The sequence below is a fragment of the Platichthys flesus genome, chromosome 18 (genome assembly GCF_949316205.1).
Source record: "Platichthys flesus chromosome 18, fPlaFle2.1, whole genome shotgun sequence".
NCBI classification, from domain to species: domain Eukaryota; kingdom Metazoa; phylum Chordata; class Actinopteri; order Pleuronectiformes; family Pleuronectidae; genus Platichthys; species Platichthys flesus.
In genome coordinates, this window is record NC_084962.1 from 1,897,943 (window position 1) to 1,970,031 (window position 72,089).

Sequence of the window (72,089 nt, forward strand, 5' to 3'; positions counted from 1 at the left end):
ATAGGCACAAAAGAGGTTTTGCCTGAGGACATACACTCTGAAAGAAAGGCCTGGGACTTGCTGGTTGGACTGAAAACATCTTTGGTGATGAGACAGCAGTGTGCATAGTGGTCACGACCCACAGTGTCTTATTCACCATCTTTATTATGCAGCCTCAGCAAATGCACGTGTCAAGTTTATATCAGCTGAGGACACAAGATACTGGTCACCTTTTATTTGATTGAATTTGCATTTATTAAATCTTTTGTTTAAAGTGAGATTATCACACACCCAGAGACAGATCCTGGAACCTGACAGATAACCTTTAAATATTTTGTGTAACATCTAAAAACATGTTTATCTTAATACTCCAGTGTGGGAAAATAAATGAAACACAAACGAGAATTTAAAATAAATCAATTTAACCCTAATGGTCATTCTGATTTATTTTATTGTGAATTATTTTTTATGCATTAATGAATCGATCACGATATATTTGTAAAGCCAATATTTACACATCACATTTTGCTTCGTAGGGCTTAACAAGGTGCGACATCCCCTGAAGTTAACCCCAAGCAAGAGTCATAGAATCTACACAAAAAAATACTTAAACAGGGAAAACCCTGACACCTCCTTGAGATCTGCATGTGAGGAACCCTTGGACAGAAGTGCAAGAGATGTCCCCTCAGCACTCAACTTATCATCAGACCAGACCTGAGGTAGCAGCTGACTGAAGGCAGCAGGAAAGACGCTTTGGATATCTGGGTGTATCCGAACCGTCAGAGATCATTTTATCTTTTAAAATTAAATTGTATCAGTGTGGACACAACAGCTGAAAGCCTCACATGTCGTGCAAGTGAGTACAATCTAGATGCAGTTTTAAGTTGAGTGACTGTGTGTTTAAGTAACGTGTCAGGTCAAAAGATTTATGGAAACAGGTCAGGTGAAGATTTGATTTCCAGATAATTGGAGAGGGTGCAGGTTGGCAAAATAGGACCCACAGAGGACTCTGCCCTGATGCAGCGTTCACATCAAACAAGCCAAGTTTAGCCAACACCGTGTTCGCAGAGTTTGGTCAGCTTACCAATTTGTGTGACATTCAGACGGGTGGTTTTATTTAGGGAAGCAGCACCAATGAGTGTCAAGCCGGGCGAAGGACAGGACTCAGAGCGGATGTGTTCAGAGAATGTTTTATTTATCCTCCAAACAGAGTAAGCTATGGTACAAAAAACAAAGCGCTCCAAAGGGAGGAAAAACCAGGCTTCATTCAAATAAACCTAACTATGAGTAAACACCGAAACTAAAAAAAAGCTACAAAGAATAATCACTCTACTGAGGTAAAACTATAAGCACGAGGCTAAGCAAAACGTAAACTATGATTCTGGTAACTAGGCTTGGGCTTGAATGACGACAAAAGACGACACACTGGCAAAAGACAAAGGGAGACACAGACTATATGAACACATGGGGGGAAAAGGGAACAGGTGGACACAATCAGTAATCAGGGGAGACGATCAGACCGGTGACACATGAGGAAGGGCAAGTGACCTGAAACGAGAGGAGAGTTACCTTTTCAAAATAAAACCGGAAATGACGAGACAAAAAACAAGACATGATCTCACCGCGGTGTGACAGAGCCCCCCCCTCTAGGACCGACATCCTGACGGTCCAGGTTGCTCCGGGTGATCGCGGTAGAAGTCCTCAATGAGGGTTTGGTCCACTATGTGTGGGGATGGAACCCACAGTCTCTCTTCAGGACCATAACCCTCCCAGTCTACCAAAAACTGCTTTCCCCGGCCCCGGCTCCGTACAGCCAGCAGCTGCTTGACTTTATAGACCGGACCACCCTCCACCATTTCAGGAGGCGGAGGGGGTTTGACTGCTGGAACGAGGGGGCTGTCTTTCACGGGCTTGACCTGGAAGGTGGGGTGGACGCGCAGGGATCGGGGCAGGCGAAGGCGTACAGCAGCAGGACTGATGATTTGTGAGATGGGGAAGGGGCCCACAAACCGAGGTGCTAGCTTCTTCGATGGCACTTTGAGGTTAAGGTTTTTGGCAGAGAGCCACACTCTCTGGCCGGGCTGGTAGTCCGGCGCCGGTCTCCTTCTGCGATCGGCCGCTCTTTTCACCCGATCTCCTTGTCTGATGAGCACCTGCCTTGCGGCTGCCCAGATGCGGCGACAGCGGCGGAATAAGGCATGGGCAGAGGGAACTGAAACCTCCGGCTCATTGTCTGTGAAGAGAGGGGGCTCGTAGCCAAACACACATTTAAAAGGGGTGAATCCTGTGGCAGATGTGGGGAGTGTGTTGTGTGCATACTCCACCCAGACCAGGTGTTTGCTCCATGTAGCGGGGTTCTGTGACACTAGACACCGGAGGCCGGTCTCCAGCTGCTGGTTGAGCCGCTCGGTCTGGCCGTTAGCCTCTGGATGGTATCCCGACGTCAGGCTTACTTTGGCTCCGATGAGCTTACAGAACTCCTTCCAGAATTTGGAGGCAAACTGGGGACCTCGGTCGGAAACAATGTCTCTTGGAAAACCATGGATCTTGAATACGTGGTTGAGCATGATTTCTGCTGTTTCACTGGCTGATGGGAGTTTAGGTAAGGCAATAAATCTAGCCATCTTGGAAAAACGGTCCACCACTGTCAGGACCGTGGTGTTACCTTGAGAGGTTGGGAGCCCCGTGACGAAATCCAGGGAGATGTCCGACCAAGGCCGAGAGGGGATGGGAAGTGGATGGAGCAGTCCCATACGAGATCCGGTGGAGGATTTATTGCGGGCGCAGACCGAGCAGGCCTCGATGTACTCCCGGACCTCCGGCTCCATAGACGGCCACCAGAACCTCCGGGAGATGGCGAACATAGTCCGCCTGACTCCCGGATGACAGAAAAGCGGCGAGGTGTGAGCCCAGTGGATCACCTGTGAGCGCAGATCGGCCGGAACATACAGCTTATTTTCAGGGCACCAACTAGGTGGCAGGGCTACACCGTTGGCCAGCTTCACCACCTTTTCTATTTGCCAAGTTACCGCTCCAACCACACAGGACAGTGGGAGGAGGGGTTCAGGCACCTTGGCAACAGGCTCGGGGTCAAAGAGTCGAGACAGAATATCCAGCTTGATGTTTCGGGACCCCGGCCTGTAAGAGAGGGAAAAAGAAAAGCGGTTAAAAAACAGCGCCCACCTGGCCTGGCGAGAATTAAGTCGCTTAGCTTGACGTATGTACTCCAAGTTCTTGTGATCCGTCCACACTAGAAAAGGCTGGCTGGCCCCCTCTAACCAATGACGCCACTCTTCTAACGCCACCTTGACTGCGAGCAGTTCCCTGTTTCCGACATCATAGTTTCGTTCAGCCTTAGACAGCCGCCGGGACAAATAAGCACATGGGTGCATCTTACCGTCCTGCTGCGATCTTTGAGAGAGGATGGCCCCGATCCCCTCGTTGGAGGCGTCCACCTCCACCACAAACTGCCGCTGTGGGTCCGGCATGGTGAGGATCGGAGCGGTGGTGAAGCGGCGTTTAAGCTCCTGAAAAGCCGCTTCCGCCTCTGGAGACCAAAGAAAACGCACCTTGGAAGAGGTTAATGCATGTAGCGGAGGGGCTATAGCGCTGAAGCCCCTGATGAACCGCCTATAGAAGTTAGCAAATCCGAGGAATTGCTGAAGCTTCTTGCGGCCATCGGGTGTGCACTTATCTTAGCCGGGTCCATCTGTACTCTCCCAGGGGCCACAATAAAGCCCAGGAACGAGATGGTGCCGGCGTGAAATTCGCTCTTTTCAGCCTTGACAAAGAGCTTATGCTCAAGAAGCCTTTGGAGAACCTGGGTCACGTGAGCCTGGTGAGATTCCAAATCAGAGGAGTAAATCAATATATCATCTATGTAGACGTAAACGAACTGGTCTAAAAAGTCCCGAAGGACGTCATTGATCATGGCCTGAAAAACCGCGGGTGCGTTAGTGAGTCCGAAGGGCATGACCGAATACTCGTAGTGTCCGCTGGGTGTATTAAACCCTGTTTTCCATTCATCTCCCTCCTTTATTCTGACCAAATAATAAGCATTGCGTAAATCGAGCTTTGTGAATATTTTGGCCTGCTGTATTTGATCAAAAACAGATGACATGAGGGGTAGAGGGTAACGGTTTTTAATTGTAATGTCATTTAATGGGCGGTAGTCTATGCATGGCCGTAATGAACCATCTTTCTTTCCCACAAAAAAGAAACCGGCACCTGCTGGAGACGAGGAGGGACGTATTAGCCCTGCCTTCAGTAACGAGTCTATGTAGTCCCTCATGGCCTCCTTTTCTGGTCCTGAGAGTGAATATATGAGTCCCCTGGGGATGGTGGAGCCGGGAATGAGATCAATGACGCAGTCATAGGGGCGGTGCGGAGGGAGTGACTGCGCCTTGGACTTGTTGAATACTTCTTTAAGGTGAAGATAGCATGAAGGAACGGAGCTTAAATCGGGATATTCAGGGTCTGCAGGAGAATCAGCAGAGACAATGTTAATCTTGGTTACCTCCCTGGAATCAATACATCGGCTCTCACAGTCTTTTCCCCAGCCCATAATTTCCCCAGATCTCCAATCAATGTGTGGATTGTGGCGAAGCAGCCATGGAAATCCCAAAATTAAAGCATGACTAGATGAATTAATCAAAAAAAATGTCATGGACTCCTGATGGTTGTGAAGGTGAAGTTCTACTGGCTCTGTGGCATGAGTGATGGTAAACAAGTCATTTTCATTAAGATCCTTGGCTTTGATGGGTCTCTCCAAAAGTTCAGTTTTCAGCCCGAGTCTCTTGGCTTACCCCCAGTCCAAAAAGCTCTCGTCAGCCCCAGAGTCTATGAGCACTCTAATTTCTGTAGTAACAGCGTGGTGTATTATTTTAACGTTCGTGAGGCTCCGGGGAGCGGGACGTGAGATCTTGGAGTTACTCACCCTGGAGGGCCGTCTGGCTGGGCAGACAACAACAAGATGTCCCGTCTCCCCACAGTAAAAACAGCGACCCTCCTGCTGTCGCCGCTGTCGTTCCTCCCCTGAGAGTCGTGCGCGCCCCAGTTGCATGGGCTCCTCTCCTCTGGGCGTGGGGGAGTGTGAACGTATTCCCGGTGGTAACGGGATCTCCGAGGCGGAGGCTGTGGGAAACCTCCCCGTGCCCCCCGGTCTGCTCCGTGCCGAAGGGTGAAGCTCACGTAGCCGGTTGTCGGTTCTAATGGCGAGCGCGATCAGCGAATCCAGGTCGGAGGGAAGATCCAGGGGAACCAACAGCTCTCGGATGGGAACAGCTAATCCTTTCAAAAAAATGTCAAAAAGTGCGGTGGAGTTCCATCCGCTCTCCGCCGCCAGGGTGCGAAAAAGGATGGCGTAGTCACATACCGTGTTGTTGCCTTGCTTAACTCCACTCAGCTCCCGGGCTTATTCACGGGCGGATGAGACCGGGTCAAAAGTTCTCTGGAGAGCTGCTTTAAATTCTGCCAGTGAGCTGCAGAGGGGAGAATCACGCGCCCACTCGGCTGTGGCCCATGCCCGAGCTCTCCCCGTCAGGTGGGAGATCATGAAGGCAATCTTAGATCTGTCTGTTGGAAAGGCATGTGGCGTGTGTTCATAATGGATTGAACAGTCAATCAAAAACGGTTTACACTGACCCGGTTCTCCTGAAAAACGTTCTGGGGATGCCAGTCTCATTACTGGTCCGAAGCCGGGCGGCGCCGGAGCTGGAGTGGGGGCTGCTGGGACCACAGGCACGGTGGGTAGATCTGGCGGTGGAACGGAAAGATTGACGAGACGCTGCACTTGGTCTGATAGGAAGCTGAGGCTTGCTGCCATGGTCGCCTGGAACTCTTCCTGACGAGATATTCGTGATTCCTGGGCATGCAGGATCGCCGCCATCGGGTGTTCCTCTGCTGAGTCCATACTGGCCAGTGTGTACTGTCAGGCCGGGCGAAGGACAGGACTCAGACGCAGAGCGGATGTGTTCGGAGAATGTTTTATTTATCCTCCAAACAGAGTAAGCTATGGTACAAAAAACAAAGCGCTCCAAAGGGAGGAAAAACCAGGCTTCATTCAAATAAACCTAACTATGAGTAAACACCGAAACTAAAAAAAAGCTACAAAGAATAATCACTCTACTGAGGTAAAACTATAAGCACGAGGCTAAGCAAAACGTAAACTATGATTCTGGTAACCAGGCTTGGGCTTGAATGACGACAAAAGACGACACACTGGCACAAGACAAAGGGAGACACAGACTATATGAACACCTGGGGGGAAAAGGGAACAGGTGGACACAATCAGTAATCAGGGGAGACGATCAGACCGGTGACACATGAGGAAGGGCAAGTGACCTGAAACGAGAGGAGAGTTACCTTTTCAAAATAAAACCGGAAATGACGAGACAAAAAACAAGACATGATCTCACCGCGGTGTGACAATGACTTGTTTATGTGTTAGTTAAATCTTTTAATGCTGATGAAAATGGCTCACAGTGGTAACCAAGAAGCGGAGGCCTTACTTGCTTACATTGCCAAAATCTAATGAAATGTGGTTGAAATCAGAACATATCAAGACAATGACGTCATTAAGAGAATACAACTTAAACAAACTAAAAGAGGTAATCTATTGTAAACCAGATGACACAAGTAAAACACAGGTTATTGTAGTAAAATTAATGTTAAGATCATACTATAAAGATCATTTAGAGCAGTTTCTTGAATGTAGTAGTGAGCTGCGATACACCAGGTTCTATTCCTTTGGTTTGTCTATTCAAAATAAAAATATAAAATAACATATGTATATCTTTTTCACTGCAGAATCTTTGATTTGTCAAAGTGCAAAAATACATTATTTTTTCCTAATAACACTTCTAGGCAACCCAGTATGAGGAGCCTGAATTTGAAGGAGCTGAATGGAATTACATTACATTACCTGTCATTTGGCATACGCTTTTTTCCAAAGCGACTCACAATTAGTGCATTCAACATCTATGAGGGGCCATTTAGGGGTTCAGTATCTTGCCCAAGGACACCTGGGCATGCAGATGCAGATAACCACCAACCTTCTTGTTAAAGGACGACCACTCTACCCCCAGGATTCATTTGGATCAGCATCAAACAGTTCAAGTGTCAAAAGTTCCTTTATGATGCCACAGCATGTTCCTGATATATTATTGCAGTGGCAGAAAATATGATATCATGTTGAAAGTTTAGTTTAACTACTATATAAATTACAGGGTAGTTCAATCTGTAACATTACATAATATCTTCTGTTCTGATTACACAAATTTCATTTAAACCAGATACATCAAATAGTACACTCACTAATGTATATGAATTCACACTATGATTTTTTCTGCTGGCTTGGTGTTTCTGTTTGTACTGAGTAATCTCAGCCAATGAGAGTTCGCGCTGAGGGCAGTAAAGCTAGACAAACCAGATCTCACCAGAATACTTCTTCTTACAAGTTTACGTCAACTCTTAATTTGTAGCTCCTGTCATTAATCAGAATTTATGTTGGGTGTGTTGGACGATTATTAAATCAGGATTTTATCAGCAGGGCCGCAGATTGGGAATTACTGCTGGTTAACTTGTAGTGTTTATGGGCAGAAATTAAATAACTGCATCAGACTTCAGTTGTCGGACAACAGAGCAGGCCACTGAGCGGAGATGGAAGAGGCTGTCACCCAGCAGACAGACAGCTGGGTCACAGGCCATCCTGAGCTCTGTGTCCAGTCAAACAAAGACATGTTTACTAAAACTTCACGTCAGTTGGCAAACACTGAATTGTTGTGAACACATCATGACTATTGTGATACTGGAAGCTGTGATGCTGATGAGTGATAACACTGTTTAGGAGTAACCCCCCAAAATCAAAAGAGGACGGGAATTTTGTTCTTCTGGCATTTCTGTTGTAGCTTTTATTTTTAAAATAAAATGTAACACATTAAGTTTTGCAAAACATGGGACCTGAATTATTTCCAAAAAGATAAAAATTCTGATAGTTCGCCTTTTTTATACGTGCCACAGAAATGCAGGGGCTCATGTATGAAGTGGCATTAAGAGATAAAGAAAGAAGTAGTCAAGAAGCCTATAGTACATGGAACTCATGAGAGTCTCAGTGATGTCATCATCTGCTGCCAGTCAGCGGTGTACAATGACAGCCAGGTGTCCAAGCATCGCTGAGCTGATGGGAAAAGCTGGTTTCCATCTGAAACTTAATATACCGTAATTAGGACAACAATAAATCCTTATTCACAACCTCCTTTTGAGAAATGCATCGCTTCCACTTAGACAAGTTTAGGCAGCACACACAAATCATTTGAACCACTGTGGGAGTTGTATATAGTTCAGCTGTTTTTATGACATGTAGGCATGCTGAGAGTGTTGCCACGCTCACTCTTGTGGCCTCAAAATACGTTTAAAAACATATTTACTGACCCAGGCGCCCCAGACACTAACAGGAGCACCAACCACAAGTTACTGCATGCTCGCGCTATTGTCCTTACGGTTGTTACAGTCCACGCAGACCGTCTTTAAAGGGATATTTCACTCAAAAATGAAAGTTCACTTATTATCTACTCACCACTATGCCAATGGAGGGGTGGGTGAAGTGTTTGACTCCAAAAAAAACGTCTAGAGTTTCAGGGGTAAGCAGCATTGCAGCCTGGACCCCTTCTTCAGACATAATAAAAGAACAGAAAAAAATTAAATAACATACTCCTCTGCCATATACCTCCATACTGTTTGCGTGGTGTCATCCAAGTGTCCGGAAGCCCTGACATTCACATTCAACTCAAAACAGCGTCATTTACACAGTTTTTTAAACATAAATATCCTCTGATATCCTCCACCGAGGCGTGTTCACGTACTCTGGACACACTGGAAATCCCTATACACTCTTGCCCAAGGGCACAAGTGGGGTGCATGTTTGCATTGCCACATTGGCTAGTGGACTTTTATTTTTGTTGTTGATTTAAGCTCAAGTCTTTTCACTTCCCTTTAATGCAAAAGTTAATTTTTCCATTGGCTGAGTGGTGGTTTATGTTTTTTTCCAGAAAACGTCTACTTGTATGTCTGATAAACCATTGAGTGAATAAGCTGACTGGAAATAACCACTAACCAAAGTGGACTTACAGTGGGAAGAAGAAGAATGTCAACCATTTGAAATAACTGGTCATAAATCGTATTGTGATCTTCATCTAAGTCACAAGTACAGACAAACACGCTATGCTTAAGCTAATAACACACAGTTATAATATTTTGTTTCTAACCCTAAACCATTAAATATCCCCAGTGCTGGTGGAAAAGGAGCTGAACCCCATGGTTTAATAACTGGCCTAACCTCCTATGGTAGCAATAAAATTGATCTCATCCAGTATCAGTGAATCAGACCTGTAAAATGTTCAGCAACAATTCTTAAATCAGACATATTCTCAGGAAGGGAATGATGTGAACTGGTTTGAACGTATCACACTCACCCGGACATTTTCTTGGAAGATACACTGATGAACTGATGGAAATAACTCTCCCTCTAGGTGACCTGATGTTGAGTTGTCTACACCCAGAGTCAGAAACCGCACAACTCATGATGCTCCATCCTCCCTACTTGATAGCTAACAGTCTGCATTTATAGTGTGTCCAACTGTTGACTAATGAATATTTAAACTCTTTAAAGACACTTTCAGAAATCAGTTAAGCTCAGCCTACATCCACACGACTACGTTTTCATTTGAAATCAGCCCTTTCAAAATGAAACCACATCTGTCCACATGTCACTACTAACACACCGCTCTCATACACTGGGCATGCGTTTGCCAGTGTAAATAGGAAACATTTGGTTGTTAGTTGCAGAAAGTTTACTAACACATGTAAGCAGGTGTATCATTGTAAAATGCAGAAATTAACTTCACGACAGCTGTTGGCAAAGACAACAGGGTCAGCACCTCTTGCAGTCGAGGCTAAAGCCAGTTGTTTTCTTCCAGTAAAAGGTCATGTGATAAGAGACGAATCAGCGAAGGCTACACCAGGAATGAAAAGACCCAATCAGCAAGCGGCTGTGAGTGTCTATTGTCATTGTTTCCAAACATCTCAGATTGTAGCATGGGTGTAGCCTCAGGGTTCACATACTTTTTTCAACCTACACTGTGAATACTTTAATATTGTATTCAGTATCGATAACAACAATACTTGGGTGGTTTATACCTCCGACTACACCTTGAATAAAAGTTTAAACTTACAATTGAGTAGCACCTAAATGGCAATTACTTATAGCACTTTGTAGTTTGGCTTTCTTGAAGAAATAGTACTTTCTTGATTCTTGTTGTTCTGGGTTTGTACCTTCATGGTTGACGCACTAGTTGTAAGTCGCTTAGGATAAAAGCTTCAGCTAAATGAAATGTAATTTTTAAGATTGGTGTTGAGTCTATTGAGCTGTTGACAGTGTACAATGGTTTGTCGACAAAAACAAAAACTCTCAGGTTTCAAATGTAAACTTAGTCTGAATACAGAGTTTGAGAAGTATAGAGGATGAGGTCTGTCAAATCCAATGAAGACCGCAATATGTGGTTGAAAGCTCCAGAGGAAAAGGTAAGAGGACAATTTGAAGCTGCAGCTATGTATTATCACTTATTTATGTCCATTGACACACCGGCAGGACCACACCTACATGACTGTGGTTGAACCACAGGTCATGAAAATAAAGTGAAAATGCTGTTAGGATGTCGGGGTGTTTTGAGATTCAGTCGATAACATTTAAAAGCAGCCAACTGAAACCCCCTGTGCCATTGCTGGGCTGGTTGTTCCAGCTCGACTCATCTCGGTGCAGCAGAGGACAATTGACTGTCTCTTTGGATTTGCATAGCAAATGTGGGCTAAGGGACCTGTTTGAGCACTAACAACCTTTCCCATGGGGCACATCACATGGTCTTCTACAAGACGGCACCGTGCACACTCCCAACCCACTGCTCCCCACCTTTCCACCACCTCTACACACACACATGCAAACACAGCGGGGGCTTGTTCAACTGTTGTTTGGCTGAGAAAGTTCCTGAAACCAGCAAACTTGATCATTATCTTTTGACAGAAACTGTAACTGTTCCCAGTGCTCCATCTTTGTCCTTTTAAAATACTTTATTTCTACACTGGCAGAAACCTTTTACACAGTGTTCAATCTTTGTTCAATCAATTGGGTCCAGACTTCTCCACATTGGCCTTTCACACATGCACAGTGCTCAGACACGTTCACAACAACTATGGCACCGCTTTTTCATCCTGAGCAATTTGTTTTCTTTATGTCTAATACCTAACCCCATTTTTGAATCTGTTGCGTATGCGATTCTTACTCTTGGTGAATCCTGCAGAGGATTTACGGCTGTGTTCTCACATTGTGTTCTCTGGACTTTCTGTGGACTTAGGGGGTAGGCGGAGAAAGTCTGCACAAACTCTGTAAACAAATGCATCATAATAAACATCCTGAAAGTGTTTCATAAGTGCTGTTGTTAAATTGAAATGTGTGGTTAATAAACCAAAACAGTGGTGGCCACAATAAGAGGATTCTATGGTCTTAGTGTTACATTCAAGGCAAACAAAAATTGTACAAACAGAGATCCAACTTACAGTAAGGATCATGACTTTAAAATTCACAAAATTAAGGCGTACTTTATCTGTGCTATCCCACACCATGAAATTCAGATTCTGCATTTTGATTTTCAGGTGGAACACAGCATTTCACCTGTGAAACACAAAGAATCATTTGAATTCTACAAATGTTTACTGGTCCACATGGTTCCCAATGACCAACGGTCAAGTTAATTTATGTTTAGTCCAATCAGTCTGTAGGTTAATGTGTCCTAATAACCAAGTGGATCTGTGTGGATTCGCTTTCTACATAGATCTCATCACAAGTTGCATCATAATCAGTTAGAACAAAATCCCTGCAGAGGTGATATGTTTGTGTTCTAAGCATTTTGCATCTGGTCTGATCTGCCTCAGGTTCAGTCTGACTTTTGCTCTTGTCTTCGTCCTGTTTATTCGGATACATTGTTTATAGATGTACACCTGAGTCTAATATCTTGCGACACCTACATATCAGATCTTGTGTGCAAACTGAAATGGTTTTAAATTATAGCTCCAGGAAGTTAGATAGAGCAGTGGTTCCCAAACTTGTTACAGTCTCGTACCCCTTCAGACATTCAATCTCCAGCTACGTACCCCCCCAACCCCCCCCCCCCCCCCCCCCCCCCCGACGCATGTATACAGCATATAACACTTGAAACTTTGAAATTGTCAGGGATTTCAGGACTTGGATGGAAGTTTAAATCAAACAGAGTTTATCTATCGATTGTCAGTTATCAATCAGTTGTTAACCATGATTGTCAGTTCCTAATCGATTGTCGGGAGAATGAACGATCGATTTTTGATTAATCGTTAATATTTTATATTAAAATGCACTATTTATAGGCTCTGTTAAAATGCAGTGAAAATATAGATCTTTATTACAATGTGAACAACTCTTGTGGCAGTTAAACGGGATCCGCTACTGTTCTCTTAAGCCCCGATGAGAGTGCAGCTAGCCGCTGTGAGCTAGCTGGATTTGACGGTTCTCGACCTCTCAGTCCGGTGGTTGTCACCCCTCACTCAGAGCCAGCTCTGTCTGGGTCCGAAGAGGCTAGCTTTGGAGCTAGACCTCCTACTTGAAGAGAGCAGTGGACTCCTCAGGCGCTCATGGAGACGTATAGCTTCGCAGTGTTGGCAGTGAACGCAACAGAATTAAGTCTATGACAAAATGTCATCTAGGAAATTCTTAAGGATCAATTAATCGATTGTCGATTAATTATGCCCATCCCTCGTTTTTACTAACGGTCACTAACCTACCTGTAACTTTTATTGGCATTGTAATTATTTTGCTGAATATGGGTATACATGAGTATTTTTGGCAATGCGACTTGGCTATTTAGACTATTTAATATTGCATGATTATTTATAACTCAGTTTGAAAATGTAAATGGCCTTTTTCACTTTGAAAACGCAAATAAAATTTTCTCCCCATGTACCCCCTGAACCACTTCACGTACCCCTGGGGGTACATGTACCCCAGTTTGGGAACCGAGGAGATAGAGGATCAGTTAAGTTATACGATAACTTTCAGATGAGATAAAAGTGAGTGTAAAGAAGACGAACCACAAATATATTTCTGGAATGTATTCTTGTATTGAAAACTTTTCATTTGGTTCATTTTTTAAATGAATGCTGAAAGCCATTATTTTTGTGACATGATAATTAAACCAATGTAGCCGGTTGAACTGTGATTATTCCTACGTACATTGAATGCAGCGCCACAATCTGTTGTTCACTCCCTTTCCCCAAAGCCCCGCCCTCTCCCGGAGCGGGGGCTGTGATTGGCTGAGTGTGAGTGCGGTGCCGTCATCGCCCGGAGCCTCCATTCATCTCTGCACTTGGGCGTTGGACTCGGCATCTTATTAGCAACAAGGGAAATTTCTCCATTTTGCAGCCTGCCTACAGCGACACGGCCACCGGTCTGGGATTTTATTACCGCTCCTCACCTGCCAGCGCGTCCCTGCTATTAAAAAAACACTCTGCTCATTCCAGGCGGACTTTGCTTTACATTTTCCCTGTGAATCTTCCCTTTGTGCACAGGGGAGAGCGAGAGGGGGAGACAGCAGTGAAGAAGAGCGTTCAACAAAGAGGCTTGTGGGTCTTTGTTCGGATTTTTTTTTAGGGGGGGGATCAGAGTTTCTTTGTTGGAGCGAAGCATGGGAACGCAATTTGCCAAGGCAGCTGGAAAGGCTGAAACTGTCGCGGAGAAGCCCGGGGAAGCTGTTGCTTCACCCACCAAGAGCAACGGACAGGTAAATGATATTTTAACGTCCAGCTCCTTTCATCCATCGCTGGGGGGGGGGGGCGCAATCCCTGCGTAATTGTGGTTGGATTGAATGGCGATCTGCGGCGAGAGTTAAGACAAAATGGAAACTACTTGGTTTTTATTTTGTAATGAATACTTTATAGGCCACTGAATGAGCAACAGTTGATCATTTGAAATGTCCTCGCCGCGGAAACCTGTGCGTACAATTGCGCCGATGAATGAAAGAAAGGTGACCAAATACGATTTATGGTCGAGATGAAGAAGAAACCGCTTTTGTTGTCGATCCCTTCCGAGCCACACGCTTTGAATGAAGACATGCGCTGAACGGCTGATTGGTGACCCCCCCTCCCCAAAATGAATTGTTTGGGGTGATTGTGAAAAAGCGGATCGTGCAGTCGCCTCGCGATCGTCGTTTGGAAGCTGCTGAATGAGACGAGATGCCGCAAACAAAAGGCCGAGCGCACCACGCCTTTTGTTACAGATGCGCGACTAGAAAGTGGAGAAGGCGGTGAGCGTGTGTGTGCGCCGTGCAGGAGGAGAGCGCCTATCTGAGCCAGTGATGCACCCCGGAGAGAGAGAGGAGGTTGTTCTGCTGGGAGCGGCCTCCGATTCTAAAAGTTAAGATATTAAACTATCAAACTGGTTGAGATGTGATTCATTTCTCAGGAAGTGAGTGTGCTCCCTGTGATGAACTAATGAGCATCTGCTGTTTTAATGAGCAGCTGCTGCGCTCCGCCGCTCCACTGTTGGAGCTGCCTCGTACCGACCCCTTGCGACCCATCGGAGGCACTGCGCTCAGCATGTGAACGAGATCCAGGGAGAACGGGGAAACACGTTGCATTATCCTAGTCTCACACGTGACCGCCCTTTTGTGCGCGTTTAATTCCCGTGTCAAGCGTCTATTTGCTCTGAAAAGTTGAAACTAGAAGTTGACTCTAGGCAGGAGGGGAGCGCTGCTTTTGTCACTGCTGATTCGATGATGTCTGCTGCCCCTGGTGTCCATCAGTGGCACTGTCCAGGTTGATTTCTGAACCCATGCCAGCTCTGAACATGGCAGTAACAAATGTTGTTTCTCTTTTTTAGGAAAATGGCCACGTTAAGGTGAATGGGGATGCCTCCCCTGCGGCGGCTGAGAACGGCAAAGAGGAGGTGCAGGCCAACGGCAGCGCCACAGCCGAGGAGAGCCCCAAGGAGGAGGTTGAGAAGGCCGAGGCTGCCCCCGTTGAGGCCGATGGAGAAAAGGTAGAGGCGGCGTCCCCTGCTCCTGCCGAGGGAGAGGCAGCGAAAGCGGAGGATGGCGCCACGCCTTCCACCAGCAACGAGACCCCCAAGAAGAAGAAGAAGAAGTTCTCCTTCAAGAAGTCGTTCAAGTTGAGCGGGTTTTCTTTCAAGAAAACCAAGAAGGAGACGGGAGATGGAGCCGAGGCCGAGGAGGCGGCAGCGGATCCAGCAGCATCCACAGAAGAGGCCAAGGCCGAGGGCACAGAGGAAGCAGCAGCAGCAGTCGCCAGCGAGGAGACCAAACCCGCTGAGGGGCAGGCCGCGCCTGCTGTCGAGCAGGCCAAGGAGGAGGTAGAGGCCAAGCCAGAGGCAGCAGCAGCAGAGAAGCCAGTGGAGGAGGCCAACGAGGGTGCTCCTGCTGAGGAGCCACAGGCAGAGGAGAAGCCGTCTGAGCCCACAGTCGAGGAGGCGCCCAAAACAGAGGAGGCCGCCCCCGCCTCACAGGAAGCGGCATCAGCGGAGGCTCCTGCTGCTGTGGCAGCTGAATAAGTTCACCAAGAGGAAGAAATTAAAACAAAAAAAGGATGAAAAAAAGATAATCAAAGAACATTTCCCTGTTTGTATGTGGGAGTGATGCCAGGTCCTGGCTTTGAAGAACTTGTCTACAAGCAGGGATATTTTAAAGCTTTTCTTTACTTTTTATTTTTGGTTTCCATCCCCCTCTCCACACAAAACCCATCTCAGTCCATTGTTACTTCCATTCATTCGGGCTGGGACGATGGGTGGCTTCAAAACGTACAGCAGATTTATTACATCCACACTCTGCCATATATTTTTTCATCAGTATTAAAATTTTCTGTTTGAATTTTTATACAAAATGTAAACAAAATGGTATGGACATGCCCTGGGTATGAAGGAGACAGGGGGTTGAACTGTAAATGAAGGGGGGAGGTGAGTTCAGGGAGGGAGGAGGGGTCCTGGGAAATGTGCAGCAGACTATTATGGAAAGAGTAGTCTTAAAAACGATTAGACCAACACCTACATACACCATGCGGTTTACAACACTAAGTCACTCCTGCGATAAGACGACAGAAGCATCCCAGGGTTAGGGTTTTTTAGGACATATAAACTCATAGGAGCTTTTGACTTCTCATTAGCTGTTCCAGTCAGTGATTCAGTAGAAATACAAGTTGTATAGGCTTTATTGTTTATTGTTGGTTTCATGACCTTAATAAAAAATGTAAGTATGTATAGGAGGGGTGTTTTTAACTGTGATTATTGTACAAAATGAAATTTGGAGCTCAAGAAGCACATGAAGACAGCAGCTCTCTTTTCCAACCGCTCTTTTTTTTGTAAGATAACAACCAACACAAGAAATAAAAATAAAAAGTCACCCCCGGAAAAGAACTTCACCAATTTTGAATTCAAAAACCAAGCTGTGATAAGTGGAATGGTTAACTGTTTATATACTGTGGTATGTTTTTTGATTACAGCAGGAAATGCTTTGTTCAGTGGTCTTTTACAAAATGTACTGAAACCTATCAGATGCATATGTTTGTGCAGCATATTGTCTCTCTCTTTCCTTTCCTTTTTGTAAATACTGGAGAAGCTTTGGCCAATTTGACTTAGAGATGGAATGTAATTTTGCTTACAAACAATGCTATTAAACTTTTCTGCTTAAGGTGTTCTAATTTTCTGTGAGCACACTAAAAGCAAAAATAAATGTGAAAAAAATTTGAGCTGCATCTGTCTTTATTTAAGCATGTGCCCAAAATATATGGATGAAAGCATTACACCTGCATGTGGATGTTGACTACAGCTGTGGCCATTAATGTGCTGCTACAACAACCTCCACCCCTTTAGATTCAGGCCTCCGATTATATTTTGGAACCAGTTCTTACCAAAGGTGTTGGATCACGCTGAGGTCCAGGTTCTGAGGAAACCATTTATTTATGCTGGAGCGTAAAACATCCCATACTTATGTTACAAACATCTTTTTAAAATGAAAACTTCTCCCTCTGAAAAATCCAGAGCATAATAAGCAATAATTATTTCAAAAAGTCTGGCTAGTTGACAATGTCTCTGACCTCACTACAAAGTCCACCAGTGACATTTAACCCATACGATCCGATCTCCATGTCACAAACTGCATTTGAAGGGAGCCTGGCTTCAAACCCACAGTGATGTTTGTATAATAATCGATTATACAAACGCTACTTAGGCTGAGATGTAAGTGGCACAACATTTGTCTGGTCAGGAGGTGGGTGTGAAAATTCTGCTGCTACACACTCACAATCACTCCCTCCTCTGCACAGTAAAGATTACAATTGAACAAGTAAAAGACATATTTTGTGGGAGGGAGGATTAATCTATATTCATAAAGCATTTTTCTAGTTTTGATGACACATTGTGCTTTACAGTAGTTTTCTGCCAGTCACCTATTCAGACACACACACATTCACCTATGGCCGGCTCTTTTACTATGGGAACAGGACAGCTGTCAGGGGCACGTCCGGTTCAGTATCTTGCCCAAGGGCATTTCTGCACGCGGTAGGGGGAGGACTGGGATCGGACCACCAACCTGGTTAGGAGGACAACTACCCCCTGAGCCACTGCTGCCCTGGAGTCTTCTAGTTTCCTTTCATTGGAGCTTTTGGGCCCAAACCATGACAACAATCAGCGATAAGGACACTTTTGTTTGCACATACACTAATCTTTACAAAAAAATCCCCGGAGATCTGATCTGGTTCCACATTTACATTAGGTCAAGGTGGATATGGAGAAGTAACTCAAATATCCAAGTCAGAGGTCTTAGGGCCTAACATGCAAGATTTCCCCGTTTTTTATTATATCACAAAAAAATGGCAAAAGCGTGTAATAGAGCAGTTTTCAGTGAAGTGAAAAAATGTGAGCTAGATTATCAAAAACAGATCATGTAGAAAAACTTAAAAACTTTTTCTTTCCTGATAAATGCCAAGGACAGACCTTTTTATGTATTCAAAGAAAGAATTTCAAACAGCAACTTTAGTTAGCTTTGTTCAATTGTCTACAAATCAGGAATAAGTTTAAGCTTCAGATCCACAAATTGAGTGAAACTAGGCATGTAAACTAAGGTGTGGAGAGCAGGGGACATTTTATTCAAGCTTTTCTCTGAGGTGAGTCAATTATTCTCAGACTCTCACAACCCCTGGTAACGGACTCCTCAGTTCCTTAATTTCACTGTTCTGTCAACAAGAGAAAACCAGAGTGAAACTCAAGGGACTGCAGGACACTGTGAAATGAAAGGGGGTATTTGAGACTTGAGCGAACCGGCAAGCAGGTGAAAGGCTTAGAAACAGCAGTCGGTCTACTCAAGCTGGCATTAGTCAATGATCAAAACTGCAAAATGGAGATCCCAAACACAAAGAGAAAGTTGCTCCAAGGAGCCAACTCCTCGAAGTGATTGTGCACTTTTTTAATACGATCTCCTTTGTTCCACTGCATCACAGACATCATAGTAGTCAGTCAAGGCCGAATGGTTCAGCAATTATCTCTACATGTGGAAACAATAAGTAACTTAAACGTAAACGTTAAAATCGAATGTCAGTCCCCGGGCGCCGTACATGGCTGCCCACTGCTCTGTGTGTCCTGCTATGTTCACCAGATGGGTCAAAAGCAGAGGACGAATTTTCCCTCATCTGCATGTAGTGTGACTGTGCATGTATTTGGGATCAATAAATGTATCTTGTATTTTGTAATACACATCATTGGTCTGAGGTTTTAAGCCACAGATTGAAATTCATCCCAAACTCAGGTTTTCAATTTTTCTGACAGCTAGGAAGGTATCAATGCTGATGGGAGCTCATGTTCCAACATTTGCAAATGATTTGGAGAAACTTTCAATTTGTGACAACTTAAAGACACAGGTGACATTACCTGTAACACAACTTCAACTAGAGTGTTCCCTAAATATGTAACAGTGAAAAGCAAGTGAGGCTTATTTTACAATTGTACGCATCTTATACTTTAGCGTTTTTCTAGTTATATATAAAACCGCACAATAGTGGCTCCTACAACCAGCAAAGCACCTGCTGCTTCAGATATCTTAGGTCAAAGCTCCCCCTTGTGGATGAACAAGCTCAGATCATTGAGTCAGCAGTTACTACAAAACACATTAACGGATTAGTATAAAAAGTTTTATTGACAAATGCAATATATCAAAATTTAAGGGTCACTGCAGGTTCCACTTTAGATGACCTGCCGTTTCTTTAAAAACAAGCCAGTTTCCTTCAGAAGATCAAGCACATTGGAATCAAACGGTTATCAAAGGACGTCAAATTCAAGTAGTGGATCCAGGAGATCCGCTGGTAGACTACACAAAGAGAGGCTGATGCTTCATCAGAGATTTACGAGTAGAAAATGGAGTCACAATAAATATAATGCTTCTGACGGTGATTTGTGGCAGAGTTGGATCCTTGATGGTGGACAGCACCGCAGGGTTCAACTCAGAACCATTCAGTCACTGCTGGGCTGCTCGGTCTTCACACTGGATAAGACAAGACAGTTGAACTCAGCTGGGGGTGGGGGCAGTTGCACTGATTCAAGTGGGATTTCTAGAAAGAGCTAAAATATCAATTGGCCAGATAAAAACATTTGACCTGTTCCTATTTACACACTCCAGAGAGACAATTAGAGGAAACCATTCTACTACAGATTTCTGCTATAAATATATATTAACAACTGATTAGAGTATGAACATGTAGAACATGATTAAAGTATGGCTGAGGCTGTGGTCACACCTTCTGCTCCAGGCCAAAGGAGACATTTGTCAAATTTGTTATCAATACAATCTTATCAATAGCTGAACCGAAACATTTGCTTTCTTAAGTGTAGCCTGATGAGCAAGACAGATTTTCTGAGCAGAATGTGAAGGGAGTCGAGACCAGTCAGGTGTGAACACACCCTCAAACTCATGGTGACTGAATGCTGTTATAAATTAAGAAAGGAGAAGATTGTGTACACGTGTGTAAAAACAAGTCTTTGAACAAACGCCACCTTTTTGTCTCCGTCTTCTCAGGACTGCTCTCCTTGGTTTTCTCTTCCTCTTTAATCTCTACAACTAGAAGGAGAACAAATAAGTCACATGTAGAAACAAAAATTTCCACTGATTTCGAAAAAACAAGTTGAGATTACCAACCAGTTTTCTTCTCCTCTGCTTCCTTGTCGTCATCATCAGCTCTGGGCCTTTTTGCTCCCTTCTTCTGACTGGACACATTCCTCCTTCCACCCTCGCCCTCATCCTCAGAGTCAGAGAACTCTTCATCGCATGCTATCCTCTTATCTGTGGCACGAACTGCAACCACACAACAACAGGATACCGATTAACAACATGACGGTATGTTAATGCACGAGTAATAATATTCTTATGATAAAATATATGATAGCAGTCACAGATATGTTTCTTTTTATGCTTTAAGATCATTTGAATACATTAATAGTTTTACTTAACAGTTTAAATACAGACATTTATATATAACAGAGTAATGCTTACAGTGTGGTATTTTTATTTTGGACTTAGTGTTTGACCGCTGCTGCTGTGTATTTAAACTAAAATGTTCAACTATGAATGGACAGTGTGCGTTTCAAAATGAAAATTTGCATGATTGTGTAAAAAAAAGTTCACATTCCCCCTTTTTTTTATCCCTTTCGTTATTTCTACTAAGGGTTAATGACTTCTGGGATTTGCAGTACACTTCTTTGGAGACTCAAACCAAAATTAAATGTTGGAGCTCCTACAGATAAACATGGGCACATTAGTTACTGAATATAAATCAACAGAGTGTGGGGTAAAGAGAGATTGTCTTACTGGACAAGCGTTTATCAGGGTCCTCCGTGTCCTCGTCCATGGCGTCATCTGGGACAGCATCTTCTGCGACGGCCTGCATCTGAACTCCAGGAGCGTGAGGAAGCATCCGCAGGTTCTCGTAGAGCCGCTGCCTGAACAGTCACATTCACACAAACCAACGTGTTCAGGTCACTCAGGATGAGTTTAAATAACCCAGGGATACTTGTTACAAGTGCTCTGGCAGCAGTCTGTGATATTGATGTAGAAAAGTTGAATTTATGTATGTGTTTATTACGTGTTTGGTTCATACAGACTACCTGAGAGGACACTCTTTGCTCTACCATAAATAAACTGAAAAGAACTGACTTAAGTTCAAAGATAAATGTGATATTTCACTTTAATGGTAGGTATTTATACAACTTCAGAGTAGAGCAGCTGGGACGGTAATGTCAAAGAGGCTGAGGTATGGTTACTAGAGCACATTCAAAGGAATATGCTGATAAAAGCCCATTGAGGGGGCTGAGGGCATCTAATAATACTTTCAACAAACAACCAATGACCAGAGGTTTCTCAGCCTCAAACTGACCAATCAGTGATAATACATTTAAAATCTACTGCAGCTTAGTTCTTACTAATCAAATGACTCCACACTTACTTGATCTTCTCCATGTACTCCCGTGTGTTCTGATTGGTCATGTTGGAGGGGCTGATGTGCAGCTTGAAGTCAGGTCCAAAGTACTCAAAGTAGTCATTGTAGGGCAGTTCTGTAACAGAGACATCATTGAGAAGAGTCACCCATCTGTGAGAATTAGGATAAACACAGCTGTAGAGAAGATGTACTCTGCAGAGAGAGCGTCAAGGGATCAGAAAAAGCAGCCAAAACACACCTAATATGATTTACTGAGGGTTTAAAACCGACACTCAACCTGACTGAGGGGAGAATGAATTGAAATGAGCGGAGAATTCCGTTAATGTCCTAAAATACCATTAAGAAGACTCCTGGTCCATTCAACAGCCTGTGATTACAAACCGCGTCCTCATGTTGCACACACTCAGCTGACTCAGTTCCCTGTGAGGAAAGGTAGGTTGACGGACCCTTTCCAGAGGTGAGCTCATTAAACATTCTCTCACCACCGAACCCTTCAATTTCATCCAATACCCCAACACTCAGAGGGAGCTGTAGATGAAGTTGAGTCAGGCCCAAAAGCTGGGTATCATACAGACATTTTGGCCATGTTAAGCCTTGGTACCAACATCACTTGTGATGCCGTCACAAACTCTTAGTACAAGTGTGAATGCACCAAAGATGCATTGTGGACTAAATTTAAGATCAAACCACTGTGGGCATTTTTGGAGGTAGTCTTGAACACATGTGGCCACATTCTTTTAGCTGTGTGAACGTGACCTAACTTAAACACATCCGGGTACGGATGCCACAGTACTCATGATGCAAAAAACGTGCACTGGCCTATTGAATTGACATTTTTAGCATTCTTCGTAGTCATTGACATGAAATCCTTTACAAACCATCAGGGATCTCTGTATCCAGAGCCACAGCTGTCTCATAGGTCCAGCAGCGGGCCACGTTACGGATGGTGTATCCTCCTCCACCCAGCATGAGCATTGGGAGGTTGAAGGTCTTCATGTACTCCACACACTTGGCATGCCCTAGATGGACCAAAAGTCACAATGTAACCATGACAAATAAAAACCTAAGCAATACATTCACCTGTTTTTAGACTAATCTCTGATCAAAACTGAATAACCACAAAATATAAGTAATTTTTTGACAGTTTTGTGTTGATCTTTGCGTATGTACCGCGGATAGTGAGGTTAAAGCAGCCGAGACGGTCTCCTGACAGAGAGTCTGCACCACACTGAAGAACCACAGCACTGGGCTGGTACATCTCCATCACCTTGGCCATAACCTGCAGGTTCACAGAAGAATCACACTCAGGAAGTGTTGAAAGATAGAGTGCATCATCCTTTAAACAGTTATATTTGAATATAGTTTGGCAAAAATACTTTAAGCAAAGAAACTGATTTCCTGAACTGTAAATCCCTGAGGAGCTTTAATGGCACACATGAAAATATGACTTGTCAACTGCATGTCAAAAACAAGAGTGCCCCCTGTTATACATCTGCTTTAAATGCCTATACCCTATCACTGCAACTCGCTTAACCTCCATGAGCAACTGATCTCAAACGATGCAGAGTGTCAACAAGTGTTTTTTCATAGTTGAATAGTTTGTGAAACACATAGTTGCATGTGTCTGATGTTATCACCAGTCATATGACTCACAGCACTTTTACTGCTTTTGAAAAATGTTGAGATTTTTCCATCTCTGTGCAATGTGGACGCTGCTGCAAAAACAACCAATAACCGATCAACGTGTTCCACAATGGCATCGCTTTCAGGTTTAATTGTGAATCTGAAAATGTCCACGGTATTTGCAATGCGAAAAAAGTTTTACTCACAGGCTTGAAGATTTGCTCGTATGACTCATCGTCAATACCATCACGCAGAGGGAAGTTGACAGCATAGTATTTGCCTTTTCCAGCTCCAATATCCTAAATAAAGAGGTCAGTACAGAACGGACAGACATGTTACAAAATTATTAGAGTTTTTAATCTGAGGACTTCTTCGCAATTTCATTAATTTATAACAATTTAAATTTATAATTAGTTTGTTGTCTTACACTAATAAAATCCTCTTCCACTTTAATGGCTATGCACGGCATGAAGTAACAATCTCATGCTTGTTGTTTTCATGTAAACGTCTTGACCCATATCTAAGACTGATGCTCACCCTGAGGTCTCCAGTTCCAGGGAAGTACTCCCCGTATTTATGGAAAGACACAGTCATGACCCTGTCTGTGGTGAAGAAGGCCTCCTCCACTCCGTCCCCATGGTGGATGTCGATATCGATGTAGAGCACCCTCTGGTGGTACCTGTAAGAGAGGGATCATTTATACAAAGTAGAGGAAAGTTAAAATAACACTTAGTTTGGTTAACACTGTATTTTCCCAAGAAACAACCCGAAAAATAAGGTCCCTAAGACAATGCTTTGGAGAAAAGTGTTTTTCGTGCGTTTGGATGTAAATGCCCACTCACGAAGTTGAGTTTTATCGAGCCGTTTGTGACACTCACTTGAGCAGCTCCAAGATGGCCAGCACAATGTCATTTACGTAGCAGAATCCAGAGGCTTCAGACTTCTTTGCGTGGTGAAGTCCTCCTGCCCAGTTAACTGCAATGTCAGTCTGCTGTCGGTTCAGTTTCACTGCACCAGCTGAATACAACACAGAACACACTTTTAACAGTCTCATGAAAATGTATACAACTTTGTACTTATCACTTTCCCAACAAGATTTCCACATCAGTCGTATATATGTGACTGTACAGAAATTGTTTATATTAGATTGACACAGTTGTACACTGTGTTATCAAACCATGGATTCAAAGTTATTAACAAAGCGAGACATCTGACCACTACAACTTATGGTGAGCACAGCTTCAGCAATAGACAACATGTCATTCAGAGAGAACAACCTCTATGGGGGAAATTATGACAGTATGCTAACTATCCAATAATGACAGTATGCTAACTATCCCAACAATGCTTCATTCATTACACTCCAGTTTTATTAATTAGCCTCTTTACCGAAGGGTTGGGGTCTAACAAGGACATGGATTATTATGCCAAAATACCATTCTGACTGTGCTCCTTACTAACTGGATGTTAACAGGACTTGAGAGAAAAAATAAATCATGTACTTCAAAGTAGCGATCAGGATTTAAAACATCTGATGACAGCTGTGAAGGTGTTTGCTGATACTGCCCAGTGTCTCTGGTTAGTGGCAGTGACAGTGACCACATAGAGTCCCAGCGAGAGACAGACAGTGCAGCCTGCACATATATGGACAACATCTACTGCAAAGACAACTCTAGTTTTTTCTGACTTACCAGCAGAGCCACCAGCAGAGAGTTGGCAGAACTCAAACAATCCATCGAACACAGGACAGTCCTCTCCAACATTGACTGCAAGAAAAAAATGTGTGAGATCATCCACTGAATACAACCAAATCAACACCTTGGAGTATAAGTTGCCTCTTAAAAAAGTATCCTTTGCAATATGGATATAATCACTTTTTCACTAAAATGGCTGAATGGTTGGATACTCCATCATTATATTTCAGTCGGTCCATTTCTCCAATATCACACAACATCTGTTTGCTAGCTCTAAGTCTTCATTGTAGACCTGTGTGCAGCGAATCATTTTGGTTCCTCCTGCCATAGTTGACAGGGGGAAAGATGTAAAGCTGAGTCAGAGCTGAACATGTGCTGCTGGGATGCTCTGGTGTCAGGACTGTCCTGCAGCATCGGTAATTAAATAAGATTGCGTGAGAGACACTGGGACCCGTTTGTGAACCACAGCCAGAAGAGTCTGGAGAACGGGACTCAGCTGAGAGTTAAGCTCTGTTACAAAAAAGAACATTTCATAAATAGGTTTTCCACTGTGAGTTTTTGTTATTTTAATCAAATTTATATTCTGCCATTGTTAACTAAATTCATTTGGATTTTAAGTATTTTTTAGATAATACTGATAATTGATGAAGTCTCCTTGAACTGTGAAGTTGTGGTCTCTTTCTGCCAATGTAAAAACTCAACAATGAATAAGCTATGAAATAATCAACAAATTAATCAAAACGGAAGAAGGCTGTTAGATGGGGGCCTGCTGAGAAGCCTTCACAAGGAGCCCACAGACTACTCACAGCGCTGCATCTGCTTGCTGAACTCCGGCATGTTGTCTGGCCGTATGTACCGGAGGAACTTGATGTAGTCATCGCTGTGATATTTGGTCATCTCCTCTGCTGTGGCCTTGTGGGGTCTCTGTAACAAAAAATTACACATTTGGTCCACCTTCATGCACTGCTTCAACAGTACAGCACATAATGAAAGTTGGAGTAAAGAAACTTACGTAGATTTCCATTTTCCTGTACAGTCCATAGTTCAGAAGCAGGTTGTGAGTCATACGGATCCTATGTGGTTTCATGGGGTGGCCCTGTCCATAGTAGTAATTTCCTACGTCACCTGCAAAAACAGTGTGAAGCCCAAATTTAGAGATAATAGTGATGATGTCTCTAAATACCAGTCCCATCGCTAATGAGCACTTCTATAACTTCAAACTGGACCATTATTCATATATACATGCTGCAGCTGCGTTTCACATAGAAAATTATAATTCTACATTATTTCCACATGCTCGCCCAAGGTGAGATTTCTGTGGAAAAAAATCGAATGAAGAGTCTGTGACGGTCTCTAAATAATTTCTGACTTGACCGAAGTCTATTGGTTCCTACTGAAGAAATAAATACAAATATTTGTGTGAGTGCAGTAATTACACAGCACTTTATCTCAACAGAAAGTGCTCAATGAATTGTTACGGAAATATATTCAGCGGTGGATTACTACAAATTTAGTTTTCATTTGAGCATTTCTCTCTGTTGATTTATTGATTTGCCGTTATTTAATTCAGCAAAACAGTATTTATCTAGGCTTATGTTTTGAAGTGTCACACTGAGATTTTTAGTCTAAAAAGAGAAAGTCATAGTGAAATAAAGTGAGATGAAAATAAGACTAACAGAGGCTGAATGTGCATACTGCAGAACTGTAAAACAAGCACTCCATGTTTCACTGTAAAACATGGAGTGCATTTGAACACGTTGCCCCTGAACATAGTTTGTTATCTCTTGTATTTTATCTCTTATTTATAAGCTTATTCTTTGCTCTACTATATTTTGGTACTTTACTGTGTATTCTAGTACTTTATTGTTGTCATCTATTTAAGGCGTATGTATAGTTTTAATTACATTTAATGTTGATTACATTCTATTTTGGTCTATTTTATTTCTTCGTTGCGGTTGTATTGCCACTCTCTCTATGTGCACTGTCAATGACCTGCTGCTGTATCCCAATCATTTCCCAATTTGGGATCAATACAGAATTATATAAGAATAAACTGTATTAGATAGTTAAGTAATATATCTATAGTATCTATATCTATCAATCAAACAAACACAAAGTTGAACTCACTTGACCCTTCATGGCACTGCTGCACAGTAGATACATAGAAACGCAGCTGATAGCTCATAGAGAACACTAGTGGAGATCATGTGTAGTCTCTTTCAGTCAGGGGGGTTTTGTGCTTGTAGATTCTCGTGTATCTGGGTCGTTATATTTCAAAGTGCAACATAATTAACTGGACCCGGTGGTTCGCTTCCTTCCTCGCTTGGTTTCCTCTCCAGTAAGATGTCGCTGGGCTCAAACGGGCACAGACACAGTCATTGATGTCCCGCTGTAATTAGGCCTGAACCCGATGTGGATGTAAAACTTAACTTCCTGCACTTTCGCCTTCGTATCGTGAACTCACTGGTGTTCGTGGAAAAAACACACACACGACGCACAAAGCCTGGCGCACGGCCGCAAAACACAAAGCTCAAACAATGATGCTAATGTATGGTGCGGTTTCACTTACACGCACGTTAACGTCAAGCTAAACACACACAATTAACCGCGTCTAACCTTCATTTACACATTCCGGTTGGATGGAAGTAAAAAGAAAACAACATGTATATTTGGGTCGCTACACGTTTTAAACCGCACTATACACGTAGAGTTACCACCTACGCCACTTTACCGATGGTCATTAACGCTAGCCTGCTTGTTAGCTAACTAGTGTGCGACGCCATTCATTTGAGCGGCAGCTAAGCGGCTAGCGCTAGCCTTCCTTCGCTCCATTCAGACACACTCCGGATGTCCCGTACCGTCGTAGTAGTAGCAGACCTTCTTCTTCGTCCCACCCGCAGTCGTGTACGCCATGTTGCAGGTCTTGGTCTCCTTCTAAAAGTTGGCTTGAGTTGGATTCAGCGGACGTAAAGATGCATGAACGCGAGCAGGAGCGACAGACGGTGCGGAGCGCTGCTCAGTGGGAGGTGCAGCTGCAGCGGGGGGCGGGGCGGACCTCAAGAATATAAAGGTTCTTCTCTTATAAACAGTGCGGGGTTGGAAAGTGGTCCGGAAGTGAATACACCGTCATGCTGAGACTCCACCGGGGCTGGAGCTGAGGGGGTCAGCCTCAAATGATCCGAACCAGAGGCCTACCGCGACGTGTTAGGGGAGAGCAAGGCGACAGTGGCAGCAAGTAAAGGAAGACATTTCAATGCAATCCAGAATCAGGTCAATAGGACGAGGAGTAGGGGCTGGGTGTTAAAGGGATTGTTCACCCAAAAATGAAAATTCACTCATTCACTCAACAGTACACTTAATATGATAGGAAAACATGCAACGGGTATTTTCGAACCAATATATAGAACCAGAAACAATAGAACACATCCTGACAGCATGCAGGAAATCTACAGGATAAAATAAAGAAATCATGGAACATAAACGCAATATAGGACCAATATTGAACACTGTTGAAAGCAAATTAGAAAGTGGAGAGTGTCAGCAAGGGAGAAAACAGTTTTTAGATTTTTTTTAGGGAGACGGGACTGGACAGACGATTTAAGAAATAAATGGAAACTGAGGAAGATTGAAAACTGAAGGGGGCGCTACTGCAACACGTTGCATGCCAGCGTCTGTATGGTAAAACCTCATCGGTTTTTGCTGTAAAGTGTGCATCTCCATGCAGTTATCTGTGAGAGTTTGGCTGACAGGTAATCTGTACTTACTTATTTTATGAATCAAATCATCAAAAAATCTGTAGGAGTTTTCAAATTCAGGGGTGCTTAAAGGGTCACCGTTCGCACAGAGGCCAATTATATGTCCAACAACCAAACAAAGTCCCTAATTCATTAAGGTGCACATTTAAGTCATCCTTTGTTTCATAAGCTTACATTACATTTCATTTATCTGACGCATACAAAGTGCTATAGGTAAGTGCCATTTAAGTGCTACTAAATTGTTAGCTTTTATTATTATTCAAGGTGTAGTTTCCTGGTAGCTCTATAGTTCTGAGCAAAGCCAAACATCATTGAATATATTTAGAAATTGTTCCATATTCAAAGACTAGTTTATTAAAAAAAAAAATCTAAAAACACCTGACAGATGTGATGGAAATCTGGAGATACAAGAGGCTGGAAACAACAAAGTTATCTACGTGTATTTAATAAGGGGCTTTCTGCAGAAAAGATCAACACTGGGAAACCACAAGGATCTCAGAGTGAAGATGCAGAACAGTCAAAAACACAGGTCTTATATAGGAGGACTGAGGGCTGTCCCTCTGAACCAATCCAGACAGGTTCCATGGTGGGAGAAGGAGAGGAATCTAAACATTATCAGCTGATTCACATGTGTTCCTTAGGTGATAAGAAGACATACCACTACTTTCTTTGATGGGTAATTAAGTCACAAATGGTCTCACCGTATTTCAACACTAACAGTGCCGACCATAAAACAGCTCAAGTCTTAAACATTTGGTGTATGTAAATACAAGTCATAAAAAGTCTCTTGACAGACTTCAAACGCTTACCATCTAAACACGACACTAGATGTCAGCATTATCTTTTTTTATATTCTGGTTTACACTTGTCTACAAGAAGTGGACCAGATTAACAACATGTGGCAAATTATTTCTTTGAATCTCATATTAGTGTGTTCGCTTGGCTCATTGAATGGTTTTATGTCTTATCTCATGTGCAAGACATTTTCACTTCCCACTCACTTGATCCATGTAGAGGAATTATTGGGGGTCACACAGCAATACTTCAAACTTAGAGCCTTCTTCCTGTGAGGTGACTCTTTTCTGACTCATTTAATTCAAAACATGATTTAAAGGTTCAGTTTGTAGGTTATAGTCAGTTCTTGTGATGAAGTTGCAAACAACTGAATAGACAATGCCTTCAAAAGATAAGTGCTATAGTTAAAAGATGGATGTATGGATTAATGCACTTCACCTTGGCCATTCTGGGCTACTTTAGAAACATAGAAGTCCAACATGGTGGACGACAGACTACAGATGTACATATAAGGGCTCTGTCTAAGGTAACAAAACAAATCAATTAGTTTCAAAAGTTCATACTCTGTGGAAAAAATAATAAAAAATAGCCGCTGTCCAAACAATTGGACCTTCTCAGGAGTTTGCGTTTCACATATAAACAACATACCTGGAGATTTTCTCCTCTAACGTCAAAATACAAAGGAATCTGAAAAAAACTCGCAGGTCACAGGTGCGGGTGTGGCTCAGCAGACAGAGGTCCTAATGTATACATTTTTGTAATTTCTTGTTTTTTCAAAATGTTCTGTTGGTTTCGTTTTAGAAACATCATCGACAAACCCACGCACTCACAGTGAATCCTGGTTACTGTCTTCTTATTGATTTCCCAAAATGTTAAACGATTTCTTTCAGTACCAAAATGTAAACAACAAAACACAATAAATCAGTTGACAAATATCTACATGTTCTTTTAATTTAACCTTTTTTAACAACACACATGATACAGAATAAATATCCGCACGGAAATAGATAGATTTTATTCATCCTCTAAGAATAAGCTGTTGGTTGGACGGAAAAGAGGACAGGACATTTTTTTCAATATGGCTTTTTGCCAGGTATTTCACTAACCAATGAGAACGCTGTTGGGGAATAAACAACATACTTACGATAAAAAACAAGCTCAGGTTTAAATGCTTGGAAGGTGTTGAGCCAAACTTGAATCACTTTATTCTATTTTGATGGTCCTTGTTTGAATGACGTTAGGTAAAGAAGAAGATGTCACTCTCTAATGGACTGATCACAGCATGATGGGAATTATATGAAACATTTTGTTGATCTTGAGATGTAATTTTTCATAGAGTTTTATGATGAAAAGAAAGCATCACACTAAAAGCTTATCTTAACGGCATAAATGTCAGTGTTTGATAGTTTTTTTTAAGCAACAAAAATAATCACAGATTGGAATAGTTTTTTTCTCCGCAGGAAACATTGACAGACAAGTGAATTATTTTGCGAGATCAAGTGCTTTGAACTGAATCTTTTAGTCAAACCAATCAAACCATTTTGTTTTATTTTCACACATGTAAAAACAAACCCACATCAAGTTCCTTTTATATTTGGTCACAATGTTGTTTTTGTATTAAATTCAGTCAAAGTGCTATTAATATCTTTTGAGATCTTAAAGTGAGGTGTCTTGTTTTATTTCAAAAAAGAAAAACACTAATCCAGGAATCTCATTTGAGAGATTCAAAGCTCATCATGGCCAGTTGAATGCTCTACCAGTGATCTGGTAAAACTTCTGATTGAAGGGGTGAAAGAACTTCTGCAGTTTTGTCACCACTGACGGGTCCACCTCTGGATGGATGCGGCCCTTGCTGCCTGCCAGGCACTTGTTGAAGACAATGTTAAATCGCAGACAGTAAAATCCCCTGGTAGCATTGAAATACAGATTATATTGGCTGATCCTTGAGGGTAGGTTGAGGAAGCGCTCAACAAGCTGCAGCTCTTGCAGTGGGTCCATGATAAGACGGTCCCCGTCCACAATGTGGAACTGCTCCACAGGAAAGTACTTGAGCCAGCGCTCGAGGTGTTTCGTGTAGATGCTGGTCCGAACAGCTTTGTACTTGGTGTTCACCTCACAGGTGTTGGTGTCAATGGCCAGCTTCTCAAACTTGTGGTAGGTCTTGTTTTTACGCTCCTTGCCCTCCAGAACTTGAGTGTAGTCAGACACAGCTCTGGTGGTGGGTTCACGGACAATGATCAGCAGCTTGATGGAGGAGTTCATCTTGAAGATGCGTTCAGGGACCTCCTCTGTGATGAAGTATGCTGGGCTCTTCTCAATGGTGATCTGGTGAGGGAAGGAGAAGGGCATTTTGCCTCTGTACCAGTCGATTCCACGAGCATAGTTTTGGTCATTGTCAAAAAAGTGAATCTCCTGTGAAGCCTTGACCACCGCTGGATGCAGGTTGAGCATCTCCAGCAGGGCTCGGGTGCCTCCCTTGCGAACCCCGATGATGATAGCCCGAGGCAGCTGCTGTACCAGGTTGTGCAAGTGAATTTGCTCTTTGGTGGCATTGCCCTTACGTAATTCATGGAGCAGGCCATGCTTAAACTGCAGGGTGCGGAGAGGGATTTGCTCTGGCTCAGGTGGGTTCAGTCTGCCTTCAATGGGGCAAATGGGCTGTAGCCTGAAAGGAAAAAGCAAAAGAGGATTAAAAAAGACATTATAAAAACTTTCTTTACAACAAAGATTCCTAGCTTCATTTGTAATGGAATGTATTGGTTAGATCAGGAGTGAAACTTGTTTTTGGTACAACACACCCTGAAACAACCATTTACTAATTTGCATTAGAAATTACTTTAATTCAAGACAGATTCTAGGTGGGCCCTCTGTCTGCTTTGCCATGATAACGACAGTATATGGTTCATACCAATGTTGCAGCATATCTACAGAAGCTATTCATAACTATATCCCAATTTTCTATTATATTATTAATTTGAATTTGCCATCCATGTTTAAAAAATCTTCCAAAGCAATATTTATCTGGTTTTGCAATTTTCAGATTATTATATCCTATTCTTCTTATTATTATATAACATTTTTAGGATCCAATAGACAATAGCCATAACAACCGGAAAAGGAGGGGACCCTGAGGATGTTTCTTTTAATGTACATTACATTAAAAGAAACATACATAGGCCCGCCTTTCTCATTAGCATAAGGACACTGCAAATGCAAAGGAAATGTATCAGGGAAAAAATAAATGTTAAAATATATTTAAGACATTTCTTTTGACATTTCTTTTGGTATTAACATATTTATTTATTTATTTCTGTATTTATTTATTTATTTCCATTTTTATTTATTCATTTATTTATTTATTTATGTATTTATTTATACATTTATTTATGTATTTATTTTTACTTATGTCATGTATGGTCCTCCATAGTTTTAAAGAGTTTGTATTGTTAAAAACATACTGGAAAAAATGTTGATGAGCGCAGCAGACTGGAGGCAGCTGTAAAGGTGCTGGCAATAAAACCCCAAAAATCTTTAGAGATGGTAAAAAGGTTAATAAAACTGAGGAAAGCGTCGGAGTCAGAGTCAGTCACTACAAGGAAGCGACTTCTTTCACATTTGCACATTTAACCTGTTGGTGTCGTAAAAATGATGTACTAGTTCAGTTCTAACTTGTTCATGAACCCAAGATCACACCTTTGCACAGACACATGGGATAATTATCAGCTTTCTCAACAGCCACAATCCAAACATAACCCAAATATGTGGGGTACATTTTTTTGTCTAAATAGCAGAAAGCACCATTCCATAGAATTCATTGGAAAATCAAGCCCTCACTTTTCCTAATGTTATTTAAATTTTGCCACTTTCCATACAAACTGCTGTCTCTGCTGCAATTCTTGGAGAAATTCTTGCCCTGACTCTGGTCACTCAGGAGGCATTTCTTTTCTATTCTTTATAATCAAATTATAATAATACATTTATTTATACAGCACCTTTCATACATACAATGCAACTCAAAGTGCTTTCCAATAAACAGTCAGAGATGTAGATCTAGGAGACCGAGCAAAACCGCTCAGGTATGTCTGGGGCATGGCACTGGCCTGTAAAAATATCCCTTTTTTTCTAAGAACAGTTAAGTTTTCGTATGAAGCAGTAGATTTAGATGAACCTACTTAACTTGCGCTATATTATCCGTACAAGATCCAGTGAGAATCTTAAAAAATAACGTTGCAAGATTCAATGAAAGTGCTTCAAATGAATATGCAGTATTCTTAAGAGTGCCAGTGATGACTTACCTATCCAAGGTCCCAACCCTAGCCACGAGATAGAGGACACTTCCGATAGCGAGGCTGCCCAGTACGAAGAGCTTTTGTCTCAGCAATGCCTGCTGTTTGAATAGCATGGCCCTCCATCAATATTCAGGACTGCGTCTTCAGCCTGTAGACAGTAGAGCACATAAACCACTAATAGCTAGGGGAAGATAGACAGACTAATGTTTATTAACACACACTCAATCAAGTCTTACAAGTGATTAAGCCACGTTCACACAAGCCTGAAAAGTACTGCAGTGCCATTACAGAAAACGCTCATCCACCAAACCCCACTTTGTTACGTTCATTTATTTGTTTTATTTCTAGCAAGTGGTGGATTGATTTGATCTAATATACTGACGTACTGTAAGAGCCCTGCTTTGTGAGTATTAATGAGTAGCATTTATATTAAAGGATTGATATACTACAGAGGAAAGATGAATGACTCCCTTCAGGAATACAACTACATTTGACAAAATCTGGTCCCCAATGCCAAACTCCCACACAGCACAGGAAAAAAATAACAACAGCAAAAACGACAGCATGTTTTCTTCTCCGTTTGCTCCCCTCCACCCCCCCGCTGCCCAAACCTAATCATGCTGATTTCTTTTCAAAATCTCTTCAAGTACTTTATCAACAAACAATTCCCCTGTCTTTTTTTAGTCCTTTGCTGGTGACTCTATACTAATTTATATCATCATTACTATAATTATTATCAATATTATTTTAATAATTTCTCTCCACTTCTTGTCTCCCTTCCTTTGGTGCCAGTTAAATTTAGGGTTGATCTTTAGATTATTTTAATGACTTTTAAAGCTCAGCAACGCCTGGCCCCCAGTTATATATATGCAGAGTGACTAAATCCCTATGCTCCAAGCTGCGATCATAAGATGTATTATTATTATTATTATTATTATTAATAAGAATATTATGTGCAACATAAGCATCCCATATTTAGCATAAAAAATGAAAACCTGGGGTAAAGTATTTTATTTATGTATATATATATATAAATATATTAATCACAACTTAAGCATTTCTTGTATATGTTTTCCTCTTGACTTCAGTGAAAGTCTAGACTTTAAAAATCTAGATCTCCAAAACATGAATCCCAAAAAGTACAGAAATGTTTGCTAATTCTACAGAGAAAAGTTTGAGTTGCACTCAAATCCAGCCTTAAAACTGCCTGTCATTACCAATAGAGCAGATCCTCGAAACCATCTCATAAACAAGTAGTGAGAGGGTTGACCCCAGTGTGACTGGAAAACATTTCACTTGTATTGCCTTGTGGTGACTTCACAAGGGAGACCAGCAGGGCATTTGCAATTTCATCAGTCTGACAGAGCAAAGGAATAAAGCAAGTTAGCCAGGGGCCAGCCCTGTTTGTGGAATCTGGAATTTGGAAAATAAATGTTTTTCATTACATCCAGTATGTCTCTGAAACAGAAGGGAGCCATACATTTAGTGGTTTCCATTGGAAATACTTTCCATTTTTACGGGCAGTACACGTTACTTCTAAAGTAATCCACTTGCTTTCAGTGTGATTTATTTCAAGGAGATTTGATAATATTTTCATTTAGACTGTAATCTAGATTTTGTTTTTTCATTTAAGATATTTTATTCCCAGATAATAAAATGTTGAATCCATAATTAATTCACTAAAATCGGGTGTTTTGCTGCTACAGACTTACTGAACTGGTATGAACTGGCACGGTTGTCTTCCTTCTCTCCTAACAAAAAAGGTGTATTTATAATTATGTGCTTTTTAGAAAGTGTCCTCTCATGGATATGGGGATGGCAATGAGGTGATGGCAAAGAAGGCTTAATACAAAGGGTCATTTAGGGTAAAAAGTAGCCTAATGGCATCCCCTGTTATCATCCAACAATTTGGCTAATGGTTAAAGATAAAGTTATAATGATAAAAGAGCTAATATTGTGTTGCTAGTGTGGTCCTGATCACCACCTCTTACTTAGCGACCTAAGCTAACTGAGCATTGACAATATGATAATTAGCTACACTGGATTTCTTGGATAGTTCTAATCTGATATTCCTCTTGTATCGTGTTGCAAAACAAGGGCTATTAGAGGTTTGCTACGGTGAAATATCAAGAAAATCTCCAACCCGCAAATTGACATGGCTGATTGCCTAGGTATGTGGCCAGGGCTTAAGACTGAGGATGTCCTGCTGTCGAGGGCAGTGGTTCCCAAAGTGGGAGTCCCGACCCCCCGGGAGTTGCAAGATGATTTCCAAAATCCAAAATACAGTTTTTAGATAATTTAAAATGGAAAAGTTAACCCATAATTGTATAAATAAATACATACATATGAGTTGAAATTAGAATAAAACCATGCAATAAAACATTTTCATCTGTTTTTTCCTTTTTCTTTCTGTTGACCTTTGAGGTCATTATGACACGGATTAGCGGAAGGAGCGAGAGTTGCAAGGCCAAAAGAAAGCCCTTACTAACGAACAGACAATACCAGGCGAAGTTCAAAGGGCATAAAATGAGGTGGCATATTTAATTGCACAGGCACAAAAAGCCACACACAATCAGCGAAACATTAATTAAACCCGCTGCTGTAGCTATAAACCGGGCTATGCATGGGGATGTCTAACGGGACTATTGCCCGGCTCTTCACCAACATGGCCCAGGACATAAAGTGCCAGCTGGTGGATAGATTTAAGAAAGGGAAATATGCTTTACAGTTAGATGAATCCACAGATATATTAAACTCTGCCCAGCTGCTTGTTTTCATCAGATACAGTTTTGATGGAAAACGTAAAGCTGTTTTCCTCTGCACTGAAGGGGACGTGCACGGGTGAGGACATTTTTACTAAACTAAAAGAAGAGGGACTATCTTGATGAAATTGTATTGGTGTGTGTAGGGACAGGGCTGGAGCAATGCTGGGGGAAGAAAAGGACTGAAAGCGATCTCTTGCAAGCAAAACACTTGCACCACAGTTAAATCACGTTCTTGACACTGCGATAAAAATGCTCGACTACATAAAAACATGTCCACTCAACATCAGACTTGCTCTTGAGGGGGAAATGTGCTGAGTGGCCTGTATGAGCTGCGAGACGAGGTGTGCAGATTTCTGATGGAGCATGGATCCCAGCTCGCTGACCACCTCACTGACCCTGACTGGTTAACTAGGCTGGCGAACTTGTGCCTATAGACCTTCTCATCACTGACATACATTAAGAATAAATACAGATCGTAGCCAAACATGGAGAATGATCTCTGAGTCGCCGTTTCCAAAATAGAGCCCAGAATGGACTTGCTCTGCTCCATGCATATTGCCCACCCATTTTATTAGTGAGTTTAAGAAATTAAAGTAATGTTCAGCCAAAAATAAATAACCCTAAAGTTTTTGCAGATGGCAGCAATAAGGTGTCTGCTGCTCGTTATGCACACAGACAAACACAGACATCACCTGCGCACTTGTTTGTACTTTTGTGTTCAGTCAGCCCCTGTTTCTGGTTATATTCTATTTCATAAATTACTTTAAAATAATATCATGGCTGTTGTTCTTTTGTGTTGTGTTAATGCTCAAATTTGCATAGGCCGAATAGTGCGTTTGCGTGGCTGTGCGCAACATTATATACCACATCCAGGATCGGTGGAGGTCGCCAGTCTCTGGAACCGTTATTTTGGGGGTCACAGGCTGAAAATTTCAGAGAACTCTGGACTCCAGGGGACTCCAGTATACATTTTTGGGACGGACAAAGATCTTCCCAGTGACGCCTCCGGTACGAACAGGAGTTTTATATGCTTGTATGTATAATGATCGTTTATTAAATGACACTGACAACAACACAGCTGTTTTACTGTTGTAAATAATATCGCTGAATGGCTACCTAGCGCAAGACCTACGGAAGATTCTAACATTTGCCCACGCCTCAGGTCACTGACATCCTTACGACAAACCCCAAGTCTGACGTAAGGGCAACTGGCCAGCTGCTTGCTTCTTGCTAGCTAACGTAAGCCTGGTGCTTCCCTGGCTATGAATGTCTATAGTCCTGTTATGTTTTTTACGTCTGAAGTGTATTTCGCAATTAACTTCAATTGTATCGGATTCGGCTGCAACTCTGTTTACAACCGAGACTCCAAAACCCACCCCTCTGTCGGCATAGTGGTTATTAGATGATGAGTGAATTGAATTTTTCTTAGTGAACTATCCCTTTAAGGCAACACTTCTGTTCAGCACAAGCTGCATAGTCTTGTTTTAAATACTAAACACCCAAACTCATTCAAATGTAAACTCTTTTGGACTGTGTCGACAGTTTCCAGAGTCGTTGACCTGCAGAGACCCATAGCAGCTCTCTGTAGACACTACATGGAAATTAATTGTTTGCCCTGTCAAGGAGCTGCAGCCAGAACAGCTGTGTTAGGCCAAGTGCACAAGCGGGGATTCGTAAAGAATTATCAATTATGGAGCAGTTTGTTTTCATAAACTATGTACTTGGACAAAGCAACACATATTTTTGTGTACATATTTAACTTTGCTATACAATTAGAGAAAAGTGTATGCAGTACTATAGTGAAAAGAAAAAAAGTAGTCACTGTTTGCTTATCTACAGAGCTGGTAAAGTGTTTCAAGCTGCTCACTTTAGAATTGACACATCTGCTCCTGCCAAGTAAGATCAATCCTGAAAGGAAATTGTGGATGTGGTTTATCGTGTCCTTAATGAATACAGTGTGACTTAAATAAACTCAATAAATAAACTTCAAGAAAGTGGCATGTTATGAGCAAACAACCAGAGGGTAGCATCATCATCATTGAGAAAGTAGTGAAAGTGTTTTTCACAGATGTTAGGCATACTACCTTGAACCCAGAAATGCTCAGCAGGGGAAATAAAAAATGTTTGCAGATGGTTTAGAATGAAGTTCACTGTCAGTAATATTCTTTGGGGGAAATCCTCCTGCAGTAGATGGACACAGGGTGTCTGATCAGAAAAAGTTGTTCACACTTGAGGGCTTTGAAAGTTCTGCTGATTTTATTTTTTTCTGGGGAGCTGACAATAGTGTGGGACTTTTGCAAGAATTATGATAGTGCTCAGTTTAAAGATCGCATGCATAATAATGTGTGCTCAGCAAGCAGTATGTAGTTTGTAGTGCTTTGTCTCTAAGACAAACAATGACTGTATATATATATATATATATACATATATATATCCAGTCATTGTTATATATATATATATATATATATATACATTAGGATGGACAAAGTAAAGCCAATACACCTTGATTGGCCCCATGGTAGCTGGCTGCAGTATAGGTCATAAAGCAATTTGACCCTCCTAATCACTACTACGTAGATATAACATCACCACTGCAGAATGGCAGCGCATATATCTGAGCTATTTTGGCTTTCTTTAGTAGAGTGGGAGGAAGTGGAGAGGTGTGATCCATCTATACAGTCATTGATCAAGAAAACTAATGGGTGTTCAGCATTGCCCAACCGCCAATTGACCTTTTGAGGTTTTAAAATGACACTATGTGGTAGAAGGAATAGCAGAAATAATTTGTCTCTCTACCTCTTACAAGTCAGAAGTTGATTTCCAAAAACCCTTTTGCTGAAGGATATATAGTGTTTATATATATATTGCTCTATGATTACCAGTTCACTAGTTTTCTGATAAGTGCTGCACCATAGGATTTACCATTATCCTGCATTTGTTTGCCAAGGTGACCGTTGTTCTGCCAGTTACACATGCTCTAAGCTGGCAACATAAACTTGTTTTAGTTTGAACACAATGAAGATTCCACAATTAATCTGGTTTATACTCTTTGAACCCTGAATGGGCTCAATGTATATCATACTAATAATCACTTATCATTAGAACTTGATATTTCTTGTATAAAAAATATGGAAACATATCTGACTTGACAGTCACAGGAACAGTCAAGAGGTCCATGGACGAAGATTCATCATCTGAGAACCATGAATATCTACTGTTATTCAATGGGAAAATGGTGACCATACTTAAAGTGTAAGTCAGGTGGAAACTGCAGAGGTGGGACCAAGTCATTTTTTTGCAAGTCCCAAGTAAATCTCAAGTCTTTGCCCTCAAGTCCCGAGTCAAGTCCCAAGTCAAGACAGGCAAGTCCCGAGTCAAGTCCAAAGTCAAGACTGACAAGTCTCAAGTCAAGTCCAAGTCCTGCAGTTTGAGTTTCGAGTCCTTTTGATCACTGAGTAATAATATATTTACACAGATCATGTATGCTTTTAAAATCTGTATTTATTTATTACAACAAGTGCAATTGAAATTACAGAAAAAAAATTGTGCCAACATTGCACTTCCCTATTGCACTATTAACCAGTCATTTTTAACATTTAACTCATATTTTGCAAGAATATTCTTCATTTTAAACCACTCCTACAGAATGAACACATTTGAAAAAACAAGTGCAACTGTAATTATTTGTACAAAAGTGCTAACAACATTGTCCTGTCCTGTGTTTATCTCACGTCATATTGTCTGTGTGTGTGTGTGAGAAACATAACAAATACTTGAACATAACAATGAACAGGGTTATGCTTTGTATATGTCAGGGCCCTATGCTGCATTGCATTTGCAAAAGACCACATTGGCCAAAAGTCTGTCAGTCATTTGTGCACGATGGGGACGTAGTATGATTCCACCAAGTGCCGCTGCGAGCCATTTTGGTGCCCTAAGCATAACTCCTCTATGATTAAGTTAAATAATCATCAATAAGTACAAACAAGAATAGTCAATCTTCTTTAACTTTTTTTGAGCAATTTAATATATCTCTTGTTCTGCCTTTTTTGTGATATACATGTCTAAAAGGTACCTAATATTTCTATACTGAAATAATATCGGCATTATAATTGTAAGCTAATTTATTTAATGACGTTACTGTTGAGGGTTGATTTGTATTTCCGGTTTTAAGTGGGTTGTTGGTAGTGACTCTTATTTTGAAAGGGGGTTTTAAAGGAAGTGGGTGCTGTGATGAGTGAAGTTGTAAAATGAACGGAGAATAAACGGGTGTGCTGTCCCGAGCGCATGACCTGCTCTCGTGTCCTTTGTCGGCTGAAGCCGGACTTGTGATACAACCAAACGCTCGGCTACATAATTATTATAACTATGATGATTGTTCAATTGCTTTTTTTTTGGTGCCCCCTCAGGACTTGGTGCCCAACGCACAGCGCCTAGTGGGCGTTTTGGGAGCGGCGGCGCTGCACACACACACACAGACGCACACAAACACGATGAAAGATACAGAGCGCTCCTTAATAACATACTTTTGAATCTTTGTGTTTTGGGGAAAAGAGCAAGTCTTATCAAGTCAAACGGCTCAAGTCCAAGTGAAGTCACGAGTCATTGATTTTGAAGTCCAAGTCGAGTTGCAAGTCTCTTTACAGTTTGTCAAGTCGAGTCTAAAGTCATCAAATTCATGACTCGAGTCTGACTCGAGTCCAAGTCATGTGACTCGAGTCCACACCTCTGGGAAACTGTGACATAATGTTAGTTCTGAACAAAAGGTCAGTGTGTCACAAAAATCATTAAGATTCCTCCTTTGGGGATCGATAATCTTCAGGTGTAGAATGTAGGAGAGAAAAATGACAGCCATCTCCATCCTTGTTCCTGTAACTTTACAAGCTTCTCATGTCCTAAATGTAAAAAAAACAAACCTGTCCAAACATTTTAACATTCCAGTCCACTCCAACAAAGATCACACTCCTCTGTCAATTTTTCATTTTCTCTCCTCTCAGCTCCTGACCTCAACACGATTCCTATCATCCTGCTTTCATTCACACGCAAAACAGGAAAGAAATCAAAAGTAGATACATTTGCACACACACGTCTGTGGCTCAGCAGTCGTTGAGAAGGGCGGCGGTTCGATCCCAGTCTACCCCATGCTGCCGAAGAGTCCTAGGGCAAAATACTGAACCCATAGTGCTGCACATAGATGCACTGTATAAATGGTAAATGGCTTTGTATTTATATTGCGCTTTTCTAGTCTTGATGACCACTCAAAGCGCTTTACAGTACAGTTCTACATTCACCCATTCACACACAAATTCATACAGTGCATCTATTCGCAGCACTTTGTTATTCTATTGGGGGCCATTCTGGGTTCAGCATCTTGCCCAAGGACACTTCGGCATGCACATGGGTCAAACTGGGGTTCGAACTGTCGACCTTAAGGTTGGAGGACGACCACTCTACCCCTCAGCCACAGCCGCCTGTGTGAATGGCAAAAACTGTACTGTAGAGTGCTTTGAGTGATCATCAAGACTAGAAAAGCTCTATATAATATAGACCATTTACCCCCACACACAGACACACACAGTTTTCAGTGACATGTCATTATTGATCAAACCATACATGAGCACAGTGTTCTGGGCTAATGGGCTCAGAAGGAAGCGCAGCAGAAAACAATTACAAAAGAAGCAATTAGACCAATGTTGACCGGTGTATTTAAAACACTGCAAAGTGCTATAGTTTACAGGCCTGATAGGAGCTAATTAGTTTCCTAATTCGGGAACATGTGAAATTCTAATAACAAACTACACTGCTCTGTTCTCACTGGTAAACCCTGGTAAAATTCCATAGCATCTTAGATTATTATTATCATTATATATACTGTTGCTGCTATTATTACTATATACTGCTATTATATTGGTATAATTACTATCATATATAAATATATATTATATACTATATATACTGTACTATTTTTTATATACTGTCTAACAATAACATTACCATCATATCATCAGTACTATTACCATCATCTGCCACTGCACCTTATCTACCTATTTTATCTTTTGTTTCTGTTTTTATTCTTTCTACCGCAATATTTTATATTTTATATTTTACATTTTATATTTTATATTTTATATTTTATATTTTATATTTTATTCTATTGTATTGTATTTTATTGTATTCAAATGTACCGGCTGCTATGACGACTTATTTCCCCTCTGGGATGAATAAAGTAATCTATCTATCTATCTATCTATCTGTTATTGTGTCAGTGAAAAAAAACTGTAGGAAGAAGAGCACCAACCCTTCATCACACACATTCACTGTAAACTGTGGCGCGGGGTTCTTAGTCGTAAGGTGGCAGGAAAAATCTTTGGAGAGATTAATGCTATATTGTTGTCATGTTCTGTCATTGTAGTTTGTTGATTTCAGTCTCTTTGTGTTTTCTGTTTCCTGTTTATTTTGTAGTCTCTGTTCCTTGTGTGTTGTTTCTGTCTTCACTTCCTGTCAGTGATTGTCTTCCCCAGTCCTCATGTGTAACACCTGTGTTTAATTGCCCCTGCCTTCCCTCTGTGTATTTAAGCCTCCGTGTTTCCCTTTGTCTTCTGTCGGATCGTTTGTTCCTCTACCCGCTGTCGTCCTTGATGCTGTCCTGTCCTGCGTTCCTGTCCTGATCTCCTGAGCCTCTTCACCTTTGAATCCCTGTGTAAGCTTTGTTGTGTTTTACCCCTTTAGTGTTCATGTTTGTTCTGTTAAAAGAACTTGTTTAATTAAAATTACCTTTTGTTTTAAAACTCTGCATCTGGGTCCATCTCCTTCCCCAAAGCGTCACAATTGTGCCCAAAACTATCAAGTCAGATCAATTCCATTTCCTGCACTACACCCATAACTCAGAGGGGCTTTGCTGTTACAGTGGGCTGTTGATTTCCTAGTGTTTATAGAAGCACACAGAATCTATACAGATGAACAGGGACATGACAGAACTGAAGAACTGTGATAGTAATAATGTTATGTCTAAAGCCTTATTACTATTTTATGTAACCTCTGTTACCTTTTGTTTTCAATAGAACAAAATGGCTTGATTGTTATCCTACACATTTATATAATTTGGTATTTTACAGATCTATTTATTTATAAGTTAGACCTGCCGCTATCTCCTCCCACTCAGCAGCCGTTAACCTGCAGCTCTGACTCTGTTTATCAAACACACAAACCTTTCTTAGTTTGCTGTTCTGTTACAGTAAGAAAGGCAATGTATTAAGGCCAATTCATGCTGCTGCATCGAAGCTATGTCGTAATGTACGTGTAGACGTGAACGCTACTCCTTAATGTTGGAGTACATTACATTAATGTAACTATGCGTAGAGGCGACGCAGACTAGAAGAGCTGTGATTGGTCCCCTTGGTAGCATCCCAGTTCCGGCAGACTCACCGCCATTTTTGAATTGAGACAAAGGAAAAAACACTGACTTCTTTTTTTTTTCATTGCCATCAGCTCCAACTCCAACATGATCCGCTAAGTAACACTCGCCAAAGTTCTGAAGTAAACAGATGCGCCAGAGAACTTGTAAATAGGCGCACAAGAAACTGGTAGACACTCAACCCCACCATGGAAACTCTACCGCTACTAGCGTTTCGGCGGTGTTATCGCAGTGCATAACCCACCACATGCAAAATAAAGGGAGAGGTTCAACAGTTTAGCATGTATTGCTTTTGTCAGACTCAGGCCATGTCCAAACCAAAGAAATGTTGTTTAAAAAAAAAATAAATCCATACAGTACGTACAATACTACATCATTGTTTGCCAGTTCTTGCCTGGTTTGTGTTGATTTAGCTATTCCTCTCTGCAACAGAGGTGGTGAGTAGTGTTATCATGCACTATACACACAATGTTGTAGAAAATTGTAAAATTAAGATTGGATTTTTTTTTTTCCTTCAACAGTTTAAACTGCAGGATATTTCTGCACATAGCTGACTGTTCATCTTTTATTTGCGGAGCGAGCCAGCAGGTGACTATAAATGTCCGTCACCACAGTGTGGTGTCCTGTCATTTTTAGTTTGTTAATTTCAGTCTGTGTGTTTTCTATTTCCTGTTTTATTTTGTAGCCTTGCTCTCACTGTCTTGTTTCAGCTTCTCGGTGTCTCACTTCCTGTCTTTGATTGTGCTCTCCAATCATGTGTTTCACCTGGTGTAATTGCCCCGGCCGTCCTGCTGTGTATTTAAGCCTCTGTTTCCCTTTGTCTGGTGTCGGTTCATACTCGTTGTTGTGCTAGTGGTTTCCACACGTGGCAGATACGGTTTGTTTGTTTCAGCTGTCTCGACCAGCTTCTCCTGCTTCCTTGTTCTCCGTGCGCTTTTTCGCCAGAACTTACCTGCTTGTGTTTTGTTTTTGTCTTGTTTAAAGCCTTTTATTATATTAAATACCTTTTTGTTAAAATCTCTGCATCCTGGGTCCATCTCCTCCCTCAAACCGTGACACAGTCGACTTCACACAGCCTCACAACTGTTCTCTTATGACAGAACTGGTGCACTCCAAAGCAATGAAAGATTAAGTTATTCAGTTATCAAAAAACGTTTACATGTAAGAAAAACAAAAGAAATATTAATGCATTTGATTCTTTGTTAGTGAAGATATATTTTTCAATGTTGGATGGAGATGAGGACATTGAGGAGGGAGACATGGAGAGGCTAGAGCATTCATGAATAATTCAACACTGTGCCTCATTATTGTTATTGATGGACAAGGGAGTGATTCTGCTGTTGAGCTTAGAGCTCCCCTCTTAACGGACCTCCACCCAACTCGCGTCCATTTTGTGATATTGCACCTACATTATTTATCACCCATCACTACAGATCCCCTAGGCTCCAAGTCTACTGTCATCATATTATCCTGTGACAATGTTTTTTTTTTTTTCATAAGTAACATCAGGGTAAGATATATATATATATATACGTTGTAATCTTGTTTGTTTTTCAGCCTCTTTCAGGATTGATTTCTGTTTCCTATTTTATTTTGTAGGCCCTGCTCCTCGTGTGTGTTCTTCACACGAGGTTTCTACATATTTTTACCCTGTTAAAAGGGTTTTTTGTAGTTTTTCCTTACTCTTGCTGAGGGTTAAGGACAGAGGATGTCACACCCTGTTAAAGCCCTATGAGATAAATTGTAATTTGTGAATATGGGCTATACAAATACAATTTGATTGATTGATTGACTTCCTGTCTGTGATTGTCTCTCCCAGTCCTCATGTGTTACACCTGTGTTCGATTGCCCCTGCCTTCACTGTGTTTATAAGCTTTGTCCTCGTTGGATTGTTGTCTCTCCTGTCCGTGGAGGATGGTGCCAATCCACACCCTTGGGTGAGAGGCGAGGTTAACTTTGGAGAGTTCTATGTTTACGATTTACCAGCATCGCCACAAAAAACAAATTGACTGTCTAATCTATAAATATAGATACATTTTGAATCTTTATATGTTCTTCTTTTCTGCTGACTGGATTTTGAATTTGAGGAATTTTTGACCATCCTCACACATTACTGTATATGCCACTATATATTATGTGTATTATATAACTGTACAGGTGAAGAGTGCCAGTCTGGATGTATCAAGTCTAATGTATCAAGTATAAACCTCCATAACAGTAAATTACCTCACTCAAGACACTAGAAACAACTTCAGATTCAGTTCAAGTTGTAAATTTCCACCCTGGGGTGATTAAAGACTGTTAGATGTGACATCAATGAAGACAACATACAAATGATCAGGGAATAGTACTGAATATGACTTATGAAACATAAATGTTGATGGACCTCAAAGTGTATCACACGGTCATTATTATGCCTTGAGTAAAATACAAACTTGCGCAGCATGATAACAGCGCTGTCATGACAGTCAGATTTGTCAGTATGTGAAGAAGGGGATGTTTTAGAGCGGCAGTTTCTCATTATAGAGAAAGTTTTCACAAATCCAAATTATAGAGAGACCTGCTATGTGAACACTGTCTGAAACTAATTTTATCCCCAACCACTAGTGGCTAATTACTAAATTTAACATTGAGCCTTTGAGTGTGTCTCACAGAGCTCTGATGTGACAACATTGAACCCAGGAATAATACAGCAGAGAATGTCAACACTGAGTGTAAAACTTAAAGAAGCAATATATCTGGCTTTACTCCCGATTCTGACCTTCAAACGCAAAATAAACCGGCAGTCATAAACTTTGAGTTGGGAGACATATCCCCACAAGGTTCCTGCTGTTTTATGTCAAGGTTCTGTGTTAAGCTACTCCCATTTTAACACATAACGCCTGCACAAAAAACCCACACATACTGTATGCAGGCACGCTGCACGCAAGGACAAACACGAGGTCGCTACTTTGAGAGGTTCCGATAAATGATGAGATATAGTAAGAGTTGTGAGAGAACACACAGAACATACCGCTTCAAACATTAAATGTTGCCATGCCATCAAATTCTATGGTTTTAAAAATAAGCCAAATTGGAATAAAACATTCCCAAAGTAGGTTTGAGTGCTGAGAAAAACTGCACAAGAAGGCGTTCCGATTACCAGTGGACATCAAAACTATCTAGACGAGAAAATAGATTCATTGCATTTTACCAGGGATAAATTTACAGCCTCCAAAAATGATTGGGAATAGACTTGCCACACAACAACTGGCTCTCACTGTGGTCGGATCTCAACCAGGACTAAAGGGAATCAGTTTAATCAATTGTCGTGTATATTCGTTAGAGTAGACCACGTTGGGACGTGTCTTGAAACACAAAGACAGGCTTATATACTTCTGGACTCTCAGACATTCTCGGAGAGTCCTCCAGGTGTTTTCTCTTGCACTTTGACTTCTTGGGACTACCTTTGAATTAGGGAATTATCTGTGACCAGCTAATGGATGGGTTAAGAAGGAATGTTCCTGACCTGTGTGTCTTCATGTTCGGACACAGAATCAGGTCCTTATCTAGTCAGAAATCCCATGTGGGATGCGTTATACTTGAAGTCATGGGTGGAACCAAACTGCCTATATAACTGTGTGTAAGACTCCTGCAAGTCAGATTTCACCATTTGGCTGTGTGATGTCTCCGAGTTTCTAGAGCTCGTCCTGACCTGTGGTTTCTTGTAATAAACTTTGTTACACTGAAACTACTGGGTCCTCGGAATCCTTCCTTCATCATCAACAACTTCTACAACATCATCGACCTCTCGGCTGCATCAAATATACGATACAATCAACATGATCAAAGCTGCACAAAGTAAGGTTTTGGTTTGACCTACTTAAAAAAAATTGCACCTTCTCTGCAGCACCCTCTCAGCTTTACAGGGTTTTTATACTCTTGTTCATGTTTGTTTTTTTCCACCCATAACTTTACTCTTTGTTTTCTAGTGGGAGCAGGCAGCAATTTTCAGTTTTCAAGTCTCTGATGAATCCCCTATATAAAACTTTCTGTTCTAGTCCACCTACACCGCCTTGAAGCATTTAAACCATATTGTTTTGGTGGAGCTTTACAGTTTTAATTTAGTCTCCCAACTCCTTCCCTTTAACCTGCTTCCAGGGAGCTATAAGTAAAACCACAATACCACATTCTACAAATTATAGAACAACACAGTTATTATTACCACAAAGGTAAAATATGTTAATATCATTACAGTATATAGTTAATGCCGTACCACAATGCCATAGTAATGTTCTACAATTATGCAATTACATAAGTAATTTGCTTTATTTTGTGAAATAGAGCTTTAAAACTCATATCTGATGATAATGTGAAATGTTCAGGTAATCGACTACGCCCTGTTGTTGCCCAACAAACATATCTTTCAATTATGACCTTGACCTTTCCCAGTCACCAAAATGTGTTCAGTTCATCTTTGAGTCCAAGCGGACATTTGTACCTAATTTTAAGACGTTCAATCAAGCTGATCTAAATATCTTCAAGAAAAACATTAACATAATTTGTGAGGCCACCTTGACCTTGAGCTTTGACCCTTGGCTACCAATATCATGTGATTTATTCCTTGAGTCAAAGTGCAAATTCTATGGTTTTAAAAATAAGTAAGTAATATAAGTAATAAGTAATTTGCTTTATTTTGTGAAATAGAGCTTTAAAACTCATATCTGATGATAATGTGAAATGTTCAGGTAATCGACTAGGCCCTGTTGTTGCCCAACAAACATATCTTTCAATTATGACCTTGACCTTTCCCAGTCACCAAAATGTGTTCAGTTCATCTTTGAGTCCAAGCGGACATTTGTACCTAATTTTAAGACGTTCAATCAAGCTGATCTAAATATCTTCAAGAAAAACATTAACATAATTTGTGAGGCCACCTTGACCTTGAGCTTTGACCCTTGGCTACCAATATCATGTGATTTATTCCTTGAGTCAAAGTGAATGTTTGTGCCAAAGGATTCCTTGAAGGATACAATAATATGTACTTTGTTAGGTCACCTTGACCTTAACCTTTGACCTCCAAAGTCTGATCAAATAATCCATGAGTCCAGGAGAATATTTGTACCAAATTTGATGAAATTTACTCAAGGCAGATATCCCGTTCACAGGAATAGGACGGACAACCAGAAAACAGAATGCGTCCGTGACATAAAAACTATATTTAAACTTTTTCACTTGCAACTCACCTCAAACCCAGAAGGATCAATCCACCTTTATCTAGCAGAGCAACCAAGTAAGATGAACTAACAAGATCTGTTTTTAATCTTAAATTTAAGTGCACTAATGAAATTTGGTAGCGAAGGGCTTGGGTTACGGTGCAAAATAAGAGTGTGGGTGTGTGTGTGATGGGAGGTTCTCTCTGGTCTCTCCACCTCTTGGGAGATCCTGAATCACATCAGGTACAAACACCTGCTAGCAGAGAGGTCTCTGAAGCAGCTGTATGAATCTAACAGCTGGTGAACCAGCTCCCCCTTCCCATCGCCTAGAGAAGAGACTGTGTCCTAACAGGTTCACCCTACAGCTGAGGAAGGAACAGGGGGCTGCTGTTGTCTGGTTGTGGCCCTACAGGCAGACCTATGGTGTTGCCAAGCCTCGGAGCGCCACCTGTCGTGTCTTCACTCAATTCCCAAAGCTCCCTGCATCAGCTTGCCTCTGTGGCTTCTGGTTTTCCTCTTTTACCCTGACATGCTGCTCCCCACATTGGGCACTCTCCTCACCATGTACATTGAGCAGAAGCTACAAGAATAGACATCCTTCTAAAAAGCTTGTTTGTTGAAAACTTATCTACCCAGATATCAGTTGAAGTCTGATTTACTCAGGATTACAAGTTCATGAGCAATGAGCACTAGTGATGGGAAGTTCGGATCTTTTTACCGTATCGGTTCTTTGAATCTCGTTCAGTAAAATGAACGAATCTCTTTTTGAGTCATTCGTTCGTTTCAACGGGGGGGGGGGGTAGCAAACGATCCAAAGACTCGTACCCGGCAGAAGACTCCCGACTGTGTTTTCCGATCGATGATTCGGTCATCTGCCCACAGAGTCTTCAGGCGACGTGTCGGCCACACAGAGCGAGCTCATCTCGCCGGTGACCGCGGTGCGGGCGGCGGACGGGGAAATCGCTCCCCGGAAAAGCAAGCCGAGCTCCGGGGCAGCGGGGCTCCAGAGCCCCCCAGTCACCAACATGCACATCTGCGAGACGGAGGTGTTCAGCATGGGGGTGTTCCTGCTGGGGACCGGAGCCTCCATACCGCTGCACGTCCACCCGGACATGAACGGGAATCTACGGAGCTCCTGATCCACACGCTGCCAGCACATCCAGCTGGCCCGCCGCATCCGCGGACACAGAGCTTAAACTGCTGCTGATACACTGACTATAACAACGCCGCATTCCTACACTTATAAAATGCAATTCAATGTGGAAGTAATCCAAGTATTCAGAATGCGTTACTCAGATTAGTTAATGTTACGGAATACGTAACATTAAGATTACATTTTTGGGCATGTATTCTGCATTCTGTAACAGAATACGTTTTGAAAGTATCCTTCCCAACACTGGAAATGACAATTAGATTATTTCCCGTAATCGTTCAGCCCTTTTCACAAGTCATAATGACTGGTTTTGTTATTTTCACTTTACATTTACACTTACAGTTTAGTGCAGTGTAATGTTTTCCCGAGATAATTAAATGCCAGTGTGACAATAAATGACAATTAAAAACCATACAAACTGTCATGTTTTACTGTATATAATAGAGGAGGTTTTCTTAAAAAAAATATGATCTGCCACATATGGAAGTAAATCTGTGTCATCGGGATTTGAAACAAAAAAGACATTGAATTTCTAGCACTGAATATTTATGCATGGAAATTATGTATTTTAATGTTTTTCAACGTTTAAAATTCAACCGCAAAAAATTCAACCTCAAAAAATTCAAGCTCAAAAAATTCAACCGCAAAAAATTCAACCTCAAAAATTCAACCTCAAAAAATTCAACCTCAAAAAATTCAACTGCAACATCCGGGGATCCAAGGTGGAGCAATCGATTCCAGATTCAAGATCGGGAGCGTGCGTGAGGTGCTTCGGTGAGTGTTTATACTCTTCTATATGCCATCGGTGTAGTTTGTTTCTGTAAGATGTAGTAATAGACAGCTGACATGTGTACATTCACGGACTTTATTGGACATAAACTAAGTGGAACTTAAACGAGATGACGTTCTGATTTTTTTTTCCGAACGGGCCAGTGACTGGCATGGGTAACGCCAGGATTTCAATTTTGGATGGGCCACTATTTAATAGGAAAAATAATACTTATTATATGATCCCTGCCTGACTTGTTTGTGTTTATCCGCTGTAGACGAGCTGTAACAGCGCGGTGCGCCGCTCTCTCTCCCGTTAAAAGTGAATGTCGCTCACCCAGCTCTCTCTCTCTCGCTCCACTGTCTCTCTCTCCTGTTACTACATGTGTTAAACCAAATGCACGAAAAGCCAAATCAAATCAGAAATACTTCCATAGCCACACAAAAGCTGTCAGTAATGGCTGCTTTTTAACACGCGAAAGGGAATGAGGTAACTGTTTCCTCTTCTGAGCCTATAGAGGTCACGTGGAAAAGGATCCAAAGACTCGTACCCGGCAGATGAACGAATCGTTCACCTCCCGACCGTGTCTTCAGATCAGTGTTTTGTTCTTCTGCCAACAGAGTCTTCGGATCAGTGATTCGTTCATCTGCCGGATACGAGTCTTTGGATCCTTTTTCACGTGACCTGCATCAGCCTATGCAACAGTCCCGATGCTCGGCCACGAGAAAATGAACGAATCTCTCTTTGAGAGGACTCATTACTCCCGAGTCCTTGTAAGGATTTGTTCAAAACGAACGAATCGTTCACGACCGACACATCTCTAATGAGCACACTTCTTGTCTAGACGCTATGTTGGTTTGTTAGAGCTCATGAAGTGTTGTAAGCACTCAAGCTCCAAATGTTACCTCCCACACTGATGAAAAAAGGAGTCAAGGTATGCTCATCATGCTTCTGAAGAAGTGTCTTCATTATGAAATGTCCCTCCTACAGGATTTGTTATTTACACCTATTACCAGTTTTAGTATTATCATTATTTGCCATGGCGCTGATGATGACAGCTCCCTCACCTAAGTAGAAGATATATGCCTAGTTTAGGAGCTATTCTTATATCATCTCAATTGTAAAGATAACAAGTTTAAAAAAACCCTGAAAGATTCGCAACTGTGAGCAGCATGCACTGTCCCCACAACAACCGCATAACCAAGATGAGCAACGTCTGCGGGTAAGAGATTTTACTCCCTGACACTCCTACAGTGCACAAGGAGGTTCCGGGACGGCTAGTCTGTAATCATGAAGGCCTCATTAGTTCACATAGATTTCTCTTACGCTTTCAGAACATCTCAATTAGCACCTTGCTGTTAAACACTTTCCAATGTTTTGCTTCAGTTTAAAATGGTTCTGGATTCAACTGGCTAATGTCAGTTATTTTCTTCTTTTTTTCCAAACGGCTCATATTCTGCCTGTGCAAGCTAAAACACAGTAGTGGAGTTTTCCAACTTTTCCATTTTAGTCGAGTTAATGCCTTTCCAAACAAAAAAATGGTTATGTATGTAGGCTCAGGTGGAGGGGGGGGGGGGACTGGATATTCTGCTGTATGAAGTCTATGTGTGTTGAAAGAAGATTTTGGAGGTTAAATAGTGGGCACAGCAGGGAAACAGCCCACTGCTGCTAGACAGGCCTGTGTAATCTCCAACGTAGTAATCCAATTTTATTTAATGCCTGAGGGCTTTGATAATCTTTGTATAAACCAGTGACATACTTATTTCGTTGTCTGGTGTATAAGACTAATTTAGAGCTGTTGAAAAAAAAAAATCCCTGGCATCACACCTCAGAAATATCTGAATCTGGAGCTCTGCTAAGAAATATCCTAAATTATTTCATATTTCTGACAAATAACACAAGGTCCTGATTGCCTACCATCAATATCTATTTGCAATTAAGGATTGGAAATCAGTTTATGGAGTTTTAGGGAGTTGCAGAGTCTTGACCGGGTGTAAAAATATAAACTGGTCCAGCTTTAAAGATTGTAACTTCTAAGTTGTAACAGTTTAACCACAAATGTAGTAAAACAAAGTCACACACACACACACACACACACACACATGCGCTCGCACACAAACAAATGAAATCAGTATTCTTTTACGGCTGAAGAAGGGACAGCCCATCCAGGGCCGGCCCTAGCACATTTGGCGCTCTAGGCAAGCTTCACTCCTGGCGCCCCCCCCCCCCTCCACACGAAAACATATTATAAAATTATTTCTTTCTTCGTCGAAGTTGCTTGGACACACACACTCTAACCATAAGCCTCAATGTGCTAGCATGTTCTGACGACACCATGGAGGTTCGTACCTCGATTTCTGCCTCATTTTACCCTAATGTTAGATTAATTTTTTTAACGTCAAAGTATTGGTTGGAGATATATGTTATGGGTCCCAAAATTGATACCACAGCAACAAAGTATATCTGTAGAATACAGCATGAATGCAGCAGCAATAACAACACGGAGCTTTCAGTTCCACATCCAGACTGCATCTTATTCAAATTAAACACAATTTCAAGTACAAGCATTTCTTTGAGTGTAACTGCATTTTAAAGTGCATAAAACATACATTCAATTATTATGGTGTCTCTTTCCTCCAAACATCTTAATATACATCATCACTAGAAATATGAACATTTACAATATAGACATATTGAACAGTAGCTTATAACTGGGGTTTATAAGGCACAATAACAATACATGAATTACAGAGTCTGTGTGTGTCGGAGCTGAACTACACACTGTAGAGTAAACAATATACTATCGCGACCCGCCTACAAGACGACGTGCAGGTAAAAGAAACACCTATACAGGCGAATGTAGACCCGCCCACCTAGTAGCGCGAGCGTCTCCCCTCACTGCCCAGCGGAGTTTCTAAGTGTTACCAGTCAACATGTCTCAATGACACTCGTGGTGATCCAGCGAAGCTTTAGGAGCTAACGTAGGAGACTCTCACCCACTACTAACCTCTAGAGTACAGGATGGAAGCAGCAGCAGTAACGACACGGAGCATTCAGTTCCTCATCCAGACTGCATCTGACAGTACGGGTGAAACTGCTCCCGTGCCGAACGTTCCACCTGAGTGCTGCTGTCATTTACTGATTTCTCTAATGAAACTAACTTAAATTACTGTCATAGTAATTAAATATAATATTTTTGGCCATACCACATATAGAAGGGGGCGCAAAAAACTCTGCCTAGCAAAAAAAAATTTTTTTGCTCGGCGCAGTTTTTGGCGCCCCCCTCTGAATGGCGCCCTAGGCAACCGCCTATGTCGCTTGTAGGAAAGACTGGCCCTGAGCCCATCCACACAGGAAAAATCTTGTCACCTAATTTCATAGCTGGACTAGCAGAGGCCCTGGGGGAGAACAGAGGGAGGGAGGTGGCAGGCAGAGGTTAAAGCTGAGTAATGTGTACGTGAGGAATCTCTGAGTCATGAAAACACTGCAGGGATTGCTGAGATATCTCCCTGCTGAACAGCGAGCTCACACCATTCACCTCCTTGTTTGTCATCTCAGCCTCTGATCATCAGCCTCTGATCAGCTCCCCTTTGTTGGTGAGATCTGCAGCAACCTTGGCCCATCCTTGCAATGTAGCTCTGGATAATTTACAGTATGCATGCTCCGTTTGGAAACCATACCAAGAGCCAAGGCTGTCCATCCATTTTTCCCAAATGTAAGTGACACTGACTCAGATATGATGTTAGCGGGTGTTTTAAGTCTATGTTAATGTCCTGCAGATTGCTCAGGACTGGGCTGAGGGATGCAAGGGAGGCTCCCGGTGTAGGAGCAGCCCTACAGTGGGAGAAGACATCTGCATGCAGCTAATTAGCCCCTTTGCTCACTCAAAAGCCTTTTAACTGTTTCCAGCCATCAAGCTCCTTGTGATTCCCTCTGACAGGCCCTCTGCTCTGCTTTGCAAATAGATGACAGCTTGGGTGTTTAAAATTTCATCCACCTCTCTCAGCAGAGACCTATCACTGCCCGGGATCACTGCTCCATTGGAGTGCTGGCAAGTAGCACGACAAAGCTGTGTTTCATTAACCTTTCTCATACCGCTCAGCTGGTCCAATACTCTTCTTTCTTGATTTAAACATATTGTAATGTCAAGTCAACTTTGCCGGAGGAGTGTGTTGGTCTCAGTGATGTTGGGGGAACTGTTTGGCCAGTGGCTGCTTGGACTACTTCATTTCTGCCACATCACTTTTTCTCACAGGATGTAAAGTGGGAAGAAATCAGCCTATACACCCACAGGCCTATATTAGGATTTGAGCTCAACACACCCAAGATATATTTCCGTTATCTGTCTTAATTTCCCCTAACAAATGCAATAAGGCCAAGTACAAACACGATGCTGGTAATCAATTGGGTAATTCAACCCAAATGTACCTTATATAGATAGGATTGTGTGCATATAGAAGGGGTGGTGTTTAGTACATATGACCAATCACTGACTTGGACAAGTGTACCGACTGCAGAGTGGCATATTTCACATACGAAGAGAGAGGGGTACAAACAAATTATCCACACAGAATGAAACACAGCATGAACGTGTAAGCTAATGTTTTTATAGTAAAACTCGTTTCAATAGGGCAAGAGTTGTTCTGACTATAATTTCATTTGTGTTTCCATAACATTAAAGTGTAATTTACAAGGATCCTCATTTTGTGGATGAAGAGCTTTAGCCTTATTCTTTCAAGTGCAGCCCTGGTGGGTTCTAGAACATTTAAGAGCCAAAATAAAACAACAGAAACCTCCAGTATCAAGCCCACAGTGAACAAGTAACTCACACAAGCAAAGAAACCTAGAGCCATTAAGACCGCCAGTGGTACTGTGAGCACATACAGTGGATATAAAAAGTCTACACACCCCTGTTAAAATGCAAGGTTTTTGTGATGTAAACAAATGAGACAAAGATAAATCCTGTCTGAACTTTTTCCACCTTTAATGTGAGCTTTAACGTGAACAATTCGATTGAAAAACAAATTGAAATCTTTTAGGTGGGAAAAATAAAAAATAGAAAACTTACAATAACCTGGTTATCCTTGTTGGGCAAGAGTCCCTACAGAACTAACCATGTGGTAGGATCCACACACAATGGGTCGTAAAAGCGTGGCCTTTGAGCCAAGATGAAGCCAGCTAAAGTCTCCCTCTAAGATCCAGCATGGAGATTGTATCTTCTGGTGTTAACTTAATCCCTGGGGTCTCCCCAGAAACCCCTGCTCTGCTCCTGGCCGCTCCCACTCTCCTTTGACCTCTGACACTCAATTGGCTAAAAGCCAGCCTCATCCCATGACCAGCACCTCAAGGAGGCAGGACCTCTCAGGTAGAACAAAACCACTGAGACATCAATAATCGCTGCCATTTTTACCCTGCTCTGAAGACATCACGAGGCCCCTTCGGGGCCTCCCAGCTGTTTTAGTTGCTAAAGGGGGTAACCTTAACTTTTAGTTTATCAGCCATTTTTACCCTGCTCTGAAGACATCACGAGGCCCCTTCGGGGCCTCCCAGCTGTTTTAGTTGCTAAAGGGGGTAACCTTAACTTTTAGTTTATCAGCCATTTTTACCCTGCTCTGAAGACATCACGAGGCCCCTTCAGGGCCTCCCAGCTGTTTTAGTTGCTAAAGGGGGTAACCTTAACTTCTAGTTTATCAGCCATTTTTCCCTGCTCTGAAGACGTCAACAGACCCCTCCGGGTCTTTCCAGATGATTTAGTTGCTAAAGGGGGCAACCAGAGTTATTTTCTTTCATTTCTTTCATTGTCTTTTATCTCAGTCGACGTTTTTATTTTCAAAAGGACTTTTGCTGTTTTAACTTGAAACGACCAAACAGGAAATTGCACGCGGAACAATCTCAGACTGTTTCACTTTCCCCACGGACTTTACTTTCTTTTCCCAACAATCTACAAACGGCTTCCACAGCTGTCCCCTGCAGAAGCGCGAGATTCATTCCGCTGAGGAGCATGACCTCCACATCCCTGAAGAAGGACGATGTTCATCCCGTTGAGGAGCAAGACGAATCTGCTCCTATTCGGCCCAGCCGACGCCGTTGCGACAGAGGAACCAGCACAACAGAGCTTGAGCGGCCACGATTATTCACTGGACTTCCGAAATATCCGCGCGACACGCGCATGCAACACCGTGAAGGTCACAGTAAGAGGCTTTATTGTCTGGGCAGATGTTAATCTAATACGTAGCGTATTGTTTAATACTTGAATGTATTTGTTTTGTATGAGACCGCCGAGTCTCTAGTGTTTTAGCGGCGATTCGCCACTTCCGGTTTCCGGTTACGGCCTTGTGCCATAGTTTTTAAGCGCCGTGAGCAGCGTCTCCAGCTCATTGTGACCGTTTGAACAACTTTAGAGATACTTTACCGGTCAAACCTCAGCACACAACGCCACTTGGGTGCTGAGTGGTAAAGTAAATGTAACTTGTCTCTGACGGTGCTTTTAAGAGCTTTACTCTCTCCTTGTATTCTCTCTCTCTCTCTCTCTCTCTCTCTCTCTCCTTCTAAACCGACCTATACACACATTCGATCTGTATTTAGAATACAGTTCATGTAACATAGTTAAATCTATATTCAGAGAGGCTGGACACATCTGGAAGCCATGCGGCCGAACGCCAAAGCAGAGACAAAGAATTCTTTTTGTCTGAAAATCCCTTTGTGTAATTCATGTGACGACCACCAGTGTGAGCTCCGGCCACATGGTGTCATTAACATAGACTCCATTTTGAAGAACGCAAGTTAAACCACCATTTTGAGTCTATTATTGCCACGCCTCCTCTCTCACTCTCCTCCCATTCTGGCTCTAAATTCATAACGGCTCCGCCATCTTGTTTTGTAGTCAATTCGCCATTTTGAGAGTTTTTAGGCCTTGGTTCCACGAATCATGATCGGCCGCCATCTTAGATGTGACGTGACTTCGTCATAGCCACGCCCCCCTTCTTTTTCTCTCTCTCTCTCTCTCTCTCTCGCTCTCTCACACACACACACACACAGACACAGAGACACATTGATAGACACAGACAGATACACACACACAGATACACATAGATGAATACATGTGTTTTCTAAATTGTGATAAGCGGCTGCTGTTGTTATCTTTGAAATATGGGAGTTTGTTAAAATGATGAATCATTAAATAACACTAACTGTATTTCACATGCACACACATAGACACACACACACAGAGAGACACTTTGACACAGACACACACGCATACCATGACAGACATACATAGGTAGACCGCCGGTTTTACATGTACTTTCTGAATTGTGATAAGTGCTGCTGCTGTGTTTATCTTTGAAATATCGGAGTTTGTTAAAATGATGAAACATTAAATAACACTAACTTTATTTCCCCTTTTTAATAAATGCTTTTGTAATTAAAGTATCTGTAGTCTGTGATTATTTGTGCATATGTATGTGATTGCAGCTGGATTATGATTGCCTGTGCTCGAACTTAGAAGCCTTCACTGTTAATTAAATAATTATTAATATTAAATATTGAGATTATTGATTTGACATTTATCATTATGAGACTGATATTTAAAGATTGAATTGTTGGTCCCTGTAACCAGGGTGGTGCCCCGCGACAATAAGCAATGATTACAGATTTGTATTATTCTTAATTGATAATTTTATTGTTTTCATTAATTATTTTAACTATTATTAATGGATAACCGTATCATATCTAATTAAATGTGTTACTGTTCTTAATTAATAGCTTTATCATTTTTGATTATTTTTAATAAATAATTGTTAATTTAATAATCATATTTCATGATTATTAATAATAAGCCAACGTCAATTCTACTCCTACTATTGCACAACATCCTATATAGTTTTATACATAGAGCTCCAGCAGCTGACTTTGTTAAATCATTCCCTCCAATGAAAACGTAAATCATTCATAGAGACTCTTATTTGCGTAGGTAAAAGGATTTCTCTGAAGACCCCTGTCCTTCTCCAAACCCCTCTAACAATCCAAGCACAGAGCTCCCTGGGATCCTCTAAGAACGGTGATGTCATGTTTCGAAGGAATTGATTGGCCTATGAGACGAATTGTGATTGTGAATATGGGCTATACAAATAAATTTGATTGAACTAATCATCCTCTGAATTTCATTAGTATTCAGCAGACACTCATCCAGAGAGATGTACAGTAACGGGTGCAGGAAGCAGGTCATGCTCAAGGACACAGTCACAAATCACTAATATTTAGGTAATTTCAGGTAATGCTGGATATTTAGCAATTTTGACTTCTGTTACTTATTACGATATCCTGACATTCATATTCAACTCGAAACAACGTAATTTACACCATATCGAAAGAGGTACTGTTGATGAAAAAACTCAGTATCTTCTTTTAAATCTGTTCTTAAGGCTCACTTTCATCAAATGGCCTATTTTTAACTGTTAGGATTTGTTTCTAACAATTTGATATTATTTGATATTGTTGTAATTTTTGAATCTTTTAAAGAATCAGCTTGAGTAACTTTTAATGTAATCAGATAAGCAGAAACACTACTAAAAAGAAAGAAATCTGTTGCCCAAGATACAGTAGTTTAACAAATTCATCATTGGATCTTGAAACATTGTATCACTGAATCTTTTTGTCTGTCTTCTCGGTTAATTTCTTGACAACATCTCTAAATAACTTGAGCAACGGTTGAATCTTGTGTATAATTCTTGAGCAGGAAATGAAAAACACATTTCCAGTTATGCTAGGAGCTTATAGTTTACTACACACTTCAAATACTGATTCTACATTAATAATGCATCCAAATATATATACACCTATGTGTTACTTTTCTTGGAATGTCAGTCATGATAGAATATTTATTCATCCTTGCTGAAACCTAGGACACAGACTACCTTAGTGTTGTGTCTACACCAGACCCTGCAGTTTCTGGAACAGAGTTAGTAAAAATCCATTTGTACTTTGTCACTTTGACAATAGGTTGTACTTTCTTTAACTCAGGCTTGGATTAGCTTTCAGAGATATGAGTATGCGAGAGCTCAAACAGTAGATAAGGATCATAAATCACAGACGCTGCTTCTGCCCCGCCTCGATCTGATCCATTGTTAGTTTGGATGGGTGGGTTGTAGTTGCCTCTGATAATTAAACGTTCTTCAGAGAAAACATTTATGCAAGTAACAATAAGGGGAAGAATCCATCTAAAACACCAAGCCCTTGCATGCTCCTTAGAGAAACACTCCACAAATGATAATGCATCTTTTGTAAAAGACAAAGGTGGCTGTGCTGGAGATCTTCAGGATTTTTTTGCAGTGCCCCAAGCAACACACACTGTTAACTTGTATTTCCCCTCTATTATGTTCATTAAGGTAATAGGAAGTGTTCCCTTTGACCCCTTACCTTCGACCACGGGTCGCGCGCAGGGGTTTGTGGGGGTTCCTGTGCGGAACAGGTGTTGGCAGTGTCCATGTATTGAGTTGGAAGAATAAACGGAGAATACAATAAACGTCGTGTTTATTAAAATTAACACACACTTCCATTTTAGTGGCTGCATTAGCCTTTGGACTCGGCAAAGTATTCCTGTTGCCCTTAATAAACACTCGATAAGATTATAATGCAAGAGGTGATTTTTCAGTCACAGAGGAAACAAAGCTCAACTGTCTTTAGTCTTTCTCAGACACATTGGCATTTTCTGTAATATCACAGAGCAGCCAAGGAGGATGCAATAAAACACATCCTGGAAGCTTCACTTATTACAATTAATAATTCATATGAGTGCATTAACTTGGCAAAATCCACAGTTTCACATTGCAGGCAAAGAGTGTGTGTGTGTGTGTGTGTGTGTGTGTGTGTGTGTCTGTGTGTGTGTGTGTGTGTTTGAGGGCAGGAGCAGTGCCATCAGAGCTGGTGCAGATGGAATCAAGGTGCCTTATTACCACCAATGAAGACTGCGGCAAGAAGGGACCATGGATATTAGATGGCATAGGCAGATGTCGAATTTGAACGAATCCATCTGTGTTGTTTTGTGCAGCAACACAGAGCTCACTGAACATTGTGCAGACTCTTTTCAATCTCAAAAGTATTCAACACACAAGGTAGAGACAGTGAAAGAATAAATAAATACACACCACAACACATCATGCTTCTTTGTGTCAAACACTTGAATCTATTCATATTTGTCACTTCTGCAAGGCTTGGATGCAGATACATTGTTTTAACTGCAGGGACTAAATAAGTAATGTAGTCTTGGACTATAAATCCTGGTGATTTGTGTTGATGAAGAATCTAATTTAAATGACAATTTGAACTTGCTGCTTTCTGCAATGCCTGGTCAGCAAACTTGTTTTGCTTCATGTACTTTTACTACGATTAATTTCAGATCGTTCTGCTTGGCATTATCACTTAGTTACACTGTCAATTGCATAGTTCAAATATACTTAAAACTAGAAATACCACACTGTGGTTGTATGCCTCTGCCAACCACTGCAGTTTCTATTTATTTTTCGACGTAACCTTTGACCACTGACATCAGCTAATCTTTGAGTCCAAGTGGTGAAAATATAAAGCCAGATTTGAGATATCAAGAAGCCAAAATCATGTTTTGCGAGGCAACTTTGACCTTGACCGTTGACCACACAAATCTATTCAGCTAAACTGGGGATCTAAGTTAACACTTGTTCTAAATGTTTTCCTCTCGAAGCGTTCTTAACACATTCATGAAGCAAAAAAGGGCTTTGTGTAGTCAGTAACCTTTGACCTACAAATTCTAATTAGGTCATCTTTGAGTCCAAGTTAACGTTTGTACTTAATTTGAAAGAAATTCCCACAGAGCGTTGCTATGAACTGACAAACGGTTAATCTGAAAACAGTATGGCTCAGACCAACGGCTGTAGCCAGTGAAGGGACATAATTACATCCAATAATTCTCCCTCATTGCAAAAAATAGATTCTAATATATATATATATATATATATCGAGTCTCCAGTCAAACTGCTACACACAAGAGGTCTCCTGCTTCAATGGATCTTTTCTCAGTGTGTGTGACCTGGTGGCACCTAAGTTCCACATCACAGTGATATGTTGGTCCATGATGAGCTTTGCTGAAAGGCAAGGAAATGTTACAATATTTGTAGAGTGCACATTTAGTACATCCTTCTGTACAGGGACACTGACATTCCTGTGAGGATGCAATAAGAAAAAACAGGCTTTGGACTGGCTGGTGACTTTAAGTAATGGCTGAGTCTGCGGTCAGCACAAAGAAATGATGATGAACATGTGATGCAGAAATAAAATAAATTAATGTCAGAGTGTTTCTGCAGCTGCAGAGAGAAGAGAAGAAGTGAATGTGGGATGATGTCAATCTGACTGTTCATTTGTAATTATGAACAGTGTGTGGTTCTATCAATTTAACAAAATTCAACAGATGGATTCTTTTTTTATTTTTCATCATGTTCTGAGCTGCACTGAAAGAATGAGAATCAAAGCATCAACACTGTCAGGAATTCTGGCACGATCAAAAAAAGTTGTATCGAAATGAAGCTTCAACAGTCGTGACGTATTCACTTGGTGTTATTAACTCTCCCTATATGTTAATTAGAAGCGCTGTTTTAAGACTAGAGTAGCTGCAGTGTGCAGGGTCAGGATAACCTATTCTTTTGAAAAATTAATCAAGAGTTCCATTTATTTTCTCCAAAGGGCAAAGCGAGAGTAAGATAATTTCAGAATGGACACAGGCAGATGGCGTCCCATTTAGAAGGGTTTGTATTCTCTTCATGGGATGATAGTCAGTAATCAACATGTTTTGTGTGTGCATGTTTCACACATATGTTTCAAAGAATGATCTGAGAGTAAACTCATAGAATTCCAGGTAAATAAATCTCACAGTACCAGCAAGACAGGCTGATGATGTCATGTCTAGCTTACCACCCTCAGGATTTGATATCAGAATGAAGTGCTGGGAAGTCCCATCACGCGCAGCTATAATTTTGATTCCAGCAGCCAGTCGGAGACGTGACGCTTCACAATGTCTTTGGGTTTAATCACATTTCAAAAGCACCTACAGAGTAAATGAGGCTCTAATCTCATTTTTAATAAAGTGCTCCAACTTCCCAAAGCACACAAAGTTGTTTCATGAGCATATCAAACTGCTTTAAACAAGTTAAACAGTTTGTTGTTTTTTTCTTCATAAAAAATGTCTTGAGATTAAATTATTTGTTAAAACGTTTGAAAAGCATATTTTCTGCATTTTAAACTGCAATGTTTAGGGAGTTGTTTTGCTGGAGTAGGATGCCAATGACATTAGAAGACCACTATGCCAGATTGAAGCCCTGCCTTCTCACAGCACATGATTCTATAAATAGAAGCAGTCAGCGCACCATATGATGCAAGGCAAGAATTGCAGATATATTCTAAATGCGACCCTGGGAATGTGTGACTATAGGGACTGTAAAGCCTTTTGTGTTGCTGTACACCTGTTTTTTGGCCTCTGAACTACACTGTTTTCTATTTTCTGTATGAATCCTCCCATCAGCACAATACAGGCTGAAATTAGCATCACCAAAGATTAATGTTGCTGAAAAATTATGATGGTGGAGCTATATTTTGTCCCATTCCCAGCAGGTTTTTCAGCAATGCTGCAGTTACCCTTCAAGTAGCATACAAACAGCTTGATAGTCAAGGGCTTGTGTGAAGAGCAGTGGTTTATGTGAGTGTTCCTGTTCCCTGTGTAACCCGGTGGCGGGTTTTTTTCATGTATACAGAGTGGGTGACCTCAGTTCCACTGGCTGACATGACCCTGCTGTGTCCCTCTCATGACTTACACACTGCTCTTGTCTTTTAATATCAACTTCAATTATGGCATCTTGTCTCAATTGCCCAGCTGCGATGCACAAAAATAAAAATAAAAAACCCCAGAGCCCCGGGCAATATTGCTTTTGTGTGGCTTTCATCAGCATATTTCTTCCATTTATTTCATACGTTTTGACAATTCCACAATAATCACTGTAAACACAAAGCATGAGTAAACCATTTGAATGTTTCGACAAGAACTATTTGTGACAGTGATGGTAAATAGATGGATATAGGTGTCTGTCCTTTCCTTGGAGCAGTTTTTTGTTGCAAATCATTTCCTTTCAGATTCATAGAAAAGGGAGGAGGATGGACTCGCTAGGAGTGAAGCTATGAAGTGACCCCAGTGTAGAAGCTAAAGCTACAATACATCTATGATCACAAGCAACACAAGAGTGATCTGATTGCATCGTAATGAAAGTGTGATCATGTACTGAGTAGTAAAGTGGGCAGTGTTATCTTGGATATCCATCGATCTGAAAGGTCTGGCTGAATAATATGTCTGACTTGCTTTCTGTGTAGACACACTTCAAGTCTAGAGCAGCAGCATTCACCTATTTTCATCTAAAAAGCCACCCATATTGCAAAACTATTATCAGTGAATGAGGCCACTGTATGTCCATCATGTATTTGTCAAGGTAGATACTACACAGCTCGGAGTCATTTGTGATCAATTATTGGGATCAGAGCCTATTACAGGAAATACACTTAGCCTGTATGTGTTTATTTAAAAAAGTCCAGAAGATGCATTACTACACAGCTGGTACAAGTAAGAGCTAAAAATAGACCTAATCTATATGCAGACAAATACTGCAAAACAGTACTCCTGCTCTCCAACCTTTAACCAGCTAGATGTTATGCGCGGCGAAACACGTTTAATTACTGGACTCCTCTGTTGGGGCTGTTCTTGGTCCATTGTGCTGGGAGCAGGTATTGATTTCAGATTGTCCTCTGCCTCATTAGACCGTATCGGAGCTCTGCCCTGCAAGCTGGAAGGGAACAGCATCAATCCATAAATAAGCCGACTACCCAACATCTTCTATTATGTCGGGGTGAAATATCTGGATGCCCGAAGGTGTGTGAGCAGTGAGCGTTCAGCCTTTTATAGTTACCCTAAAACATTTAAGCCACGACAGGGCAGCCCCCTTCAATGTCCTGGAGCTGATAAGAGCGCCCTGGGTGTAAAGTGGCATTAGGTGTTTGCATTGAATCAGAGGTAATTATGTCATTGTAATTATTACCACTTTCTTGTTGCCAGTGGCCTACACAGGAGACAGAGACATGAGTGAGGACAGGCGGTCAGAGTCACAACTAGGACCAAAATGATGGTTCCTCGCAAAACCTCACTCACATCACAGCCACAGCCCAAGGCCCTGGCTACTCCTGTATGCTTGATCACTTAATTAGAACTGCTAAAACTCTGTGAATGACCAGTAAGAATTAATCTGGTAAACCCATGTTAGGAGTTTGCCTCCTGATTTTAATCTAGAGAGGCCTTTGGTTTAATTGTACAATAGATGTTCAATGAGCTGACATTGATCCTTTCAGATTTATCAAACGGAAAATACATGGCGGCTGTTTTTCAAACTACTACCGACTATCGGCTTCTAGTAACATTTTAATTAAGAAATAGGACACGAATCATTTCATTTCAGAGCTTCAACAACAAATCCAATAGTTGCTAATACATTGTGAGTTTGGGGAACCATTAACATATGGTATTATTGAATATGTTTTTGGAGAGCAGAATATTTAGATCTTTGATTGAATTTGTGACCTCCTATAGGGAAATAAGTAGCATAGACAGATAGACACAGCTTCATTGGAGAGGCGGTGATCTAATGGCAGAACCTTGGACTATGGGCAGAGAAGGTCTTTGGTTCGTCTCTGGTTCGACTCCACGGAGAGTCAACAAAAGACGAACCTGGATTGATCTGTCCAAAAATCCAAGAGGATTCTCCCTACCCTGTCTAGTGCCCCTGAGCAAGGCACCTTACTCCCCCAACATCTGCTCCCCGAGCGCCGTACATGGTCGCTCACTGCTCTATGTGTCCTGCACCAGATGGGTCAACAGCAGAGGTTAAATTTCCCTACCTGCATGAGTGTGCCTTTGCATGTCTTTGCATGTGTTTGGGACTAATAAATGCATCTTAATCGTAATCTTAATTGCAAGGGGTCTTTGTTGGGTACCGCTGCATTGGAGGATTGGTCCAATAATGTTTTGGTCATGTCACTAGGTAACACAAAAAACGTGGTGCAGCATACATGCTCTCACAGCAACTCCATCAAACAGTTTGCCTTGCCAATAAACACAGAAAGAAGTGGACGTGAACGAAGCTTCAGGATACTGCACTATGAAAAACTCGTGTCTACACCAAGTTGGTCCAAACGACACCAAAGTCATTACTATATTCGTACTAAAAAGGTAGTGAGGTTCCTCACCTAGACAAAGAAAATCTTTATTCAAACTGTGGAAAAGTACACACTATGATTCTGATGTGTTCTATATTTTCTAGCTGGAAGGAACCTCTGCTTTTCTAAATCATTTTAGAATGATGAATGATGGAGTCTTTCTACTCCATCATTCAGTCGCCGCTGCCTCACACAGACTGAACTAAATCTCTGTTATTTTAAAAAGGAAATGAGGAAAATTGAAAGCTAGGCCTCAATTTTCTGTACTTTATAATGGATGACAGAGGAGGGGGTGAGGGCAGGTGATTTCTATGGCAAATCTGAAAATGTTAATTCCAGCCCCTTCAGAGGCAGCCTAAATTTGTGCTGACAGGGGCTAAATTAAACACAGTGCAAAAGCTGATTTCAGAGCTGCACCCCACATTTTAGTTGATGTGTGCCTGCATGTGTGTACACCTGCATTAGCTTGAGCCCATATGTGCATGCTTGTATGATGAAAGTTAAAACACATTTCATCCACTGCGTTTGACTTCATGCATAAGCAGAGTAGCCAGCCTCAGAATCAAGGAGCTAGTTGAGGTCTTCAGAGAACGATTCAATTAAATTTTATTTGTATAGTGCCAAATGATAATATGCATTATCTCAACAGGTCCTACAATTCCTACAATGAGCAGCACCTTGGCAACTGTGGAGAGAAATAACTTCAAGAAAAACCTCTAGCAGAACCAGATTCAATGTGGGTGGCCATATGCCTCGACCGGGTGGTTCTGAACTCACTTATTTCTAGCAGTCTGCTCACATAGATCTCCACAGCTCCAGAGATAGTTTTCCTCTTCTTCCACACCATTCAAGTGACACAAAAGCTATGAAGAGATATACACTACGGTGTTAAAGGTAACCTTCACGAAAACCTTAATAATGTATGTATTCTGTTGCTTGCACTTGTTTGTGTTTGCTCTCAGTAGGTATGCGCAGGCAATATCCCTTACAAAACAATAAAAGCTATAAACAATAAAAGCTATAAATGACATATGACATACCAAGGTCGTGCACCCTAAAACAAGGAAGCGTTCCAATGGACTGGTCTCGTGAACAAAACACGACCCAGATAGAAGAAAACATTGAATTTTCCTGGAAAATATACAGAGTCCTTTGCACAGAAATCAGTCCACATGCAGCCATAAAATATGGGATGGGATTTTTTAAAAGTTACATTACATTCCACTCACATCTGTCATAAAAAAAGTGATTACCTACTTATAGTACCTTTTTAAAGTGGAAATTACATTAAAATATAGTTAGGGTTAGGCATCTATACACATCCTTGGTGTTTAATGTGATTCCAGTACTTAGCTTGACATTCCAGTTTTGACTGATGCTATCAGTACTGTTATTTGATTGATGGAACATCTGTGCGGTTGGGCACTATAAATAATTCATTGTTTCAGTACCAATAACTTAACATGCAACAGTTGCTGGATCAATGACAAAGAGAAAGCTGCCTCGCTGCAGGGAAAGAGGCTTACAGAGGGAGAGTGGATTTACTGCTCTGCAAGATCCCCATCGCTGTATAATGAGGGAGTGACATAACACTGAGTATGTGGAGGTTCTCAATGACTTAGCAAACACTGAAATGACATGCATGAAATAATGTCTGGAGGGAATCAATGCTGACCTCTAATCGGGAAAATTGAACCTCATTTTCTGGTATAAAACTAGTTAGCAGAGCGAGCTAGTTTGCGCTTTGAGAGGAGAGCACATGATGAGCCAAACTTGTACCTATTTAGAAGAAACACAGGGTTTAAGTATGATGGATAACAAGACACAGGTGAAACTAATAGGGATGGTGTTCAACAAAGGAGCGAAACTAGAGAAGTACGGAAAGTAAAGTGGAGATACAAACAAGGAAAGTAAATCAGGAAATAAGGAACTTGAAGTGCAAAGTAGCAATGTGTGTGCCTGTATGGACATGAAAACATTGTGCATGCATGAACAGGGGCCCATTGTTGCAAAGAACATATGAAATCATCTATTTGGGATTATTATTTGGTTTTAGATCAGCAAAAGCTAATTGATGGACTATTCTGAGAGAGAGAGAGAAAGATTTTTGATTTTTGAAACCTTTCTTTTCAAAATTTTAACAAAACTACTGCCAATGTTTCAACAGATATGTACAGTATCAGAACAATACTAAAACCTACCTCGAAAGTAATATTAAATATTAAAACATCATCAACTACATCATTAAAACACCACTGTTTGATGAAGCCATCCATGTCCTTCATTTCTTTAAAAAAACCTAAAATCTACCCACACTCTTGCTTTCAGCAGCGAGATAAAAACAGGAGTAGCTTCTTGTCCTGTCCTCCACTTTGTTCTTCCTGCTACTGTAAATGGACATTTTAGCTTATCTTACAATCAAATTTAAAAGTTTCCATTTGCACTCATTTGATTTCCTGTATCCTACTCCTAAAATGAAGGCACTCTTACTCCATGTCTCCCGAAACTGTTTAAAAACCTTCTGCAGTGTATTAAAAAGGAAAAAGTCTTTCACATTCATAAAAAGCATGGCAAACTGTCTCTGCTTCTCCACAAAAAGGACAATTGCACTTGACTGTTGGGTTGATGATGGATATAAAACTGTTAACCGCAATGGCTCTGTGTAAAATCCTCCACTGCAGGTCACCAGTCCTCTTTCTTAAAGGCGGTTTGTATAAAACCCTCCACACTGGTTTGACATGGCTGTCCAGATCCAGTCTCCTCCTCCACACCGTGTCAGGCCTCACATCCAGCTTGCTCTTATTCAGGATTAAAACACAACATTCAGATGGCTCTTCCTTTTGCTGTGTACAGGTCCATTTGTTTCCAGTCTGTTTTATTTAAAAAAGGTCCTGAGATCCCGTCCAGATTTGGATTAAAACCTAACTCCGGAAACGGGGTCACTGTCAGGGGTTTCCGTTCCAGCAGAATATTCCTGTAGCATCTTAACCTCCTCGCCCATGAGTCTTTTAATCCATTTATTTAAAATATGTTCTGCCTGTCGCCTGGACCTCTGCACGATAAGGGTCGCCACCGCCGGAATGTTTGTTTGTTCAGGACCTGCTGCATCGACTATCAGCCTCAGGGTTACAGCTCCAGCGGTGCACAGCATGCTGGTGAGTTCTGGTGTGGAGCTGCTCTGGACATCCAGCCTGGCTCCATTGATCAGCAGCTCTTCTAAAAGCCAGTGTAGAGAGTTTGTAGGTTCCAGCCTTTTCCATTAAAAAAGGTTCCATGTCTTAAAAAGTGAATGATAAAAAGGAGATAATCCATACGGTTTAAAAAGCTTCAAATCCATTAAGAACAGTGGCATGTCTAAAACCAGCCCAGTTGCATTTTATCAGCCACACCCTCCCAGTTCTTCTGAACCATGGACTCATTGCCTACATAAACCTCCAGGTACATGAGACTGTCCCGCCTCCACATCAACCCCCCCGGCAGACTGGGTAGACCCCCTTCCCACCTTCCAACTGCCAGCGCTTCGCTTTTCCCCCAGTTCACTCTAGCAGCTGACATGGTTTTAAAATCACTGACGATTTTTCCCAGTTCTTAGATGTCCTCCTGATTTTTTACAAAAACGACAATGTCGTCTGCATATGATGATAAAATGTGGCTTTTTAAAAAATCATTTTAAATCAACCCTTCAATATTTGCTCTTATCTTACTTAGCATGGGTTCAATAGAAAGTGCGTATAACACCCCTGAGAGCGAGCAGCCCTGTCTCACCCCCCTGTATACTTTAAAAGGTTCACTCAGGCCTCCTTTGATCTTCAGTACACTCTCAATGTCCTGATACAAAACCTTGATCATCGCTATGAGACCTGGGCTGAGGCCAAACCTCTCCAGAGTCTTCCAGAGGTAAAGGTGCTCAACCCGGTCAAAAGCCTTTTCCTGGTCCAGAGAAATTAGACCAGTTTTTTTGCCTAAAGAACTAGAGAAGTCCACAATATCCCGAATCAAGGACACATTGTCCAGGATAGACCTTCCTTAAGTCTGGTCCTGATGAATAACTTCCTCCATCACCTCCCTCAGACGGTTTGCCAGCCCTTTGGACAGAATCTTGTAGTCCGTGCATAACAGTGACATCGGACGCCAGTTCTTGATCTCCTGAAGGTCTCCTTTCTTTGGCAGGAGAGTTATCACTGCCCTCCTGCAGCTTATCGGCAGCACCAAGTCTCTAAAACTCTCATTAAAAACAGTTAAAAGATCTTCCCCCATTTCGTTCCAGAACTCCTTAAAAAAAATGCCGTCGATGCCTGGGGCCTTTCCACCCGCCATGCTCTGCAGGGCCGTGTAGAGTTCCTGCATCGACAGGGGGCCTTCCAGCCCAGTATTCACGTCTTGGGGGACTTTGGGCAGCTCTCCACAGAAGGATTCATACAGGGAATTGTTCTCAGTATATTCAGTTTTGTAGAGATCCTTATAAAAACTCACGGCTCTCTTCGGGATATCCTTGCTGTCACTGAGTTATTCTCCTTCAGGAGATCGAAGAGTGTGAATGATTCTGCTTTGTCCGTTCTTCTTTTAAAGTCCAAAGAAGAATTTAGTCGGTGCATCCATGAGCGCTGCCGTCTGGAACCGTGACCTGACCAGCGTCCCCTGAGCCTTCGTGCCCAGTAGGTCTGTAAGAGCAGATTTTTTAGACTTGAGATCTTTAATATGATCTTGATTTCCAGTGGAATCTATTAAATTCAGCACCACCACAATTTCCGATTCTAGATCCTCCATAGATCTGGTTATGTCTCTTGTAACATTGAGGGTATACTGTTTACAGAGCTGCTTTATCTCAACCTTACAACAGTCCCACCACAGCTTTAAAGAAATAAAATCATTCTTTCTTTCTTTAAAACCGCTCCAAAAAAACTTAAAAACATCCTTAAAATGTGCATCACATAAAAGAGACGTGTTAAAATGCCAGTTTGCGCTTCTAGACTTTAGCTTAGAGATAAAAACGTTGCACACAACCAGCGCGTGATCCGTGAAACCAACTGGGACTGTACTGCACTTTCTAAAGATGCTAAAATTGTGTTTAACAATAAAACCGGTCCAACCTCGCCATGGAAATGAGGTTCCTTCAGCAATGAGTCCAGGTGTATTGTCTCTTATTTTCATTCATTCTTCTCCACACATCACACAGATCATGGGCCTGCAGCAACTGCCTCAGTGCACTCTGTGGGGCTCCAGGTGGTTCCGGTGTAAAACATCATCTTCTGTACAATTAAAATCTTTTACTCTGCTTAACGCCGTGTCTAAAACCTTTAGAAAAAAAAGACTCTGTCGGGTCCTGAGACCAGAGCAAACACATTCATAAAAACAAAATAAAACTGCTCGACCTTTGCCCTCACCCCCAGTAGTCTGCCCTCCACCACCTCCTCCACTTCTAAAGACTCCGCGGCAAAGCTCCTGGAGAAGATGATGCCCACCCCCCACTGGTTGTGCTTAGGTTGCTAAGGCCCACCTTCCCCTCCCACTCTCTTTTCCAGTCATTCTCATAGGGTTAGGGTTCAGTTCCTTTCAGTTTATTTGCTGGAACATCAGAAACCTCTTCACAGCGTCTCTGGCTCCATTTATGTTAAAAGAACTGATGTTTAAAAGACTCATATTGTAGAATATAAAAAACTCACCAAAAAAAAAAACGGACTGATTGGTAATCAGGATGTTCAACTTTAATCATCATCATTGTTTTTCTGTTGTCTAATTCTCTGAACAATTTTCTCGAGTCTATATATCTCCTGGTCAGTGAAACCTCCTCTGCCTTTGCTGCTCATGTGCAGCC

General features: G+C 41.5%; 3 protein-coding genes across 3 annotated transcripts; 1 reads left to right on the plus strand and 2 right to left on the minus strand.

The window, feature by feature from the left end:
* The first annotated feature begins 13,416 nt into the window (after positions 1–13,416).
* marcksa (myristoylated alanine-rich protein kinase C substrate a) lies at positions 13,417–16,812 on the plus strand. Its single transcript, XM_062411113.1, has 2 exons — positions 13,417–13,838; positions 14,936–16,812. The coding sequence occupies exons 1-2, from the start codon at positions 13,743–13,745 to the stop codon at positions 15,620–15,622; spliced, it is 783 nt and encodes a 260-aa protein (XP_062267097.1). The 5' UTR covers positions 13,417–13,742; the 3' UTR covers positions 15,623–16,812.
* Positions 16,813–19,230: 2,418 nt separating this feature from the next.
* On the minus strand, positions 19,231–27,923 carry LOC133973339 (histone deacetylase 2). Its single transcript, XM_062411112.1, has 14 exons — positions 27,722–27,923; positions 25,876–25,988; positions 25,670–25,787; positions 24,861–24,935; positions 24,048–24,186; positions 23,707–23,848; positions 23,376–23,468; positions 22,717–22,825; positions 22,425–22,565; positions 21,553–21,661; positions 20,919–21,049; positions 20,250–20,405; positions 20,108–20,171; positions 19,231–19,598 (listed from the first exon to the last, which is right to left on the minus strand). The coding sequence occupies exons 1-14, from the start codon at positions 27,774–27,776 to the stop codon at positions 19,568–19,570; spliced, it is 1,476 nt and encodes a 491-aa protein (XP_062267096.1). The 5' UTR covers positions 27,777–27,923; the 3' UTR covers positions 19,231–19,567.
* Positions 27,924–30,297: 2,374 nt separating this feature from the next.
* Positions 30,298–33,815, minus strand: LOC133973641 (heparan sulfate glucosamine 3-O-sulfotransferase 5). Its single transcript, XM_062411621.1, has 2 exons — positions 33,709–33,815; positions 30,298–32,078 (listed from the first exon to the last, which is right to left on the minus strand). The coding sequence occupies exons 1-2, from the start codon at positions 33,813–33,815 to the stop codon at positions 31,148–31,150; spliced, it is 1,038 nt and encodes a 345-aa protein (XP_062267605.1). The 3' UTR covers positions 30,298–31,147.
* Between the last annotated feature and the right edge of the window lie 38,274 nt (positions 33,816–72,089).

Bases quoted from the DNA above. Each gene is read 5' to 3' on its own strand.
- LOC133973641 (XM_062411621.1), bottom strand. From the start codon at position 33,815: ATGCTATTCAAACAGCAGGCATTGCTGAGACAAAAGCTCTTCGTACTG. The intron at 32,079-33,708 runs GTAAGTCATCAC...TTTTCCTTTCAG, and splicing joins AGGGTTGGGACCTTGGATAG to GCTACAGCCCATTTGCCCCA.
- LOC133973339 (XM_062411112.1), bottom strand. From the start codon at position 27,776: ATGGCGTACACGACTGCGGGTGGGACGAAGAAGAAGGTCTGCTACTAC. The intron at 24,187-24,860 runs GTAAGTCAGAAA...TGTTGTATTCAG, and splicing joins CTCTGCTGGTGGCTCTGCTG to CTGGTGCAGTGAAACTGAAC. The intron at 20,406-20,918 runs GTAAGACAATCT...GTGTGGTTGCAG, and splicing joins CCCTGATAAACGCTTGTCCA to TTCGTGCCACAGATAAGAGG.
- marcksa (XM_062411113.1), top strand. From the start codon at position 13,743: ATGGGAACGCAATTTGCCAAGGCAGCTGGAAAGGCTGAAACTGTCGCG. The intron at 13,839-14,935 runs GTAAATGATATT...TCTCTTTTTTAG, and splicing joins CCACCAAGAGCAACGGACAG to GAAAATGGCCACGTTAAGGT.